This window comes from Alosa sapidissima, chromosome 5, assembly GCF_018492685.1.
Source record: "Alosa sapidissima isolate fAloSap1 chromosome 5, fAloSap1.pri, whole genome shotgun sequence".
Taxonomy (NCBI): domain Eukaryota; kingdom Metazoa; phylum Chordata; class Actinopteri; order Clupeiformes; family Clupeidae; genus Alosa; species Alosa sapidissima.
This window is the reverse complement of record NC_055961.1, coordinates 34,638,050-34,710,138: the sequence shown is the minus strand read 5'-3', so window position 1 is coordinate 34,710,138 and position 72,089 is coordinate 34,638,050. Positions and strand designations below refer to the sequence as shown.

The following is a 72,089-nucleotide window of genomic DNA, read 5'->3' as shown; positions in this document are numbered from 1 at the left end:
TGAGATCTAAGATTTAGTTACAGACATTTCCCCATCCTCTCCAGTCATTTACATTTTAGAAGCTTCTGTCTATCCATAACGACTATGCCATAAAAATAGAGATCCGCACCAGAGCTGGGCAGACTGTAAAGTGACGCTGTCAGAGGCTCTGAGATCTGTGAAGTGAGCCTGATAAATGGGATGATATTTCAGTGACAGACAGCTGAGGTTAGGGGGAGTTCCTTGGCCTGTCACTGGCCCTTGACGGCCAAAAGAGAAGCTTTTTGTGGCGGCGCTTGTAAGTGCTGACAGAGATCACTTTATATTCAGGCCATTTGTGTGAAGCCGCTTCATTCAGGTGTCAGGCTGGGCTCCTCTTAGAGGCCTCCGCAACAGAGGCAACATGAAAAGCATAGCCTTTGGAGATTTTACTTGATAAAACCTGATAGGCTCTTAGCAAGTTTCTAGGTAGCTGATGATTAATGTGACAGCCCCAGGGAGGTGGGTTTGGGGGAGTGTTTGTGTGTGTGTGTGTGTCTGTGTGTGTGTGTGTGATTTGTCAGATCTTCTCCGATATGCTGTAGGAGCACCCCAGAGGTGGCATTCACTCCGCATGATTATTTTTCCATTCCTCCAGTGAAAACAGAGGCGTTCCTTATGTCATGGATTATGCCACTTGTTAATGGATTTATCCTACCTTGATTCTTGGGTCAGTAGAATGGAAAGTCATAGATCTGTTTCCATCAAAATACTTCCAATATGATCCTGACATTTATTGCAAAGCAGTCTGAAAAACCCTGAAAGAGCTTTCCTTGATGCATTAGGATATATACACTGACATTAACATAGTGACACAAAATACAATAATCACATAATCTGCTCAGTTTACCATGCTTTTGATTATATATATATATATATATATTAGGGATGTCAAAATAACTGATTAATTTCGATTAATTAATTTGAGAAAAAATAACTGATTAAAAAAAATAACGCAGATTAATCGATTCTGTATGACCTTTGACCCCGAGCCATTCTAGTCAGTAACCATTAGACTGTAAAATGAAGGAAAGAGAAGAAAATGTGCTGCCTAGATCATTGATTGGAACATTTACTTTTATGTTGATAAAAATAAAGTGCTGATTAAAATAAAGCACTCTGCAATGTCACCGGAGTTTGTCACTTCTAAAGTCGGACATCAATGCAAAGAAATAGTGTTGACATTCAGGGGAGTGTTAATTTATTTTCATTGTGTCCCCTAGGTTATATCTGTGGCCTGAAATGCCTTGTATGTGAAAAAAAAAACTTCTTCCCGAAGCACTTTTGAATTGATTTCCTCAGCATATTAGGTCATATCATAGATTATTATGGCCATTATTTGAACGGTGAAAATAATAATAGAAGAGTTTTTGAACTTTAATGTCACTAATGCTGATTATTTAATGATTCATTTGAATTTAAATATTTAAAATACTTTCACAGCAAAAAATATATATGCAATTAATTTAGATTAATTAATCACAGAGTATGTAATTAATTCGATTAATTTTTTTAATCGATTGACAGCCCTAATATATATATATATATATAGAATGCATCTTGGATTTGTATGTTTAGGAATCTAAGCACCATTATGTTAGAGGTTTGGGGATGATATAGTGAGATCCATTAAATGATTCCAAGTGAGAACATTCTCCTGCACATTTATATGTATTTTAGTCTGTTAAATATTCAATATAAATAAGTTATTGAATGTTATTGAATATTTTATGGGCAGTACAGGGAGAACTGTTTAGCATTTTGCATGGTATGAGGGTACACATGCTACATCAACTCAAGCCTGAGGGCAGAACTAAAGCAAGTTCCAGTTGATACTACAGCCTATAAAACATCACTACAAACTGTAAACTTGTGTGTATAACTACGGGGGTGATGGAAGTGTTTTGTACCAGTGTTTAGAGTGAAGAAAGGTGGTGGGGGTCTTAAATATTTAAACAGTGTGTTAAATATATACTAGCATGAGGTACATTTGATGTTTCCTAACAGTTCTGTGATATGTTTGCCATCTTAAAGGTGCTCTAAGCGATGCCATGCGTTTTTTTGGCTAAAACATTTTATGTCACTTACTGCAAACATCACCTAACCAACCGCTAGCTGTCTGTGTCCTGAATACACTTAATATATCTGTGGATAGCCCAGGCTCCAAAAATGGCAACAAAAACAACCTGGGCAAACCTAGCCCATAAAAACATAACAAACTGTTCCAGCAAATCACAGACAAGATGCGCGTTTAGTTCAATTGCACGGGAGCAGCACGGGAGGGAGGGGGAGGAAGTAAAGAGCTAGCTCTCTGTTTTGTTTGAAAGTCAACACAAGTGACGTTACCCAGCATCGCTTAGAGCACCTTTAAATAAGTGTTCCACCCCCAGAGCTCTTAAGTATGTATAGTTGTATGCTAGGAAAGAGATGCATGGCCATAGTGATTACCGATACTGTAGTCTGTAGTCATGCCTGCTTCTACTTGCATGCATGTTGCAATGGCATTATATCCTTTCAAGGTTTTGTAACCTTTACTGGTAAACAAGTTCTTTGAAGAGAGACATGCTTCCTGATCATATTGTTACTTATTTCCTGGGCAGTGTTGCTAAGATATTATCATTAGAAGACTGTAATAAAGAAATCGATGGCTAGCCTGTAAAATCTCAGGCAAATATATCTTACTGCATTTAGCAACTTAATGACATAATATAAAATTTGAACAGATGTTTTACATCAATTTAAGCAATCCCAATATGAGGTGTGCTTAATCCTGAATGACATTAAAATCGTTTAATTTTCAATCATTGATTTGAATATTTTCCATTTCTGCTAAACTTTGAGCTTCACCAGAGTCACCACAAGCAGTTTGTTTATGCAGAAAAGTCATGCATAAGTCATCAGACACAGTGTAGTCTAACTAACTTGTACAAATTGCAATTATGCAGCTCTGTGTTTATATCGCAAAGCCACACTTGCTCTGTGTGCAGGACACTATCTTCATCTGTTCGCAGAAAACAGTTTCTACCCCAGAGCCATAGCCACTCTAAATGCTGCTAAAACCTGATTTTACGTATGAAATGAGAATGCTAGCAGAATGTGGAATGTATTGAGTGTGTGTGTGGTTGCATGTTTTCCTTCTCTCTGCACAGATAAAGACAATGCGCTTTTAAATTCTGTTGTACATGTACAATGACATTAAAGATATTCTATTCTATTCTATTCTATTCTATTCTATTCTATTCTACCCAACTCTATATTTTATTCTATGTTGTCTGTTCAGTTCTGAGACTAAACCTTTCCATCTCAATCTGCTTTGGTTGTTTGACAGAAATGTTCAGTCCAGTATCTTGGACAGTAAAATTGGACTTGAGTGAAAGACATGTTGAATTATGTTACTGTAACTGCACTGTTCTATCATATTTTTATCATCTTGGAGAGATACTCCAGCTTACAGCAATGTTTTATTACCTCAGGAAGTGGGGCAGTTCCACAAAGCAGCTTGCAGCTTGCTTCCAAATATTATAAATACGATACAAGTCATTTCACTTCACCATCTGTTCTTTGTTACCTCAGAAACAAAGCATACGGTGGGTGCCACAGACACTGATGAGGACAGTGCTTTGAGTGCTTCTTAAGAGCCGCTTTCACAATGCTCGCTTACCAGCCAGTTGACTTGACACAAGGGGATCTTTCTCTTTGTGAATAAGCCGAGCCATATGTTAAGAGCATACTGTAGTATCAGACTTTTCACTGTCAAGTGTGTGTGTGTTGTGTGTTGTGTGTGTGTGTGTACATTCAGTAGAATATAAAAAAGTAGAGCTCTGCTCAGTTTGGATTTTCTCCCACCCGTACGTGGGCGTTTAAAATGACTAAGCCGTATGGACAAACGACCAGCTCCATTTCTCCCTGATCAGACACAATGGCAGAGCCAAGGGTCTTCACGCTGACTGCCTGCAGCGGCTGCTCTTAGCGGGAATCGGGAGGATGCAGCTGGCCCCTTCGTCCTACACACTCTCCTGGTTTCAGGAGCTGGACAGACACACTCTGATTAAGTCATGGTGAAAAAGGAAAGAGGAGGCTGAGTGATATTTATTTAACCCTTTCTTGGCTCACTTATATAATTGTCTTGGCTCAAAGTGATGCACACACGTACCTTACCTCTACTGTTCCCCACTGATCACCAGTCTTTTCATGCTCTCCTGATGGAAGACTACTTTTAATCATGACGACGGCCACTTTCTTTCTTTATTTGTCTTTTTTCTGTCTTTCTATCTATCTATCTATCTATCTATCTTTCTGCACGAAATAGAATGCTGAACCACACGGATTGTATGAATGTATATTGCTTATGTAATGTGTGATTAAACACAGTGTAAACATCATGAACAAAGTTGTTATGGTCTTGACATTAACTCCTCTTGCTAGCAATGTGCCAAACCAAGCTGCCAACGGTTTCCAACAACAACATGTGCCATTCATGCTGATGACATAATGAACCCAAGCCATGGGGGGAAACTATTCCCCTTATAATTTTGGCCCATCAGCCAAGTTATTGCTGTTTTCAGACAGGCCACATATTGGATTGCACAATCCAGAGATGTGTAGCACAGGGAAACCATAACTAATGTTAATAAGCCCCATGTGCTCTGTCTCCGGTCTCTTCTGTACACCCTGGGTCTCCTCTCAGACATTATAGGGCAGGAACCTTTGACAGGCCAGCGGTTCAGGGGAACTACTGGCTGAATGCCATCATCACTGGGTTACACCTTTTGGAGGAAAATCCCCTGAAGGCAAAGGATTGCTAATGAGAGCTGTCTTGCGGATTTGACATAAAACAGGGACAAAGGAAGTCTTATCTTATCAGAGGGAATGCAAACCCAGGAGGTAAACGTCATTTCTGGGTAAAAAGGAAGTCGAACTCAAAAGCCTGTTTTTTCCCTACAGGTACTCTTTCTTGCTCAGGATATATAATTTGGGCTCTCGAGTTTATCCCTTTTCTCCAGTTTTCCTCAATCATTTAGAGCTTGGTCTTACAGGCCAGAGAGTCAATCAAGGTGTTGGCCATGCACAAATTATCCCATTTGTAATGTATCCTTGGTTTCCATCTCCATGGTTGCCCTTAGGAATTCAAGTAATATTATCTCTGTCAGCCAGAAAGATTAACAGCTTTTTAGCGGGTACGTTTTTTTCTTTTAACTCCATTGTTCGCTGTTCCTCAGTGATTTGCCAATTTCAAGTGTTTGTCTCTGATAGGTTAGCAAAATAAACTGCTTTTGGAAACTTACCAAACCATTTTCAAGGCTTTTAGAGAAAATTTCCACATAAAAGCTTGTCCTTTTGATAGAAATGACACCTGGAAAGATTTGCCAAGGTAACTGACAAAAGGCAGGTTGGAACCTTGACCTCGAAGTCACCTGAACAGCAACTGTCTGGATTCAGCCGTACGTCTGTAACCCATCATATAGGTATTCATGATGATAACGTCACAACCCTGAGCCATCTGCTAAAAGGATTCTGTCACTATACACTATATAGCAGAAGAAGCACAGTGAGGGAACACCCAATATGCAACATATGCAATCAGTTTTTCCAGTGCCCCTTCTCCAAGAATTCCTGAACCTGTCCCCTTCTTTCCCAGCCTTTTACAGCTAGCAGAGCATGCATACCAATTAATCCCTCTTGACTGGGTTCCTGTGTCAAAGTGAGGAAGATTAATTTCTGTATATCTGTTTCTGCTAAAAAAAAAATCTGAAATAGTGTCATAATACCTTCTTTTGTCTTCTTTTGATATCATACTACTGTACCATTGCTAAGAGGAGGGGTCTTTGCTATTTTATATTCCTGTAGAGTTTGGTAGACAGTTCAATGGCTTCTCTTTGACTTTTAGTATTTGACTGCCTTGGTGTACCTTTTTAAAGGTAGCATTTTTAGTGTGAAATGTGCTCAAAAGCATATCACAGTATCATGATAAGTCATGTCTCATTCAACCAACAACATTACAGAGTTATTCTCATCTGGAGTGCCTTAGAGAGACCCATGGAATTTACCAACCAAATACCAAGCAGAGATTCAAATCAGATTGGGCCTCTGAGATATCAGTCCAAAATAAGAAGCATTGTGATGAATCAGTCAGAGCAGAAAAGGAAAAGGAGGAGACGTCTGTTTTCAAATCTTTGGCGAGTAGAACTACGCACCGAGTCTGCACGTCTTGCATAGATTTGACCTTTCTCCTCTATGTTCTTTTTACGCATTTTAGTGCCAGCTGCAGTCCATTTCATTATGTCTTTGTTTAGAATGCAAAAGAGGAAATATAATACTACAGTGTTTTTACTTGATTCATTTTGTTTTAGAAATCTTTCAATGGAACCCAGTTACCACTGCAGTGTGTTTCGTGCCCACAAGCTTTTCTTACACTAGTTTTCCATGGCTGTAACTCGTAACTATGTTATGTGAATATGAAAACTCTTGCATCATTCCCATTCTCTGACTACATTTGCCCGTTCAATACTCCCAAGACTGTAGCAGCAATTGAGACTATTAGGTAGCTTTGAAGGTGCTGATCCAGGTTGCCTTTTTTGCATGCTAACGTAGACAAGTCCAGACCCAACATATTGTAAATGGAAAAAATGAATATAAAAATGATTCAATTACTTGGCTACAGTGCCGTTGTAACAGGTTAGAACTAGGCTCATGAATGATATTGTGGACAACGGACAAGTCGTTTAAAAGCCAATGATATCATACATCTGTTTGTTTATCTTTTATCCCAGGCTCCTTTGTATATTCAACATCAGGCAGAGGAAAGGAGTAAGTGACAAAACACTGGTCATGTCTGGACAAGATCTTAAGTGCTCTGTTTTTCGTCAAGTGACATTTTTCCTTTCAACAGGTAATGGTCACTAAGTCTAACACATGTGTTGTGCTGGCTGGCTGGACATCATAGAATGATTTATTACAAGCAACAGTTTGTAATAATTTTCTAATTTTCTTTGTAGACAAAATAAATTACTTTGGTAGAAATATCACAAACCTTAAACTGTTAATTCTAATGTTGATGTAATGTTTATTGATGCGATTGTAAGTTGCTTTGAACAAATACATCTGCTAGGAACCATAAACATAATCTTAAATGTACACTATCGAGATAACATTGTCATTTGTTATAGATAGATAGAGATAGATAGATACTTTATTGATCCCCAAGGGGAAATTCAAGGTCTCAGTAGCATACAGACATCACACACACATTCACTAACAGCAGAAAAAAGTAATTAAAAGTATATAATATAAAAAACACTGCTAAGCAATAAGGACAGTAGAAGATAAGGAACATACTAAAATACAAATTATACTAAACACAAAATCTAAATCAAGTCTAAAAACAGTATCCACATACAGTAGTGGGTGATTAATCATGAGGCGCCTGCAATGACTGAGGCAGGTATTGAGCCTGTGATTCTCTGTGCATAGTAAGGTAAGGTGCTCGATGTGAGTGAGTGTCATGGTGATGGTGCAAATGAGTAAGTCCAACAGTGCAATGAAGTCTAGAGACCAGCATAAAATAAATATGGACATATAAGAGAGTAGGCAAGGTAATATAAAAAAAACAACTATAGAAAAACTATATGTATATATATAAAAGGGAAAGGTTTCTTTACATCCAAATTCCACACTCTTTTTTATGACTTGATTTTATATACAATCATATAATTAATCCTAAATAAATATACATTTCTTGTTTATGCAATTATATAGTCGAACAATATTAGGTCTTCCTAATATGAATACCTATAACATAATCCATATAGGTTACTGTACAGGTGCATCTAAAAAAAAATCCCGTAATTTATCCGTAATTTATCTAAAAAAATGAACCTCATAAAGATTCATTACACATAAGTGAGATATGTCAAGCCTTTTTTGTTTGTTTGAATCTTGATGATTATGGCTTGCAGCTCATGGAAATAAAAAATCCAGTACCTCAAAATATTAGACTAAAAAGTTTATAATACAGAAATGTTGACCTTCTGAAAAGTAACAAACAAATCTGACTTATCTGAAATGGTTAATGTGTGTGCTCAATATTTGGTTGGGGTTTCTTTTGCACAAATTACTACATTAATGCACTGTGTTAGGGAGGCAGCCCATGTCGCTTTGATAGCGGCCTTCAGATCGTCTGTATTGTTGGGTCTGGTGTCTGGTGATCTGGGTTCAGATCAGGTGAATTGGCTGGCCAATCAAACACAGTAATACCACAAACCAGTTACTAGTTTCAGCTTATTATCACAAGTATCAGCTTATTCAACAACATACAATTTTCCAAAAAGAAATAAACCATTTCCCAAATTAATTAACATGTACCACATAAGTATGGTGCTCATGAAAAGTGTTAGTTTGCAGTATCTGAGGGAGTGATGATTAACAAAGTGAGAGAAGTCATAGGAAAGCCACAGAAAGCTTTTATTTATTCAGGTCAGAGAGAATATCCTGCTTGGCGAGTGGAGGCCAGGGAAGAGAGCACTGTGACAATTACACACATCCTGTTATCCTGAGACTCAAACCATTTTACAGGTTATTGGGGGTATGTGCCAGTTACCACTTCCTCTAGAGGGAAGCTATTGACAGAATGACATGGAATCAATAAGTTGTGAATTTTCCACAAGCCCCAGACACTATAAGCCCTAGCCAAGTGGTGGGGATGACAGTCAGGTCTCTGGGGTGTATTGGCACCTTATAAATGTGAGGACACCATTAGAGGATACAGTTTAGCTGCTTAAGCGCTCCAACCTGAGGAGACCCTTCCTTTGAGCAGCCCATAGTGTCAGCAGAATGAAGGTAGCCCATGGGGGTCAATGGAAGTTCAGTGTCAGAAGATAACATTCATTCCGACAAACCCGTCAATTACTGTAATGAAGCCCCCAATTTAAACTTTTCTCTTTCCTGGGTGCACCAGGGGCTTTGGTGAATACCTGCCCCCGTGTCAATTGACTTGCCTTGAGAGCAGGAAATGACTTCTTTTGTCAGCGATCCCAAAGTGTTGACAGCTCACATTGTAGGTGGCCACAAAGGGAAAAATCTGGGAGCTGAATGTCTCTTTCAACATGAGGGCAGGTATTAGGAGAGCTCATTTACTTGAGGAAAACATTGATGTCTCACATTGGTGTGGCCGAGCATCCAATGGAGAGGAAAAGAACAGATGTGTGTGTGTGTGTGTCTGTGTCTGTGCGCGTGAGAGACAGAGAGAGGGAGAGACAAAGAGAAAGTGTGATTGAGCTGGCAGCTGCCTCAGCGCTGGCTTAAGTGCATGGCTTTATTGAAAATTAGAACGAAAGAAAAAAAGACAAACTGAGAGAGAGAGAGAGCAACAAAAAACTCCTGCAGGATCTTTTCCACGGATTCTGTCACCCTTTGGAAAATGGCACAGACCCACTCCACGTGAGAGGAGAGGCTCTCGCCTCTGTGGTGCGCCGATGGCCAGCGGGCAGGCAGGGGCCAGAACCATACGCACACCAACTACGGGAGCCAGGAGTCAGGCGCTAGACACATGGCCTGGACAGTCCAGCCAGGGATCTCATCTTCTCATTGTCCACATTTCATCATCATGAGCATTATGCGACCGCTTTCCCACTGTGGAAACAGAGAGTCAGAGGAAAAGCGGCTCTTTTAAAACACAGATAAGTGCTAAGCATTTTGCCCATTGCCACATTAGGGGGTGATCTGGACATATTTTTTTGTTATATTCTATTTTTGAAAAAAAAAAAACAAATGATGAAAGCTTGACCAAATGCAGAGGACAAAACACAGACTCGTATATATCTGTCATCAACTTGCGACCCACCCATCCGTTTCACTATATTCAACATTAGGTAAGGTATTTATTTGTGCGCTCTCTGGGTATACTGCGACCTGTCCAGCCATACTTTACAGTATTTACTCACATTAGATTCAATAAACACAACGAGATTGTTTTAATGACCCTTATTTCCTTTTTGCTTTATGGTCATCAGTGTGTATTGTCGTCCTCTGTGACTTGTCACTGCAGGACTAGTCATCTTACTGACGTAAGGCAAATAAACACCAGCGATGGCAGGCCTGAGCTTGAGACCATTTGATCCTGAATACAGAACTTGATTTCCATCAGACTTGGTAACCGAAAGCCATAATGGTTGACGTTTGTTCAGAGACGTTAGGAGTCCCATTTCTGAATAGTCTATTGTCTTTACATCTCAACAGGGATTTTGTGTTACTTCACAAATGTAACTCAAATTTCACACCATGACTTCTGGCAATCAATCGACACAAATCTTGAATGCAAAAATGTGAACACAAATTGCACTAGACATTCCAAATCTCTCTCTCTCTCTCTCTGTGTGTGTGTGTGTGTGTGTGTGTGTGTGTTTGAAAGAGAGAGAGAGCATGCTCCTTTGGCTGAGAGGATATGAACAGCTCCTTTGATTTGTTGCCACTGCGATCAATCACCGTGTTTAGAGTCGCCTTGAGACACACTCCCTCTCAGATTCCCCAACTTCACTGAAGGTGCCTGAGGGGGGAATACTCCATCACGCCTTTTCACCTTCCAAACTCCCAGCATGTTTACAACAATAAAGTCAACCAATTACCAGAGTGATTTAATTTCATATTTTATCTAATCACTAACACACTTCAGGGAACAGTATTTAGTGTCGAGCAATTCATTCTAATCCTCCTAAAATGTAACATGCCAGTGAAAAAATCTCCTCAAGATGAGGAGAGAGAGACAGATAATTTCAGCAGTGTTTGAAATGCATCGTAATGACTTAGTAATACTGAAGAGATTTCTGTTTGTAAAACAGCATGATATTTAATGACACATTAGGATGTGGCTAAATTGTCTTTGCACTCCAGCTACATTGTCTTCTGCAAGCTTTTGGCCTCCTCTCTGTTGTCATAACAGTGTGAGGAGGGGACTGCAGTCATCTTTAGACCTTTAGTATCCTGCATTCATTATTCCTAAATTGCTTTTGGCAAATGAGTCAACTATGTACTTGGCACTTTGGCACAAGTTGGCACTTTCCCATAATTTTGTGAAAGCCATCTAGTTAATAGCGACATAAATGCCTTACGGTTTGTATAAGTATAAGTATATATACTTTTTTGATCCCGTGAGGGAAATTTGGTCCCTGCATTTACCCAATCGGTGAATTAGTGAAACACAAACAGCACACAGTGAACACACAGTGAGGTGAAGCACACACTAATCCCAGCGCAGTGAGCTGCCTGCTACAACGGTGGCGCTCGGGGAGCAGTGAGGGGTTAGGTGCCTTGCTCAAGGGCACTTCAGCCGCAGCCCACTGGTCTGGGCTCGAACCGGCAACCCTCCGGTTACAAGTCCAGAGTGCTAACACAAAATGTTTGCTATTTGGCTGGTTTCATCTAAAACACTGGCAGTAGGCAACTGTTCCTGTACTGTAACTAAAATTCAATTCAAAGATGAGAGAAAGTATAGATTACATAAAATAATACTTGACATTTTGTCATTCTGCTAAATAAACAAATGTTAAGATAAAATGTTCCTGCACTTCTGATTCATTCTGAGTTAAGTTCATATATGTCCTTATCTTCATATTCTGAATGTCCAGACCCCCAGCTGGGCTGCATAAGATATTGGGCCGTTTAGCCCATAGCTATATGCGGTTCTTATGTAACTCTGTGGGCAAGATAAAAAGGCCCTGCAGAACTCCAGCCCAGCTCTGTGTAGGGAGAGAGTCGGTGAGTCACTGTGGTGTCAGGTGGCGGTGGTGGTGGTGAGTGATGGGTGGGGGGTCATATTCCTGTTCCTGCAAAATTTCAGGACGTAGGGGGTTCAGTAAACTGAACTTCCTGGAAGAGCCTAAAGAGAGCTCCTTATGTGGCTATACTGTAGACTCATCGGAGGAAGGCTACCTTTACTTTTGAGGCTATACACTTTCTAAACTTTCAGCCCCCTCCTCCTCCCTCTCCTGGGACTAATCCCCACACTGACTTACCCCCCTATCTGCCCTGTTCTTTCTAATCGTCCTGTCTTATATGTTGTGTTACAGTATGTCTTATATGTCACTATGCTTGCATGATGAATTTGTAAAATTACTACTCCTCATAGCCACTTTCATGTGTCTATGTCTGGTGCCATTATTGTTATGTTTCATGTTATATATTGTACTGTACTTGTCTTGATGTATTATTGTATGTTGCACATTGTGCTGTACTTGTCATTGTCTTGTTACTGTGCTGCTGCTGAATGTTGTCCAGGGTAGCAAACTAGTTTCCCCTTTGGGGACTAATACAGTTAATCTATCTATCTATTCCTCAAATACAAATGATAAGCAAAACACAACTAGCTTATAAACTGTAAGTGACCTCCTGCCACATTGTACATGATGCTGCCACTGCAGTCTTGTGATCTGTGCATCCATTGTTCCATTCAGTCCCATAGCCTCTTTTCCCCCAATCCGTGACTAATCAAGATAAAAGCAATTCTTACCATAAACCGACCTCTGGAAGTACACCTAGAAATTTTCCATTCTGTAAATCCCACTGCGGCATTGACACCGATTATGCCTAATTCTGTGCTTTCACTAACAAAGTCACAGCATTTCCAAACAATGGAATCCTCGCAGGCAGAGGCTAAGTGAATAAAATGAAATCCTCAAGCCAGCTGTGATGACTTTAAATGCTGCACTCACATCAGATGAAATATAATTTGTTGAGGAGCAAAGAAGGAGACTGCCAACCTCCAAACATCAATGCCGAGATTTATATTTAAATATTTTTGGAAAAGTTTCATATTTTATATTTTGTTTGCCAAATACACAAACAACATAAGGGATGAGATAGGAAACTATGACATACTATCTACAAGCACACAGGGATTTTCGTAGACTTAAGAGTTATGGGAAGCATCCTGATCACAAAGACTGGGCCGTGAAGAAAAATATTTGCGCCAACAGCACAAGGTGTCAATTGAAGAAGCGGCTTGGTTGCATGAGACTTTGATTTATCTCTTGAACAGATTCCCAGCCAGCGGAATGCTTGTGTGATGTCACTGGAGACCCATTCAGTGAAAAGCCTTTCACTCTAGGAGCTCTGAGGGCTTCATAAGACTGCATCCATCATGCCACAGACATTACAGGCAACCGTGTTTACACAGTGTTTATGACGACTTTACAACAGTACTCTAACAAAGTATTCACTAATGCCTAGCACACAGTAGGATGTGACATACAGGATACAAGGAAGTTTGTTGTCACATGCATATAGTTACTGGATGTAAGAAATGCAGTGAAAGCCTGTGTCAGCCTATTTGTGCATTAATGGGGGGGGGGGTAAAAAGTGCAGTAGGGTTTAGTAGATTAAGTGGCAAGGGCTGCATAAGAAAGGTGGGGGAGGATTGGGATTGGGGGGGGGGGGCACCAACAAGGAGTACCCAAGAGCAACAGGGGCAAGGAAAAACTCCCTTACTAAGGAAGAAACCTTGGGCAGATCCACGGCTCAAGGGGTTAACCCAACTGCCAGGGGTCTTGGTGTGTGTGTTGAGGGGATGACAAGGGAGATGGGATAGTGTGCTGTGTATGTGGGGAGAGGGCAGTGTGCAATATGTGTGTTGGAGAAGCTTCCTCATAAGACAATGTGCTGTGTATTGGGGGTGGGGGCAGTGTGCTGTAAGTATGTTGGGGATGTGTGTTGGAGAAGCTTCCTGATGAAATAATGTGCTGTGTATGTAGGGGAGAGGGGGGGCAGTGTACTGCAAGTATGGTGAAGGGACTTACTATTGCAAGCAGAGTACTGTATGTATGATGTATGTGAGTGATGACAGTGAAGATGTGTGTGTGGGCGGGAGGGGAGTGGAGCAGTGACTGTGTGTGTGTGTGTGTGGTGTGTGTGTGGGTAGGTGGGGGCAGTGTGCTGTAAGTATGTAGAGGATGTGTGTTGGAGAAGATCCTGAAGACAATGTGCTGTGTATGTAGGGAGGGGGGGCAGTGTGCAGCAAGTATGTAGAGGAGGCTTACTGTAATTAAGCAGTGTGCTGTATGTATGTGAGGTGATGACAGTGATGATGTAAGTGTGTGTGTTTTGTGTGTGTGTGTGTTGGGGATGGGGGGGGGGGGGCAGAAAGGCTAGGCAATCAAGGACATGGGTAGATAGATGGAGGAGAAATCAAAAATAATAAATAAAAAGTGCAATGTGCAAAAGTTGGAGAAAGTCAGATATGTGTGTGTGTGTGTGTGTGTGTGTGTGTGTGTGTGTGTGTGTTTGACGTGTGATGAAATAAGAAAATAAAATATAGCTGCAAGCAGCAATGAGGGGGCCAAGCAGAGAGACCGGAGTAACTATGGCAACGAAATGCTGTTAGCTCAATGCTGCAATCAGACGTATGGCCATAAGCTGTCAAAGCAAGTTTCACGTCTAGCACGTCAAAAGTTACAAGGCAAAATGCATTTTTGCTAATTGCAGTGACCCTAGAGGTCAAAGGTCACAAAATTTCTTCGGCATTCACCTGATGGGGTCATGAGTCCATGTACCAAGTTTGGTTTTGATACATGCAACGATTGCTGAGATATGAGCTCACTTCCTGTTTGGCGGCTTCGCCACAAATTTCGATTGGATGTGACGGGCGAACGCTTCTATCAATTGTTACAGAAATAAATGAAGTGACAAGGCATGGTCTGAAGATGGTCTGTGCCAATTTTGGTGAAGATCAGATGAATTCAGAAATCAGAAATTGTTGGTGTTTTTGATCAAATCAAATATGGCGGCCGAATAAATTATATTGATGTGACAAGTTGCCCTCAGTTGACCTAAGGACCTTTCACAGTATTACCAGACACCACTAGTACAATTTAATTCTAAGCACAGCAGCAGCTACAGGCCAAAAGGCATGTTTGTGAATTACAGCGCCCCCTAGAGGTCAAAGGTCACCAAATTTCTTGAGGGTCCTCCTGATGGGGTCACGAGTCAATGTACCAAGTTTGGTTTTGATACATGCAAGGGTTGCTGAGATATGAGCTCACTTCCTGTTTGGCGGCTTCGCTGCAAATTTTGATTGGCTTTTACGGGCGAACGGTAATACTTCCGAAGACAAAAAGTGATAACTTTTGTGAGGCTTGGTCTGAAGATGATCTGTGTCAAATTTGGTGGAAATCAGAGAAAGTATGTGACCCCTGATACATTTTAAGTGTTTTTGATGAAATCCAAAATGGCGGAAAATCCATCATGGCGTCATAGGGTGCGTTGAACTCGGCTTGGTCCAAGGATTCCAACGATACCTGACTTTTGAAAATCAGTCAAAAGTTACGTGAGTGAACACACTTCCAACTTTGGCCTGTTGGTGGTGCTAGAGGGTTCGAGTTGCCGACATGAAACTTGGTGACATGAATCATGGGACCGTCCCCAATTAGTGTGTCAAATTTCCCAACTTTTTACCAGACGGTTCTATGGGCTGCCATTGACTTCCATTGCATATAATAATAATAGGAAAACGTAGAAACACAATGAGGTCCTCGCAGCTTCGCTGCTTGGCCCCCAATAATAGGAAAACGTAGAAACACAATGAGGTCCTCGCAGCTTCGCTGCTTGGCCCCCAATAAAAGGTCTGTAGCATAGGGAGAGGGATGTAAAAGTGCTAAAAGTCAGGAGTGAATGAGTGCAAAGTCAGTATAGTGTGAGTTCAGGGTTGGGAAATGTTTGAGAGTGCTGAGTAGTGAATGTGTGCAAAGTCAGTATAGTGTGAGTTCAGAGCATGTGATATGTGTGATATATGCGATGAAACACAGGTATATGCTTAAGTGTATTTTAGGCTGACTTATGCTACAGTGGACAAAGAATGTCTCAGTAAGAGAACCTGGAATGAACTTGTGAGTTGGTAAGATATCGTAAATCATTACCAGTTGGTAATCTGAATCGTTAGCTTTGCATGTTTGCTTCATTATATAGATGTATTTTTGCATCAGCTTGTCCTCAAACCCATTGTCTACGATTAACATAAAATGTAAAAGTAAACATTTGAATTTGATAGTAAATCAAAAACACTCCGCCATTGACATGCGAAATGTGGAGCTGTGAAGCTGCAGAATTTGTTGAAATGGGAATTGTGTTTATCAAATGTTTCCCCACATTGACTGAGCCTAAAATGTCTAAAAACTGTACAGGAAGCTGGAAGGAAGGTGTGAGCAGTGTCCTGGCCAGTCCCTTGCTCTCTCATGCTCTTCAGTTTCTTCAGCATTTTCCAGACGTTTCCAGTCAAGGACTGATGCCAGACATTTAATAACATTCCTCACACCTCAAAACTCGGCATCATGAAATTAATGAAAGAGGACTTCAGCTGCTTTAAAGCGTTCTTTCCACAGCCAAATATCCAGCACAATGCTGTTACAGTCATAAATCTTCTGACGGTCAGTTGAATCTTCCCAATAGCAATCTGAGGGACCTTGGAAAGTTTGTGAATGCTGTAGGCTAGAATGAAAAAGAAAGAGAGAGAATAAAAGACAGAATGAGAGAGAGAGTAATCTAGATCCTGGTCCATTATCACATGGTCTTTCCCTTGGCATGCTCACTTCTCAGGAAAGGGCGAGTTCAAACCAAACACACCTCTTTTTCTTCTTCTTTTTGCTCAGTGCAACAACGACTATGAGTTTGTTCCATGGTGGGCTACATCCTTTAGAGACGGAAAACCCCCCACCAGTCAGACACTTGGCTCTGAATTTGGACATTCATTCTCTGAACAATTACTCTTGACAGACCCCAAACTGATTCAGGAGAAAAAAAAGGACTCTGTGGGGGTGAGTGTTCCTTCAGCTGTATCAAAGCATAACAGTGATGGACTTAGCACAGTGAAAACCTTCTCGTCTCTCCCCCACGTCAATGTCCCCCCACCTTCCGGTCATTGTCTACCAAAGCAGACAGTAAACACAGCCTTTAGGAAGAATGTGTAGGATCCGTCATGCTTATGACCTCTATGAGCTTTATCATTTCATTGTTAAGTTTCGAAACTCTGACACAAAGCACACATGACAGAATATACACTTTATAACAAACCCGTGATACAGTATATATATGGTGTAACAGTATATTTGTGGCATCAATGAGGAAAGAATGTGAACAGAAGAATAATGCTACAGTACTATTTGTTATCAGCAAAATAGTTTAAATCTGAAATCACAACAGAAACCTAAAATGTATGACTTATTTTTAGCTCATTTTATGCACTGCAGCAAGTAACTCTGTGATACCCCAGATAAAACACAAACCAATAAAGCAGGTTATTTTAACAAAGAAACTCTTCCACAGGTTTCAGTGTAAGGGTACAAACGAACAAGTTCACAGGGACTTGCAAAAATCACAAGGTTCCTGGCAGGTTGTTTGAAGCAGAGAAATGTAGTGCGCCATTTAGTGTACAGTACACATTCAGTGCCTATCCAAGCACTCAGTCATAAGGACAATACAGCAAAGAGTTATGATTATTAGCTTTCCTTCTTATTCCCTCAGCTTGTGATGTAAGGACAGCTTGGTAAGAATTATTACCTTAGAGAGAGAGAGAGAGAGAGAGAGAGAGAGAGAGAGAGAGAGAGAGAGAGAGAGAGAGAGAGAGCAAAGGAGGAGTCCAGCCCAGTGGTTTATGAGTTATTGCTCAATATTTTGTCTGAGCTGACAAGTGAACTCTAATGTGTGAGCTAACATTCAAAATCCAGCATCTGCTTGGTCTATCTTGGTCCTGTTTCCTGCCTGATGCTCTGTCACTCTCTCCTGTGCTCCTCTGTGTGTGTGTGTGTGTGAGAAAGAGAGAGAGAGTGTGTGTGTCTGTGTCTGCATGTGTGTGTGTGTGTGTGTTTTGCTTGCTAGGCAGGGAGGCACACCCAGGGTGTGAACAGCGCTGCCACTGCCTGTCATCAGGCTCAGCCTCTGGGGAGCATGAATGTTGGCTCTGTCATCAGCTGTGCCTGTGCTCACATGCATACAGTATACACACACACACACACACACACACACACACACACACAGACTTATGGATTGAGATGCCACTGTGCTGCTTTAGCCACTGTGGCTAAAGCAGCCATAATGAAAGTGTTATCATTGTTTGGATACTTCACACACATGTTTTTTAATCGCATACAAGACTACAACTACCAAACTGGAATCAAAGCACATCGACTCCCCTCTCACACCCTAAACACGCACTTCGAACAAACAAAAAGCGTCTCAGTCTCACGGTATAGCCATAGGCAAAACTGACCGGTGTAACGTTGGTACTAAATCATCCATCGCAATTTGCAAAGAATGATTTTTGTAGCACGTGCAACAAATATGTGTGTGTAGGTAGCCTACAGCCCTGCCCTGGATACATCTCTCAACGTGCCCTCTAAAACATTTGGTTTAAATGGAGATGTAGATCATCACGGGTGCATTAATAAATCTACATTGCGGCGAGTTGACACAAATTATTCACTTTGATGAATTTATGTAGTTTCAGTCCTAGTTAGGCTACTTTACTTTGAGCCATGCTCTTCCTTACTTGAATCACCTTTGAAAATAGAGGATTTAAGTAGCCTATATGGGTGTTTGGGAATGAACGTTGACTCAGATGCATCATAAACAGGTTATCTTTCAGATAGCCTATATTTTCCATTAGAAAACCATCACGTAGCGAACGTGTTGTGGCTAACTCACTTCTCCTGTTGGTAGCCTAGGTTATGGTCATAAGCAAATGAGATGACAGTCGAAAGATTCAATTAGTGCTGTTATCAATTTGCTTGGTAGCCTATAACCGCGTTTATGGTTTTCTACAAATACATCAAATTGGCCTCCATCACTCAACCAATGCTAACGGTAACATTTACCTACGTCCTAGGCTATTGATATAATTTAAGATTAACGTAGCCTACCTACAGTAAAAACCAAGCATGTCCGATAAACATTCTCAGATTTATTTCAGCTTCAAGAAGAAATGGGAATTACATGTCATGCAGAAATCATCCTACCCTTATTAGATGTTCTCTGCAGTAAACTACAGTCTTGTCCTTGTAGGAAGCGTAGGCCTATTGTCTTTCCAACCCACTTTAGATTAACTTCCAACAAAATTACGTCTCACTGCAACGATGCGCCATCTGGTGGACAAAGAACTACATAACGCCAATACTGAAAATGCAGCCAAATTATTATGATGAATATTTGGTTTTCCTTTAATCCTACTGAATTTGTAATTATGTATCGGCCGTTCTAATTGCCGATACCGATGGTATGTGCGTGCCTGTGTGTGTGATCGTGTGTATATGTGTGCACCACAATCTACAGGCCAATGAGTGTACAGTCACTAAATGTACACATAACTTTTTTTAGAAACAACATAACAACAATTTTTTTAGAAACTTACATAACATACCCCCAGAGAATGTCAGGTTAATCATATAACATAAAATTTGGTGCAGTTCTGAACATCTTAACTGAAGAGAGGGGCGATTAAAGCAGAATGATATTGCATTTTCATTTTTTACCAGGGAGGGGGGGTGCAAATCACAAATGAGTGATTATGGGCTAGGTTGATGTGGGCCCTTGAGACCAACATACCATAAAAATGTCTTCATCCTCGGTGCCACGGTTCAGGTAGTTATTTAGAAAAAACTGCATTTTTGGGGTTTCGGGGGGCCCAGCGCGGGGGGGGGGGGGGGGAGAGTGGCCCCTGGGGACCATTTTTCCGTAAAAGTCTAGTGGGGCTACATACCCACCAAATTTCATGTGCCCCGGTGTTTCGGTGTCCCGGGTATCGTTGACCAAAAATTCAGGAAGTAGATGACGGGGGGAAAAAAAAAACTTTGACAATCACTATATGACCGCTTCGCTAGCTTCGCTAGCGGCGGTCAAAATGATATGGTTTAGAACACACACACACGCACACTCAAAGCAAGGGAAAACATGAGTTGGATTATCTGAAGGTATATTTTTTTATTCAGTCATGGTTAATTGGCAGCACTATTTTCATCATCTCAGGTATTATCGTAGTAAACAGACTCCTGTCTTACCTGTACCTCCGGCATATTATGGTCTATGGTCAAATTGTCACTGTAGCATGCAAATACTAGGCCTCTTTTATGCTACTACTCCAAGCGTATGGATTTTGGATCCTTTCCGAATTCCCCAACCCCCTAGGAGCACGTTTTAGTGCCTTCAAGTCAGCACATTAAAGAAACAGGCCAAGCAGTAAATCAGTATGTAGATGATTCATGGCTTTTCCTGATTGAAAATGAGATCATTGAAGCAATATCGAGAGTTGGGGTGAAGAAAAACAGGGGAAAGTACCAGTGGTGTTTAAAATCAGTGCAACAGTCTTTTGTAGACTTTCAGAGAAGTCAGGCTGTCCAAGCAGCTGCAGTCTATGGCAGGAAAGAGGTTTACATGTAAAAGTCTGTTGATTTCCATCCAAGCCAAATCCAACATTATTGTGGATTCCCTCCAAAATCTGCACAACCGGATCTCATGGACAAAGGATTAACTATAAATATTTTAACAGAGGCCGAAGTCAATGTCGTTAGCATAAAATTTGCGTGTCTTTTTGAAATGTAAAATATTTTGTTGTTATGTCTTAGGTTTGGATTCACATTTTGTATGTGGTATGCTTTAGTTCTGTCTTTTAGCGTGACTAATTCTGCAGTGCTTTTTCCGCATGATGGTGATATCACGCCAACACTATTACACACACTGCAAAATAGCCTGGTTAATGGATGATATCCATTTCCCTCTCCATCTCTCTCTTTATCTCTCTCTCTATCTCTCTCTCTGCCTTTTACAGTTTATGGGGGCTCCTTTTATAAGTCACAAGAGGGGGACTCCCACAACAGAAACCTTAGCTCTCCTAACAGGTGTCAGTTATTCACACCAGTGCAGTGACTGAACACAGATTACTATTTGACATATGTAGATGCCCTTGTAATCGATTTTATGGCACTCTCAGGCATGTAAAAAAGACTGTGAGTCATTGTTTTTTACCTTTTGCATCCTTGTATATGTTGTCAGCTGCAAGCTTTCAACAGTCACGTAAATATCATCCGAAAAGCCATTTAAAGTGATTTGTTAAGCTCAATAAATTATAATGAGCTGCATTGCCTGTAATGAAATGCGAATATAAAGCCTGGCTGGCATCTGCTTCAACTGGTACTTAATTTAAAAGATGCCAGAGATATCATTCATCTGTACACAGCATCTGCTGATGATCCAATTAAGTTCACATAAACACAAAATGTCTCAAAGCATGGCAGCATATGCCTTTTGTCAGTTATCTTACTGGAAGTTTAAATGGTAAACGTTAAAGATCTCAGAGCTTAGTTGCTGTCTGGGCGTTGCATGATGATTTTTTCCTCTCTCTCTCAGCTCTCAACAGCTTTTGTCATAATAGAAAACACAGAGCTCTTCAGGCAGCCTAAACATCTGGAGTGTCTGAGATTTGACCCTGAATATAACGAGCCAAGAAAATATCTTAGTGTCTAGAATCCCGAGTTAATATCCATTCTCTTTTAAAAGAGTCATCCTAAAAATGTGGGCGGCAGAAATGCCAAGTGAATCTAACCATGAATTACACACTGGAAAACAAGCATTATTTTTATAGCATGTTAATGTGAAAACCCAAAAGCAAACAATTTTCCAAGTATAATATCTTTATTAATTCTGCCCATATAAGTAATAGCATTCATATCCAATCCTATAATGATTTTGACCCAGAAACACATGATAATCATCATCATGTGAGGAAGTCTGTTGAGTTATTGTGTTGTGCAGTGAAGCCCTGACTGAGAGCATGTAATTTACTGCTCCTGTCCCGACGCTCTAGATGGCCCAGGATGCTGAATGGCAATCTGTCAGCTACAAGATCTCTCCCCTATGCCATTACTTCCTGCAAGGAAACATTTATTCCCTCACTCACATCTCAGTGAGAGGAGCTCAGTGTCAGACTGTATATCCTGAAACACCTGGATATCACCTCTCGCAAAACTTTGGATTTGTAAAACGCTTTTTAGCTGACAATTAATCAAAAGATGTTTACATGCAGTGGTTGCAGCATAATTCATTTCAGATTCATTAAAGTTCATACACCTTATATCCTATTGTCTTATGTGACATGTTATTATACTTGAGGAAAGAATGTAGATTATAAACATTAAACAAGTATGTATACATTTTGACTCCACTCATGAGAGAAAATTTACAAATAACAGTACTTAAAATTGAATGAACACAGTTCTCTCTAGCCGGTTTCACCTCTGCTAAATTAAGAAAATATCAGCATCACCACTACTGACATCATACTGGAAAACTATGGCCATCACAGGGTCAGAGTATGTACAATATTACAGCTGGCCTTGAATTTGGTGATGCTAAATCCCTCTGACATCTGTTTCTGGGGGTGATACCACTGTGAAATAGAAACAGGTGTTGACTTGTTGCACAGTGAGTTGGAAAATTAGGAGCCCAAGGCGAATACTGATCTATACGTGAAAGGCTGCGATTGTTGTGTAATTTGCAGGCTTTAAAATGAGATCACAGCAGATATAGATATATTTGCATCCACTTTGTCTCTGTTCATCTTTTCTTTTGGAATGCATGTAACACCTATAGTCTTGTGAGTGCTCTAAAAATAACACGAGAGAGAGAGTTGTGATCTAAGTGATGTGTGAAGTGAAGTGTGGTCCCAGTTTAATGGACTCATGTGCATCTCCAGCTCTGCACCACACACACACACACACACACACCTTGGCTCACATGACATGATGCATGGGATCAAAACAGCCTCCACATGGCTGGAAACCAGCCTGATCCAGAGTGACACTCCTGCTGGAAATGATGATGAGGGGCAGGAAAATGACCCAGAGCTTTTCCACTTTGCTGAGCACTCAGGTGCTTGCCAAATCATGCCTCTTGCCCACTCACTTCCCCTGATGGCATGGGTTGGCATGGAAGGTGCTCAATCTGTGTGTGTGTGTGTGTGTGTGTGTGTGTGAGTGTTGGGAGCATGTGAGGTTTCCAACTCAAGGGTATCTTGATCTCAATATAAAAAATCTGATTAGAGGTTGATTGTGAAAGTGTTGTGAATCAGAACCCTTTCTGTAAATGTTTACTACCAATTGACTCTCTTGAGTCACTGCCAGCGTTTAGCCTGCAGCACTAGACAGGACAAGGTGTCTCTCTAATAAGAAAGGAAACTGATTAACATTTACGTGAAGTTTCCCTAACATTAAAAACAAATACTAAACGGCATCAGACTCTATTATTGCCCATGAAAAGTGTTCCTCTGTTACATACAAAAACCGCCCTAAAACACCCAGAATATTTCCTCATGGTAACCATTAGCATATGTTGTGGTTCGGAACTATTTTTGTTGCGACCATAATCCAACCATTTTCACCATATGCCTCATGGAGAGTTTAACACCTCCTGGACATTTAAATGTGGCCGTGGGCTGTATGATGCACAAGTCACATGGTATGGAGCTGTCTGCCCCAGGGTTTTGATGGTATACACTGAGCTCATTCTGTCCACATAGAGGGAAATATGATTAATCATCTTCTCCACACATGCATGCCAGGGTGCCAGAAGAGGCTTGCTCTGCAGAGGAGAAGTTGTTCTATAGACCCTTTCAACAATAAAAACAAAAACAATGCTTGAACGTTCTATTTGGTTCCCAATCTACTTCCTCTGCATTAAGATAACATATGGAATGTTAAAAAGGAAGTCTTGTGGGGCCAACTATGATGCTGATAATGGAACTCTTTTGAAAGGGTCTATAGAAAGTATGAATATGAGTACTGAGTAACACTTTATCAATGCAGTGCGCTGAAATCTGTTTTCTGTGGCTGGTCCTCCATGTGAAACAAAACAGTTCTCTGTGCATTTGATGTTTTGATTTGATTCATGACAGTATTTCCCAATGTTCTTTTTGAGTCCTTTTCATGAGGTGAGCTGTCAGAAAAGATTATTTAGTCTACATATAATCAGGTTCCCCTCTCATGTGTTCTCCTGAAATGTAGTCTTGTCTCTACTGTTGTGGTGTTGGACTTTGGGACAGGCTGTAGGTGACGATGAAAAGTGTTCGCTGTTCATGTATCTTTCATGTGAAAAGAAACAGTGGTCCCTCCTTAGAAGTTATGATTGATTCCTGATGGTATAAAACATCTTTTGTGGAGGTTGAATGCGGTGATTATTTAGTCTACTAACTCGGATGTCTTCGTCATGTATTCTTTAGAAGTGCATTCCACCTTTCTTTGGAAGGCTGTTAACCATGCTGCCTACACATGCACCATCTGTAACCTCTGTCTTTTTCTGTGTTTTTGTGTTATTTTCACTCATTTCTGTCTGAGGTCAAAGGAAAGAAATATCTACTGTAATAATGCACTGATCATTTTATGATGAGACCATTTAAAATGACATTAATATCTCATAATAATTATGTGTTTGTTGATTGGTAGGTGCACTGGATTGTCCAACTAAATTCAACAGCATGATCTGGATACTGCTGAAGAAGAGAGACTTAGAATGAGTTAGACTGAGGATTATTCATTACACTGATTTGTGTTGTAGTGATCTGCTTTAAGTGTGGGCTATTTAGATACGTGTCTGAGGATTTAACATCAGATTGTAAAATTCCCAAACCTGATGAATAAATGGTAATGATTAGAGAGAACTGTTGTTTATCAGCAGCACAAACAAATAATTGAAACTTTGTTGTGTGATCCCCATATTAGCGCATGGCTTTAATATTCTTGTCCTTTTATTGTTTCTATTCTCTGTCACCTAATTTCTCTCCTTCTTTCATGTGTAAATGTAATTTAAACCCAAATTCAACATTGAGCATGAATCTCTCCAAAACACTTTCATTGGACTACAACCAAACGCACATGTGATGCACAAGTCTAGCTGGAAGAATCAGTATAAGTATAAGTATATATACTCTTTTGATCCCGTGAGGGAAATTTGGTCTCTGCATTTATCCCAATCCGTGAATTAGTGAAACACAAACAGCACACAGTGATCCTGGCGCAGTGAGCTGCCTGCATCAACAGCGGCGCTCGGGGAGCAGTGAGGGGTTAGGTGCCTTGCTCAAGGTAAGCCGTGCCTACTGGTCGGGGTTCAAACCGGCAACCCTCCAGTTACAAGTCCGAAGTGCTAACCATAGGCCACGGCTGCCCCGTAAATCCTTTTGACCTGTAACGTAATGGACATATATATAAAATAGGACAAGTATTTTATTTTCATTTGGCCCCTCCAAGCTTCCAATCTGAGATTTTTGCAAATTTGTATTAAATCCTTCTGTTGCCCCTTAACAAATGTTTTAAACAACACAAAGTTGAACTCAGGAGTGACTCACTTAATTATACTGTACCCCTCCTTTTCTCTTTCTCATCTGAGCCTCTCTCTCTCTCTCGCTCTCTCTTTCTGTGTGTGTGTGTGTGTGTGTGTGTTTGTATATGTTCATGTGTATGTCTGCACATGTGAATCCCTTTAACCTAATAAACCTAGTAAACAGCCATGACATGACTATTGTAACAGTCTTCAAGAGTCAGTAACATAACAATTCAAGCAATTCAAGACAACAATTTGTCTTCTTGTCAAATACTCTGCCTTCAGTCTGGAATGCAGCAGACTTAATGAAGCACTGCATTTCCAATGCCAAAAGCCCTGTGCTCTGGCCTTAAAGACACTAAAAACACTCAAACAAATAAACTCACCACAGATTTGCTAGGGTGAAGTGTGAGAGCGACACTCATAAGGTCTTTTCTCAATCTTGTGAATTACGTCTAACTCACGGCAATGGGGAGCCTCCTGGCTGTGGTAAATCCTTACATGGCCGTTGGTGATCAATAAGTGATGCCACAGGTCAGTCTCCAGAGATAGGATCAGTGTCAGCGGTGTGATACAGCACCCGTGCCTGGGGCAGCTCTGTAACACAATCTTGTCCATCTCTTATACTTGAGTTATTACTTTACAACAGAACTGAGTAAAGTAAAATATATGGTGTGAATTCATACTGCAATTTGCTTTGCAAGTCTAGACACTTACCTTATTGGACAGTAATTGTCTTGAGTACTGCCAAAGTTAAAAAAAAAATAAACTGAGTTTAAAACAATGCTGTCACCAGCTTCACAGCTTTCTTTAAGGGGTTGAAATGTATTTCAATATAATTCTTCCACTCTTTACACATGCATGCTTAAAGTCTGAGCAATGTGTTTATACTTAATCAATCAGCTTATGGTAGGTGTCCAATAAAGTGGGGGAAATTTGCTTGCAGACGCTTTGATCTCTCCTAGTTGCCACTTTGGCTTGAAGTAGGCTAAAGTCTATGGTGTAGTTTAAAATATTCAATTCCGGTACAGCTTAAAGGTGTCCAATGTAGTTTCTATTATGGTGTCCAATGTATTGTAACGATTTGATAGCAACACACACAGTTGTCCAATCAAAAGGTTTATTAGCTGAGAACGAGAGCACACAGACCAAAACCAAGACACAGAACACAATACACACGGGGCAGGTCAAGCAGACACACACACTACACATACAGGGGAGGACGCAGCCCCCCACACAAAAAGGATCACACACGAGGGAGAACTAAAAGGGAAACATGTTACAATAAAGACGCTAACATTACACTCAAAACTAAGGAGATATAAAGACATAAACCCCCAAATGTTCGCTCTCGTATCCCAGGATGCCTTTCGCGGGAGAACGCTAACACTGTCTTTTTGCGCCGACGCTACATAGCTCCCCCAACAAGCCATTGCCGTCCTCGGCAACGACCACGAGGTAGCCACATGCTAGCGTCGGCGCGCGTCGCCCGCTACTCAGTCCAGTGCGACAATACCGCCAAATCACGTGGGGTGCACACGCCGCAGGAGCTCACTCAACGGGGAGCCACGCTGCTACCAATCCAGTTCGGGCGTGCTAGCAGCCACGTGGCCGACACCGCTCGTCACCAGCCGCCCTCAGGCTGCACTTTCCATGGCGTGTCACCACGGCACTCCTCCTCTCCTGGCAGGGCCCTAGGTGGCCTTTTCAACCGTCGACACTGTACCAAGCACCGGGGTTCGAGGGGGGCCAGATGAAGCTGCACCAACGCCACTCCGCTCCGTCGAGTCGCCGACCAGGACAGACAGGCACCGACTCCGCAGCAACCGGACCGCGCTGAGCTCTCCCGCTGCAGCTACCGTCTTCGGCGTCCCTCCTCGTGTTGCCATCTCGCAGAGCCGTCCTGCTCTGCTCCCGGCCCGTTCCACTCCTTCGCGGCCTCGGCGAAGGCACGACCCCCGAGATGGCCATGCTAACGAATTCCACACAACGAACTTTTTTAAAGGCGCCGGCCAACAGGCCAACTAGAACAGGCGCCCACACAGCACGGTGCCTCTCACACGCACCCAAAAGTTTTAAAGTTCAGAGTTCAGAGGGCCGTCGAAGCTGCCCCACCGTCGTGAGTTCGCTGCCCTCAGCGGCTCCGCCAACCATCCATCGTCTAGGAACATCTTCCTCGCTGCACTCCCTCGGCTCTGCTCACGCGTCGCGGCTCGCCGTGGAGTCAGCGCCCAGGCCCGCGTCGTCTTCTCCGCGAACGCTTCTTCAGGCCCCTCTTCCGGCAAGATCTTCTCCCATGGCCGCAGGCAGCTCCAGACGATAGCTCCTCTCCTCCGTCGGCAGTAGCAATAGAAGGCCCCAAGCTTTTTAGTAGCCCTTACAAGGGCTCTCTCTGGATCCTCTTGCGTGGGCCTCCACCCAGTGGTATGGTCTTCCATTCCCAGCTTCTCTCGCTGGGCGGAGGCCATGTTCGAAAGTCGCTTCTGACACCAATGTAACGATTTGATAGCGACACACACAGTTGTCTAATCAAAAGGTTTATTAGCTGAGAACGAGAGCACACAGACCAAAACCAAGACACAGAACACAATACACACGGGGCAGGTCAAGCAGACACACACACTACACATACAGGGGAGGACACAGCCCCCCACACAAAAAGGATCACACACGAGGGAGAACTAAAAGGGAAACATGTTATAATAAAGACGCTAACATTACACTCAAAACTAAGGAGATATAAAGACAAAAACCCCCAAATGTTCGCTCTCGTATCCCAGGATGCCTTTCGCGGGAGAACGCTAACACTGTCTTTTTGCGCCGACGCTACAGTATCTATCGGTCGTTTTGGTTACTCTAGAGCTCCCTTTTTTATATTATATTTATATTTTACCTCGTTGTAAATTCATCTCATGGCTTGAGTCCATCCCCCTGTACACACTGCATTCACTTTTGTTTTGGAGCCGAAGGACTAGCAACAGGCAAAGACTAAGGCTAGCTTTACACGACAACGATCTGAACACAATCCGCAAAAGTGGCGTTGCGTTCCCACTTTTTATTTTGCGTTTAGACGAGCGTCTTTGGGTGGAAATCTGCATGCACACGGTGACGCAAAAGTGTGTGAAATTTGATATAGTATGCATGCCAGGTGGCTTGGTGATACTGTGAAGCACTGCCATACAACAACACCAAGAGCGCGCGCATGCGCTCCGTAGTAGCGCGAAATAGCCCACAGTCGAAAACCAAAACATGGCGAAGAATAGCTATCAAAGCAGCTAAGGCAACTTGAATGTCCGACTGATGGAAATAATCCGACATGTTTGTTGTTGTTTGGCTGTACTGCACATGGATATGACGTCAACGCGTATGCGAGGATAGCCAGGGTGAGCAGCTCAGAGCACACTTTTGCGTTTTCAACCCTTTAGATGGGAACGCAACGGTGGAGCGTCTTTAAGATTTCCACTCTGGAGGGTGGGTTCATTTTTTTGCGTTTTTAAGCCCCAAAAACGCTGTCGCCGTCTAAACGAAAGGCACATCTGATAAAATATTTTGTCGGTTTCACCCGGGAGCGTTGTCGTGTAAAGCCGGCCTAAAAAACTATCCCCAAAGAGCTATATCTACTAACCAGGGGGCCGTTTCCCTAACTATGATAGCAACTACCACTGAATATCAACACCATATTTCTGCATTGTTTGTGTCTCAAATACAGTCGACTCACATTTGGCAGTGACGCTGTCATGGAAGATGCGTTATTAGCAACTATGCTTTTGAGAAACGGACCCCAGGTAATGTTTCACGATTCTCACAAGATGTATCCGGGTCGACCAGACCTGCACCGATGCGGGTCGCTAATCAGCTATGCTCTATGGCTATGCTAGGTGAACGTTTCCCCTATTACAAGTCCATTTACCATCAAATTGGCTTCGAAGCTGTTATATTAAGGTAAAAAACTTGCTTAGTGCTTCTTTACACACACTAAATAAGCCAAGTATTTAACACATAAACAAGCAATACTATTTAACCATAACGTATAGCACAGCCCAACTTCTTGACACGAATGACTTCTTGCTCGAATGGCCACGTCAACTCCCCAAGTTGTATTGTGAAAGCGATAATTTTGCCTCTTGGTTGAGGTAATGTCCTAACGATTTTTGTTGTGGTTACTGCTGGGCTCAGCGCAAAAGACCTAGGATTTACAGCGCGCCGCGGTCAATGTTCAACATAGTTCAACTTTGACCGCGGCATGTGCAAGAGCGGCTAAGCGGAAAAATGCTCAGCGCAGTCTGACTGTTACTTTATCTTACTGCACAAGTGTGAAGGCAGTGGTAGCATAGTGGCTAAAGAGCAGGGCTAACATGCAGGCTGAAAAGTTGTGGGTTCAATTCCCAACAATGGCCCTGTACTATAATTGACATATGTAAGTCACTTTGGATAAAAGCGTCTGCTAAATGAATAAATGTAAATGCACTTTGGCAGAGTGAGCCATAAGATGTATTTATCTACCGCTCCAATCAGTTCGGCTCCTCTATAGCCTACTGTTTTTCCATACGGTAAGCATTAGTCAAAGCCTGTGCCTCCAACTATGTGCTTTAGCAGAATAGGACTATGATGATAATTCAGTCCATCCGGGGAGCATGCATCTTTTTCGCTTGCACATCTGATTGATCCACACAGCATCTTTTCTCAATCAGCGAAGCCCATTGAACCCAAGTGGTACAATGGGCTTTTTTGTCACTTCTCCAGAACACGGGAGATGAGTATGATCTCAGCAGCCATCTCCCGGAGCAAGCGTGGAGAATATTGTGAAATTAATGGGTTGCACATGGCCCTGAGATGGCGAGCACGTAGCCCCCGTGAGGACTGGCACAGCCTAGCGAGAGCCTCGGTCGTACATGCTAAAGCTATTACTCTCTGGACGAGTGTGGAGGACCACGGAGCTTGTCATAAACAAGCGTGTTCCCAGCAGTCAAAGGTTAATGACACCGCACTCATTCATCACTCGCTCTGCGCACCTCGACTGTGTAACTGCCAAAAGCCCAAAACAGTGTGCATTTCGGACTCATTACAAAGCATAATCAAAAGAAGATAATAGAAACTGTAAGCAGAGAACTAGCATGTGAGCTAGCTTGTGCACTGGCTTCGGTGTAGGTCTTCAGCCGTGTCTGCCTCACGGAGTCTGTTGCAACTTTTGCCTAATGACATCCAGAGGAATCCCACTGTGAGGGGGAGGGGGGGAATCCAAGTGTTTTTGGATGCGCAATTGGTCGATCATCCTGCCTTCTGCTGACATAATCCTGGAGTCCTCAGTCATTCTGCCCTGAGAGGGCTTACAGCTGAAAAACTCTTCTTCTTTGATTCCCTTCCCTTCCCAGCCTTCTACAGTTTTTGTCAGAAGCGAACATCTGGAAATGGTGAAGTGAGTTGTTGTTGCACTAAAAGTGTATGAAAACAACCAATGTGTCCATTATCATGATTACCGTTAGGGCCTACCATGTGCCACCCTAAGAAAGCAATACAGTTGTAATCTTTTTTAGGTGACTCAAGGAGGTTGTGGTGACATCATTAATCGGACGTCTTCATGATGGACAGGTTACACAACTTAAACGGTTAACTGGCGCTGACTACAGAGAAGTATGTCTAACTCAACTTTTCAGGAATTCTTTTGGTGTTGAAAGCTTAAGTCCTGCAGACCAGACCAAATTATACAGAGCTGACCAGAAGCCATGCACTATGGTCTTCAGTGATCACGGAGCTGCAGTTGTCCGTGACAATATGGACACATATTAACCACAGTGGCCTCCCTTACATGCCTTTGGATACATAGCAAGAGCTGACATTATCAAGAAGCTATGCAGTAGCTCCTGAGGAGAACTTGAAAACTATAAATCAACAGGACTCCAGTGAGACTGAAGACTCATTGGGTCTGCCCATCTGTGTAAACATCCTGTCTGTATATTATCTACGTCCCCAAAGAAAGCAAAATAAAAAGGCGTAGGGAGCTTTTGATATACCTTACGGCAAACTGTCACTGCCCAAAACTCTGTGGGTGGCTTGTCCTCTTGGATTCTAGAGAATTAACATTTATGGCACAACCTGCTTCCTGTCTGGACATAAGGAGTCATTTTGGCTTCAGCTACATTTTATAAGCACCTAAAATGTAAAAGCACTGCCATATTTTCCTTACTACCACAACCTCAGGGCAGAGGTTACAGCATTGATTATTCTTTATTTGGGCAAATGATAACATAAAATATAAATAGGGAAAAAAGGTGAGCAAATGTTTTGCATAAAACCCTTTAGTAGACATAAAGAATTTTACATCATATCCTGTGTCATTAAATCAGGTGTTTTCTATGATTTCTAAGAAAATGTTGATATGAAAACTACTCATAAACCTACGTTATCCTACAAGCCTCCAGGAGTATTTGGACAAATAACCGCAAAATACTGCCTCAATTAAATAAAGCTTTCATTTAAAGAGGGTCCTATGCCAACACAAAAAAGACTGGATTTCTGTTCAAGAATACATTTTTTATTTAGATCTCTATGTGTTTTCAAACAGAGGTAAGAGGCGGAGATTTGTTTGAGACACCAACCAGGCCTTTAACAATGATGGAAAATGAATGATAAATAACCAGCCATTCAGTTTGGAAGCACACAGGTTAAACATACGCCATCAAAATGCTGAAAAAAACACCAGATAAGATGGAAAAGATATTATTGAAGTCCACAAAGATAAGATGTAATAAAACAAAACTATAGTAAACTTGAACATTTTGACAAATTGTCCAAAGTTACAGCAAATAATTGCAACTTCTGCTTCAGATGTATAAAAATACATTCAAATGTGTGAATGTAAGCACCTAATGTAAGTCATACATTATTACATCCCATATCAAAAGAAGCAATGTATCTTTTTTCAAAACAACAAACAAACAAATAAACACATAAACAAAGCAACATCACTGATTTAAGATATCTCACATATCCCTCAAAGACCCCATACACCACAGCAGAATTTCAAATTCCACTTATATAAACATTTTAAATACACATTGTAGACACTGCATATATCCCCTTTTTCTTCTCTTTTTGACATTCTTGATGCTATTCAGTTCATATCCTCTCAGCTTCCAGGCATATTGAGATCAGTTCATTCAAGGGGTCAACAAGATCAAGTGTAATCCCACTCCTCCTCCATCTTGAACTCCCTCAGAGAGGAGAGAACAAGGTAAGTGTCCGTTAGATGTCACGATCTCAGTTGTTCCTCATCCGCGTCTGTGTGTAAAGAAGTCACCGGTCTTGTGTGTGGACTCTACTGTGTGCGCTTGGGGTGGCGTCGCACCAGTCGGTTTCTTCTCCTGATGCCTGCTTGTTTGACTGGCGGAGGGTGAGCAAATGTTACGTTAGTCTGTTGGTTTGGCTTTTTCACTCTGTTTAAGGTTTTTTTATATGGTCGTCTGTGTGCACAGTGATTGTGAACTGAAGCAGGGGAGCTGTGGGCTACTGTGTTTACTTACCTGGTGCTCTTTTGGCCTGCAATCGCGTTGGTCCTCCCTCTGGAAGATGAAATTACTCATCAGTAACAAGACACAGTCATTAGCAGTTGAAAGTGGAGTTTCATCTCCAGTCTAATATTGTTTGGTTATGAATTAATCATGTGGTAGCACTTTTACCTTGGATGATTTTGGTGATTTTCTCTGATTCTGCTTCAATCAGGTCTGAGTTTCCTTGGAAGGATGTGATCCTGGAGAAATCAGGCCCTTCAAAACAAAAGCGTTAAGAAAAGCTAACAGTGAGCATCCTTTACACACAACTGGATTTCAGGCACAAGTATGAAGAGATGTAGGGATGGGATGCTTCTCAGTACCTTCAATGATTTGAGGTTCTGGTCTGATCACCTTGGTGACAGTTGTGAGTCCAGGGCCACCTGTAGATCGCCACAAGAGAATTAACGGACAAAGATCCACAAAATGGCAAGCATGGCTCCTAGCTCCAGAGATCCAGATGCTTTTATCCATACGTTTGCTGCCCCCTTTATAGGCCAGTTTTTATCCATACATTTGCTGCCCCCTTTATAGGCCAGTTTTTAATGAATTCTTATTCATATGATGAACATCCATTTTCCAAATTGAGCTCTGTGTGTTGTCTTTCCTAACAATCCAGCTTGAACTCAGTGTTAGGACTTGTTGTAGAAGGGACTTCCCAAAAGTTATGATAGATTTGAGAGTACTAGTCCCTTAGCAGGTGATTTGTGTAATGGCATCCTTTGCCTGATATACTGTAGTTCTAGGTATTGCATCAGATGCTTTTTCATTATAGGTCTGGTTGGATTCTGTTAGAACCACAGGGGCTATAGTGTGATCGACAGACTAAGGCAATGGTGGTTTGTTACATTTTGTTAGCTTTTATATTCCTCCTTTTGTTTCAGGCAAACCTCCCGTGGGTTGGAGCAAAGAACAAGTTTGGCAAGAGAACAAATAAAAGTGGAAACATTGTAAAGATAACAGTAAATGACAAGTAAAAACAGTCAAGAGTGCTTTCTCAGTGACAAATGTTGGCAGTTGCACTCCAGTGTCAGATTTAAATAGGCCCTGAGGGTTTCAGGTTTGCTGGACTCGGTTTCAGCATGCATGCATATATACTCTGAGTCAACAGAGAGTCTGATCCATCGCACATGTATTGTCATCTGCTGAGAAAATAAATCTGCTATCATAAATCCATGCATATTTCGCAACAGCCTATGGTGCAGTTAATATCACCAACCATCTTTTGTTCTCTAAAAATTTGGAACAGAAGTTATTGTTATTTTTGTTTATGGTTGTGGCTTCTGGACCACAGAATCTTTCTATAACCCACCCATTATTAACTACCATTTACTTGAATGATATTTAATGCACCACCATGCACTTTGAAGGTCTGAATAAGTGTTTGTATTAAGTTTTGCTATTTTGGATGCCAAAATACACCAGTGTAATTTATCTCTTATTTAGACCTTCAAAAAAGTGTTTTTCAAAGCATGCCAACAGTCAGTCTGGTTTATGTTGAGCGCAGCGATTGGTTGCTCCTCCAGATCATGCCAATTTGCAGCGTGGGTTCGGGCAACCCTTTCATCGACTGACCTCCCTCTATGATTCTTTTGATCTCCTCCTCCTGGAGGATGTGAACCTCGCTTTCCAGAACCTTCTTAACCTTGGAAACTTCTAATGAGGGTTGAAAATTCAAACATTTTGTGCTATGATTTGGTTTTCCCTTCTCAAAGGAGATTTTACAGAAAAAGTTTAAAACAGCTATGTACCTGTAATACAAGGGTAAAAGACGTACTTTTCGTAACTAAATATAGCTTTTTATATTTATAACTATGTGACGATGACAAAATGATTGTGGATTTTCATTGTCTTAATTATAAGGTCAGCAAATAACATTGTGGCGTGATCCCTGAATGATTGCGCAGTTTGCAATGACGACTAACCTTCTTCAATGATTCTCCTGATTTCACCGTCAGTGTCCAGTTCCCCATCAGAAGAAGTGTGAGCTAAAGACAAAAAGAAAGAAATGTATTACAGCATGGGTCAGTTGATTGTAGGCTATAACTTGGTCATTTAGCATTTTGAATGTAATGAGACCTTTATTTGTGACTTACTCTCGATGACTCTGGTGACCTTGGTGAGTGATGGATCACCCTCGACCACTCTGGTGACTTTGGTGATTGTTGGCTCACCCTCAACAACTACCCTGGTAACTGTTGGTTCTGATTCGCCCGTAATCACTCTGGTCACAGTGGTCAAAGGTGCTTCTGCCTCAACAACTCTGGTGACTTTGGTAATAGTTGGTTCACCTTCAACAACCCTGGTCACTTTGGTGATTGTTGGTTCACCTTCAACAACCCTGGTCACTTTGGTGATTGTTGGTTCACCTTCAAGAACCCTGGTCACTTTGGTGAATGTTGGTTCACCTTCAATGACTCTTGTTACCTTGGTGATTGTTGGTTCACCTGACTCAATCACCCGAGTGACCACTGTGGTCGGGTCAGTCTCAGTCTTGGTGATGACTCGAGTGACTTTAGTGATTTCAGGAGCTAAGGAGGGAGAGGGAGAGAGAGAGATGGTGCTTCAATCCAAAAAGGTATTTCGGTATAATAACAGCTACTGTGATATCCAAAGAAAAGTGAGATGGTATGCCTGTAAATGGTCATATAGTAAATAACTCATGAAAACAAATATTTTTTGTGAAAAGCATACACACATTAATGTAATTAATGTGTTTGTCTTCAAGTAGCCTGCATATCTTTTAATGTAATTAATGTGTAACTACATGCAGTTACAAAAAAGGGGACAAAATAATTATCCATATACCCCAGTGTCACAGGCCTGCCAACATAATTCAGTTCACTATTGTCTCTATGGATGCAGAATTTCTTACTTTTAATCTCTTAAGATCCTTTTTTGGCATGTGGGTGAAGTATAAATCTACAGTTATGGCTTCAATTGCAGTGCATGGAAATAGAACAGTCTTTCCAATACAAAATTAATCATAAGTCTAACCAATGCCAAAAGCAGGGATTGGCACTTAAACCAGTTATTCAACAGATTGCGGCTCACTGCCTGTAATGTCTAATGAGGTCCAGGAACGTGCTGCGTCAGTTCAGAAGTATAAATGTATTCGCATGTCTTTCTTACTGCCTTTTTAGATGAATAACTTACTGATGAATGCTATATATTTTATCATAATATAAGTGTACACTGAACTGATGTGTTTGTCTTCAAGTAGCTTGCATATCTTTTTAATCTCAGTCATACAGATCAACCCTGATCCACTGGACAATATTTAAAATGCAGCAAACACTGCATTCTAATAGTTCACCAATTACGGCAATTGCTCACACATACTGCATATAGTAACTGTTCATAAACCAAACACCAAATTAAATACTTCTGTAGGAAATGGACAGTGGAGTGTTTGTTTATCATCTGTTTTATCATGAACTTTTTTTTTCTTCGAAAATGAATATCAACTTATGAAGTCCTTGCTTGAGTTTTGCTTTAAATATATTTTTCGTCTGTGCTGTGATGTGCTCAGACTGATTGCTCAGAGCCAGAGTTGTATTTACTTGGTGCTTGAGGTGATATATCCAGTTTTAAAAGCTCTTCACTTTCTGGACCACTTGTGCAGATTCACATTAAAAGTTGCCAGAAATGTCCTCATCTGCTGGCATGAAGAGTAGTGTTGGGTATTAAAGCCTTGTGAATGCAGGCCAGCTCCAGCAGGTAGCAGGCGCGTAAAGACGAAGAGCTGCTGTGTCATCAGCAGTCATTCATAATGTCTGACGAAAGCTCTTTTTTTTCTGAACAATCCTGGCAGGAGATTCACCACGGTAACCTGCGCCAGGTAAAAATCACCACTGCCGAAGTCCAGACTGTGCAACTTAATTAATGTATAATGGATAGGACAGATAAGAATGTCTGAAATATCAGCCTCGGGCAAATAAATGCAATTTTCCTCAACATTTTTAATATGGATTTGTCAGTAAAATTAGGCCGATCACTATCTGGAGCACATCACCATTGCTTTGATTTTGTAGCCTCTCAGGAAATACTTGTTCTCAGGAAGTAGCTTAATTTCACAACTGCAACACCCATTCACAAAGAGAGATTTATTTTCCGCCATGTAAACTTTACCTGTTTCAACAATCCTGGTGGTAGTGGTGGTTTTAGTGATGGTTCTTGCTGTGGAAGGGAACAAAGGCATAGGCCATGTACATACTTTGAAATGTATGTGTAATATTGTAATAATTTCATTCAAAGAAATAAGCAAATAGCATAAATACAATGAGTTACAATGAAACTATTTCCCTATGATACAAATAAATTGTCTTATCATCTCTCTACCAAGTTGCAGCTCTCTCTCTCTCTCTCTCTCTCTCTCTCTCTCTCTCTCAGGACATTTTCTTCTACACTGCTGGCACTTTTTATACTTACATTTATATCTTATCCACTTCACTCTATTAGCCTTACTTGGTAACTGTATTATATTGACAGTTTTCAATAAATAATATCCTTTGAATCCAAGTTGCAGTAATGAGCCAACCATCTCTCTCTCTCTCTTTCTCTCTCTCTCACACACACACACGCACATTTACACACACACACACACACACAAACACAATCTAAATATAGACGGCATGCACTGAAATGGGAATGCATATCCTGTAGCAATTCCCCCACTGTCATATGTTAATGGAAGGGTCATTGTTGATGATGTGTTGAGCAACTTACTGAGGAAAGTAAGAGGAATCTCATGGTATGTGAATCCAGACACAAACTATGGAAGAAATTAGATGGAATGCAGTGTAGATGACACATAAACATAATATTTTTTTTACGTTTGAATGGTGTAAAACACCAATATGTGCGTTCCCATGCATATGTACTAATCTGTATGGCCACTGCATTAGATTATGTCTGCTTCACCTTGATCTGGATGTACTTGATGAGTTTCTGGAGCAGGAGATACAGATCCTGACGTCCCACGGGCAGGTCTGAGAAACAAGACGAAACAAGTCATGAGCTTTTCATTCTCTCATTCATCTAACTAACCATAATCCACAGCCGAGACCTTAATCTGGCATCAACCATGGGTGACGCAACGAGTGATATTAATATCATGTGTTTTTTCAAGACATAGCAAGACATGAAGGAAAACGTCTGAGTGGATTTTGCATGGCATTCACTTCTAAGAGAGTCAAATTATCCCCATAAAACAAGAGACCTAGAAAGTTCATCTTAAAATGTGACTGGATGCACCTTGGCCCAAGTTATGCCTACAATGGCCTGAGCATATGTTTTCTATTCAGTCCAGATTACAGTTCCTTCCTCACCTCCAGGATACAGCAAGGTCTTGACCACATGGACTACTCCATTAGAAGCCATTATGTCATTGTCAGGGACGTCGATGGAGTTCACGTGGATTGAGTTGTTCACCTGACCAGACAGACAGAGATGGCCATAATTATGGTAATAGGCACAATTAAAAATAACTGCTTGTAATGTTGTCGGTGACAATGCTAACAGTCTTGACAAGTTAAAGTAAAAGGAGCAATTGAGACATCATGGACAGAAAGCCGCACCAATGGCCTCACAAAATAGATTCCAGATGGTTCTATTGTTCTTTTCTTCTGGAAATTAACTCGGAGATTGAGAAAGATTTGTAAATGCATTACAGTATTTCCATTCACCATTTTTTGTGAGCCTCACACATTTACTCATTTTGGGGTCTGGCAAAAAGGAATAAAGCCGAAAAGGATGTTCACTCCAACCTCCTCTCTCTCTCTCTCTCTGTGTTCTTTAGTCTCCCTATCTGTCAGAATAATCACGATCCACCCTTCTCTTTCCAAGTTCCACATGGCCATAACAACCCATTGCCCCAAGACCTTGGGGAGAGAAGAGGGCAAGGGTGTGGAGAGAGAGGGAGAGAGAGAGAGAGAGAGAGAGAGAGAGAGGGAGAGGGAGAGGGAGAGGTTGGAGAAGGCAGCTAATTGACCGGAATTCAGATGTTTATCACTTTGGCAGGACTCCTGATAGGCTTTTCTAGGGGCATGGAGGTCTCTCAGAACAGACCATGACTCTGTACTGGAAAGACAGGTCCTCTATATTAGTCACAGGGGTTACATAGAAGAAGCATTGTTTCCAAATGGGGAAACACTAAGAGCACAATCTCTCTTCTTATGTTTTCATATAATACACTGTAAATAAAGTCATATACAAGGTCATATATTTTGGGAAAACATCACTGAAAAAATGTTTACAGTGTAAAGACACTGTGATTCCATTATAATAAATCATTTGGCTGGCCATAGAAATAGCCTTTTAAACAGTGTGCATAGACCTTTGGAGGAGATTAGCCATGTGGCCCAATGAAGTTTTAGAAACGGGATCCAACAGGAAATGTGGCCATTGCCTTATTGCTTTGTCTGGTGCTAAGAACTTAAAGAAGTTAAATTCCACCAATTTCCTCTGACAGGATAAATGTTTTTTGAATGTTTGGCGAGATAAAAAAAAAATCCTTCAAAATACTTAAAGTTGATGTATACAAATGGATCATTTTATAAACTTCAACAGGTCCAAGGGGATAGTCTAGTCTATCTGGATTATTAACGGGGCAGAAGAAGTAAATGGAGGATGTGTTTTTATTTTGTCTTTCCAAAAATAGCAGGCACATTCTTTATATCCTATTGTAGCGTGTCTTAAGTTCCTAAAAGTATGTGAGCATGGTTACTGTGTTATATGGTTCTGATAGGCTCTGCTACCTGGGCCAGGGTAGGGTTATGAGTGGAGCTTTTTTTTTTTGGGGGGGGGGGGGGGGGGTAGTAGAGATTACGAGGAGGTGTGTGTGAGTTGGAGCTCCTATTCGTGAGTGTAAAAGTGTGTTCTTGTGGCGTGGCTGTGGCCGACGATAGTCAACATTAAACCCGGTTAATGGTAAACTGTCTCTTCATTGACACAGAACTTTATATATATGTCTATTTTTATATATAAGTCTATTTGAAATGTGTATGCCTGGCAAACAAAGATGTGGAGTAGAACATACAGAGAGTAGCTGAAGGTTGTTTCCTTGAATGGTCTTGAGAAGATTTGTGACCCCTCCCTCAAGTCCTCCATTGATGAAGACCCCTTTGCTGAAGTGATACAGCAGGATTGTCCTGAGCGCATTGGGATCACCTGGGAGGAGTATCCAAAGTAGAGGACTTTCAGATCAAGAGTTATTATTATTTGGAAGCATATGAGGAGATAGAGTTAGACTTGATCCTTAAGGAGGGATTGTAAAATTCCAAAGTAAAGACTACTGTAGCTAACATGAAAGTGTGCTATCTAACTATCTGGAACACGCTATCAAAACTGTTCTTATGTTTTCAACCAGCAGCACAGAACAACATAGATGGGATCTATTGTTTAGCTATTCTCTTTGCCAAAGGCTGCCATCAAAATTAATTTGATTGTCTTAAAACTAGCTAAAATTAAACCTACCATAAAATTGTATTAAAAACTCAGTGCTACCTTCAAAACTGCAAAATAACCAAAATGGAGTTGGGGGATAAGGATGATGGGAAAGCTAATCAGGCTAGCACTTAGAACTTAACTCACTTGTAAGGAGAGCCATGTCCTCCTCAGACAGAACCTCAAAAGCATCGTCTGTGGGGGCAAAGAGAGTGTAGGCTCCAGTCTGTTTCAGCAGATCTATCAAACCTGCTGTGTCCATCAACGATAAGAATATCCTACAAGCAAGAAACAAATTAACACCAGACCCCAGGGAAGTGAAATGTAATTGAGCTGTTGTGTCTCAGATTGTCTAGGAAGAACTAGACGTGGAGTAGGGTTATTAACCATTAGTCAACATGAAACTACTGTATACTAGTGGTTGGAAAATGAAACGAAGCTTGCCATTTTTTGAGTATGATACTAAATGACAATGTTGGCATAGGCTAACATAGTCAGCACTTACTTGAAACGTCCATCAGCTATTAAGAGATCAAACATGGTGCTCTCAGGAGGTTTGATGATTGATCTCATAAGATGTAGAGCACCATTGCTTCCCTCCTTACTGCCCCGAACCATACAGGCATTCTCGATGCAAACAGCCTAGCATGGACCAGACAAGTACAAATGAATGGAGACCCAAACTGAAGCAATAGAGGATAATGGTGTGTATGTGGACATGGTGTATTTTGGACTCAGCTATTAAGCAAATGATTAAAACCAAGTGTTTTTCATTATATCTGAAACAAATGGTTCTTTGATAATAATGGTCCAAGAATACCCAGAACCAAAAGTACAGGCCTAGGTCATATTTATAACATTTGAATGTTCTTCCATCAGGTATGTCTGTGCCCAATTTAAAGATGTGTCTTACAACATGAACACCTAGTAAAATCTAGACAGGCAAAGCCTTGGTAGTAAAAAACAACATTTAGCACATACACGTCCTGCCAGGTACAGCGGCAATCACCTATAACAAGACAGATGTTTTCACCTCCGCAAGCTGCAGGGTCCACCATTAATCTTAATGACTCTCAGCAACGGTCTTCAGCACAACCACAAACCTGAGGCAAACAAAAGCTAACTCAACTGTTCGGTAGATGAACACTCTCAGCAGCTTTCCACCGAGAGTCTCCAGCTCCTGCCCGTTGTAGAGCTCACTCAGGGAGACCTTCAGCTTCAGGATGTGGTTTTCCAGGATGATCTTCAGGAGACGCTGATCCATGGACATCACCTCCTCTGTAGAACCAAGTCAAGATGCCACAACCAGACAGAATTGGTCAGCCTTGGATGAAAATACTTTTCAAAGAAATAAGATAATGTCCTGTCCTGTTTAAGTTAGACAGTTAGAGTCTAACAGTGCTTTTAGCAAATATAAGGGAGTTGGCTACAGGAGCCAAACGACGAGGGTGTTTTTGCTCCCTGAAGCTAATCTCTGGTCAGGTGAACTCACTCACCTGTGAAGGCTCCGTTGAGGGGGGCCAGGAGGGTGTACTCCGTCTCTGGCTGCATGGCGGCTGCGAGGCCAAGCTCAGACACCATGTCTTTGAAGGTGCTCTCACTCACCAGCTCCATCACCAGCTTGGCTGGAGGGCAGAATAACAAGCACAAAGGGTCACTCAAAGAACACCTGGCAACACTTCCCTGTATTTGGGTTCTTTAGCTATAGGTTTCTTATTACAGAGCCAGTGTCCACATGTACACACATAGTTCACACCTGAGCGTGCATGCACACCTGTACTGTATGTCTGTAGTATGTCTGCGTGCATGAACTTGTTTATGTTCAATCTCTCATAAAGTCAATGTAAGTAATATGAGAAAGTGACTTTGCATGGAGGATGTATGTCTAGGTCTCAGGGTCACATTCACCACATATGCAGTAAAGCTGGCAGAAAACAGAGCAAGAGGTGAAAGGAACATTGTGCAGCTGAGCCATTCAGCCATGATAGGATGGCGCATATGACAAACTTCACCTGCATTGGGAATGAGGACCTGGTCAATCAGGTGAATAACACCGTTAGTGGTCACAATGTCCTTCTTCAACACCATTTTGATGCCATTCACCGTGAGGCTGTTACCATCACAGCCAATTTCAATTGTGCTTCCCTCCATTGTTTCGTAAACGGCGCCTGCCATGATGGCCTCAGAACACTGCACTGAGTTGAGGAGGTGGTACTGCAACAGAGCTGGTGAAGACAAGAGAGCGAATAACGGGTCAAATAACATCAATAATCTCTCAATAGAAACACTTTCCATATTAGTCGACATAGATTCTGTGAAATCGGATGTGTCAGGAGCGCTAAGACAATACTATATACTGTATATTTTAAAGAAAGAGTTTAAAACATTTGTTTTATTCATTTGGGTTAGTCTGACACTTTATCTGAGCAGCGTGGGAGAGTCTAATCCACCCTATCCTTCCTGAGCAGACGGGCAATCTGTAGTCACCCGCCCACAGTCTCCTGTGGCAGCAGTCATTTGTCTGTGATTGGCTCAAAAGCTCTTTTAAAGCTGCTAAACCGCAGGGTCTGTTAATGTTGTCTATGTTGTCTTGTCGGGTCTTTGTTAAACTGTTATAAGTCATATAATTTAAACATCTTATGATAGCTGTTTTCATATATGATGTGTATAAAAAATATCTCTCATTCTCTCCTGGGCTCTGTGATCAGAAGAAAAGTCTTTGGTGTGAATATATACTCCAACTGTGCCATCCCTTCCTGACAATTATTCTTCACATACTTCATTGACAGGATAGGGAAGGATCTGGAAGTTATTAAGAATTGCTACAGTGTAGCATCGCTTGTGGCAGTTTTTAAATTGGGAAGCACCAAGTTACTGTCAAGTAATTTCTCCCTCAAATCCATCACCCCAAAAGAGTCGAGGTAAAAAGATGTTATCATAAAAAATGCTTTCCAATTGTGTGGTCTTATCTCAAAGGCCAGAGCTCAGACTCTGACTTGAACAGAGCAGCGAGGGTGGGGGTCGACATCGGAACCCTATTATCTACTAGAGGAGGCTTGGACGGTGACCCAGATCACCACTGCCCTGGGGTTATGGCTCTCTCCTCTCCGCTCGTTTTGGAATGGACGAGCTGTCGGTGTCTGGACTCTTGATTGATCTCGTTTTTAGCATTGGAGCGCTCATGAGACACACATGCTTCAGAGGAGAAAAGGGCACGTGTCAGTCTGAGCAGAGCCAGATATCCTCAACTCTTTTGCTTTTAATGGGTTCAGACTTGAAAGCGCACTTTTTATGACGATGCTGAAGGAAAGAAGAAAACAACAATGCCGGATACCATACAGAGAGAAAAAATGAGATTGTGTCCTTAATTATTCAATGTAACTTAATAGCCATGAGTCTCTTTTACTTTAAGTCATCCCAGTCTCTCTTGGAATAGACCTTTCAGACATTAGATAAATATGATATACATCCAATTCTCTTTCAACCCATGCAACCGCTGAACCGCAAAAGAAATCAGGAGATGCATTCTGAACATATGTAACATTATTCAACATCCAAGCATTTCCTTGCAGAAACAGAGAAGGGACACAACTTGTCTTGACTTTGGATGCCCATGCGCCTGTGGTCGGTGATGCTGTTTGCGGACTGTCTGAGAATCTCACACGGGCAGCGGCGTATAACAGACTTAGACTCAGTCGGGTCTGTTTGAGGATTGCTAAACCACTAACAATAGTAGCCGGACTGAAAAGCGCTGCAGATTGACTCTTGAAATGGGTCGCGCTCAGCCCTCTTCTGTTTGCCATGAGCATTCCACAGAGGTGAGGCAAGCCGTGGGCCCACAGAGCAGCTTTGCTCTGAAGGATGGAGAGATGTTTACCAGACGTCCGTCACTTGATCTAAGCTCTGGCCGACAAAGCATGGACTCTCTCCTCTTACTCTGGGTACTGGATGCCTCCATTTAATGAATTCACGATTATGCATCCCTACAAAGAATTCATTTGTGGAGGAGGGATAATTACCACAACATTTTTCAAATTTCTAAAAATAATGTATTTCTATGTCATTATCACCTTCAGGTGGTCTTAAAGGACAAGTTCGGTATTTTACACTTAAAGCCCTGTTTTCAGATGTTTATGATTAAATAGAACGTTTAAGATTGCAATTTGGACACATGCTGCTGTTCTGAGAATTTTCGGTTTCTGTGGTAGCGCTCCACAACGCTGCATAGGTGCACTGGAACAATCCTTCCTAAAATGCATTAAACTTTCGTTTACAAAGACGTGAAACTCACCGAGTGGTCAGGGGTGTTCGCTGATATGCTCACACAAAAATCGCTGCAAAAGAAGCTTTCCAACAGGTGTTTTACCATGCGTTGTAAGACTGTGGAGCTATTTTTCCAAACGCCTCACACCCGTACATTCTTCCGTTGAGAGCTTGAATAATAGACACTCCAGCCCAGTTGGTGGCGATAATGCACCTTACACCGTCTTGCCAATTACAAGCAAACCACTGGCATTTCATTGAATACACAGAAGAAGCAGAAGATCGCTGTCTTGAAGTATTTTGCAACAGACAGCTAAAAATGAGACGATTTTGTGCAGTTCCGAATTGCGGGAAAATTTGTAGCAAAAAAAGTTGTCACAGACTTCCTTTCAACAATCCAGAAAGGCTAAAGTTGTGGCTGGAATTTCTGGGGTTGGATGTGAGCACACCTGTTGAGAATCTGCGGAAAGCTGATCATCGTGTCTCTGCGGTCTGCATTTTACTGAACTTCGCTGGAGGTCGAAAGAAATTGCCCAAAAAGCTCTTTCGGCTGAGAAATACAGCGGTTCCGACATTACCTCCTGGGACGACAGAGTTGGAAGAACTTGGGGTAAGGTTGACATTTTGTAACGTAACGTTTGTAACAGGCAGAAAATGAACTTATTTTTTATGGCCATAACCTATTATGTTCACATCATAAGCCTAACACTAACCCTAGCCTACATGAATAATTTGGCTACATGATTTTGTACGTTTACTATTTTTTTGGCTGTGGAACTTTCATGATGAAAACGTAATGATTCACGTAGGCTATCATTCACATCGTGCAAGTTCCAAGACATTTTAGCATTAGCCATGGTTGGACATGACAATAATTTGTATAGCGTAGTAGCCTACGGTACCACGACTGCATAAGACTACAGAAAGAATACAAACAACCCCATATCCGTTTCCGGCAGCGGAGTAATACCGTACCTCACAGCAAATCCAATACAAGTCAATGGAGTTGGACAAAAACTACGATAAAACCTGTTGGAAAGAATCTTTTGCAGCGATTTTTGTGTGAGCATATCAGTGAACACCCCTGACCACTCGGTGAGTTTCACGTCTTTGTAAACGAAAGTTTAATGCGTTTTAGGAAGGATTGTTTCAGTGCACCTATGCAGCGTTGTGGAGGAGGGGGGGCGCTACCACAGAAACCGAAAATTCTCAGGACAGCATGTGTCCAAATTTCAATCTTAAACGTTCTATTTAATCATAAACTATCTGAAAACAGGGCTTTAAGTGTAAAATACCGAACTTGTCCTTTAACTAGCATGACTATGACCCATGTCAAATGAACATTTGACTTCTATATCTTTTTATACTCAATCAAGCATAATTAATTCAATTTAATTGAGTATTTGAGTAGCATCCAGTGATCATGAATGGGCAATTCATTCAGACTGACCAGTAACGAGCCTGATGGTTTGCGCAAATGGATATGACACAGAGAGTATCTGCAGACCCTTTCAATCTGTTCCTAGAGGGTTTCTGGTTGAAATGTGCAAAACCAATGCAGATACTTCGAAATTTAAATTAATCGAACTTTAGCTTAATGCTCTTCAAATTCTCGACATTAAAACAGGTGCCACCCGGAAATGCCTTGGGAACACACATGTTTGTTCATGCCGTTGAAAGGGTCTATTCGAAGACCAGATGGCCTTGATTATCAGTGACGAGCCTTACCTTGGAGAATGGTCGTGTCACTCATGAGACGCTCCATGACGTCTCCCTCGATTTTGTCAAATGCAGTGTTAGTGGGGGCAAATAGAGTGTACTGGCCAGGCTTCTTCAGTGTGTCCATCAAGCCTGAAACCTCTGCCACTGTCTGCAGTGTAATATTAGATCATGACTTGAGTTATTCTCAAAACAGAAAAACAGCTATATTGTTTGATACAGTATATTTCAGCTATCATTCTTTTTAGGTTATTATTAACATTAGGAGTTTAAAAACCCTACTCTGAGACTAGACAGGTCTTCGTCTTTGTCCAGGACATTGTGAATGGTATCTTCCACAAGTGTGAGGACCCGGTCAATGATGTGCACCACTCCGTTGGTCGACACTTGGTTCCCATGAATGATTCTGGCGCAGTTCACTGTGACCACCTGATAATTAACACATAACAGTGTAATGGGCAGTCAGTGTTGTTACAGTTTGTGTTGTTAGTGTTAGGATAATGGGTTTGAATGGGAATATAGCCACACAGACAACACATACTCCATTTGAGTAGTGGTTGATACGCAGTCCATGGCTGTTGTGCATGGACTTCAAGGTCAAGTCATTCTTCAGGTCTTTGGTGACGAGGCGTTTGTTGATCATGTGGTAGTGAAGGGCGTTGTTCAGTTCCACGTCCGGACTGCCCTCCAGTTTGGCCTTCACACTCTGGTTTTGGAATAGTACAGAGGCAATGCATCAGAGATATAGCAAACACCCAAACTCAAAACATTAATGCTTCGCATTTCAATTCAATTAAATTTCAAAGGGTTAGAGGGTTTTTTTATTGCAATGCTGGGGCAATGCTCATCCTAAATCAAAGATATGACATTGGCTTGCATCATCATCATCATCATCATCATCATAGAGATTTTGAGTTAGATCAAAGACAGTGTGTTGACCTGCCAGGCATTGTGTGGTTAGCGCACATAATTTCGCTCTGTCCCATGAGATGTGTAATAATGTGCAAAACAACTCACTGCATCCAGAAGGTCCCAGGCATCGTTACTGGGAGCAAACATGGTGAAGGAGCCACGGCCTTCGATCTCCGCACGGAGGGAGGAGATATCTGCATACCTTTGTGTGGTTGTTGCCCCCACAAGACCCAGGGTACCATAAACATGGTCAATGGGAGCCACTGGTGATGAACGAAAGAGTACACATATCATCAACATGCATTTTCTTTTGTCTCACAAAAGTTTATTAGAGAACTCTTGAGTAGTGTCTGTCAGCGGTTGTACAGTAGCCTGGCTAGCGCCACCACTTCTCAATGAGACGTGGTCTGGGAACCAAACGTTAATTTTCTCGTATTTGAAAAAAATGCCCAGATCCGTTTATTGGGTGCCACGGATGTCTATCAAATGCGTCTGTGCATAGCTCATCATCGTCTGGCTTTCCCCCTTGTTCTGTGATTGGTCCCCTATCTCAGGCGAAAATTTGCTCCATGGTCTCCAGACTTCCTTAGCAGCGTGAATCAAATCGCGCACAAGGCAGCATGGGAACACCCAGGCTAGTTGTACAGTATAATGTCTATGAAACATCATCACCTAGTTTAGAGCCTTTCAACAGCCTCCTTATGACTTTGCCATGCAAGAGTGCACAAGGATAAGACCATATTACCAAACTCTTACAGTGCACTTCAGTAATGCTGGTAATGAATAACAAAGGCATTACTCCTTTCAGTCTACTCCTCTGTCTGACACCAACAGTTGGTTTACAATTTAACTGCAAACAAGAGCTAAAAGAGAATAGGTAAGTCTGGTCGCGGCTGAATGATCATAACCTTTGGCTTGAGCCTAAAAGTGTCACAGATGAGCACTTTAATTTAGCTTGGCAAGCCCGCGCTGCTGTACCTTCCCATAATGCTAAGGAGCTATCGATAGAGTGCATTGTTTCAACTGTCATTAAAATTCCTATTGCCCAACCGAGTCACCCGAGACCAACCTGCAGGGCAGCCAAGCATGCCGTCCAACTTCATGTAGCCCGGGCAGCACTCGTAAAGCACCATCCTGCAAACATGGGAACAAAAAGGACAGAAGCAACCCCCCAAATGCTGTTAAAATGGCTGCAAATCTGGTATCATTTATAAGCCTTTTGAAGTGTTTACCTGAAAATGACCAGCTATGACATGAACTGTGGATAAACTGAAGACCTTTGGGGCTTTGGGGGGGGGGGGCTAATGAGCTTTCTCATGCTGTGTAAGCTAAGGTTTTGGAACGTTATTAGACAAGTTATGCAGATCAGTGATATTGAAATGGTCCTACTGAACCGTTGCTTTATTCCAGCTGCTTGGCAATGTATACAGACACTCGCACAAGTCAGCATTTCCTATTTCCTCATAAACAAAACAGGCACAGGGGTTGATATTTTAACACCAGTGTTTTCAAAGAATAAATATGAAATTAAATGACTGAATGAGTATTAAGATGCAGTTATTTTTGTTTGAACTGTTGAATAAAGCATTATGATGACCCCTTTAACTGGCACACCATGATAAAAGTGATTTTGTTTGTTAACTGGCACACCATGATAAAAAATGTGTTTATTTTAGCTTGCTCTATAGGCTGTAGTATGAAAAATCTGTGATTTTTTTTTTTTCAAAGGACCCTCCCATTCAATTTCTATGAACCTCTACCAAACGGTTGAGGCGCCAGTTTATGGTAAAAGTCAGTTATCTGCATTTGGCATGAGACTATTGTGTTTTACTGAAAGAAAAAAGTTTTTCCCCCGAAAAATTGGTATTATCTTGTAACCCTGGTCCCAGAGTTTAAGAAAAATCATGTTAACAAGAAAAACCTCATTCACACTGTACCTGCAGACCACTTAAGTAAATTTCCCATTGAAATGAATGGGATTTTATGGATTTAGGTGAAGAAAGTGTACACATAATACATTTTGGTCTGTACCATGAAGAGAAAACTGATTCAACTATATAAACCATATATTTTCTGAAAGCTTAGATCCTCAGGATGTGATCTAACATGACATGAGACATGTCCCACCCTCCTCATTAGTATGCTGCCCATGCATAACACATTGGGTATTGGTAAATCGGATATATGGCTGATACTTTTTGGTCTGTGCCATATAGAAAAAACTGGTTCAACCACATAAACCATATATTTTCTGAAAGCTTATACTCTCAGGATGTGATCTAACATGAGATGAAACATGTCCCACCCTCCTCATTAGTATGCTGCCCATGCATAACACATTGGGTATTGGTAAATTAAGCATATGGCTGATACATTTTGGGCTGTACCATGAAGGAAAAACTAATTAAACCACCTAAACCATATATTGTCTGAAAGCATATACCCTCAAGATGTGAACTGAAATGGGTTTTGACATTTGTCACCCTCCTCATGACATGACAGCCCAAAACGGTATTAGCCATATACACTATTTACCAATACCCAATGTATTATGCATGGGCAGCATAATGGGACATGTCTCATGTCATTTTAGATTACATCCTGATGGTCTAAGCTTTCAGAAAATATATAGTTTATATAGTTGAATCAGTTTTCCCTTCATGGTACAGACCAAAATACATTGAAGTTAATACATGTGTTATTCCACTTAATTTTAACATAACTAGATGTACCGCAGAGCGGTACAAAATATGACCGCCGCCCAGTCCAGCACATTTTTTACACAAAAAGAAATCACGCTGAAAGGCCTATATGATTCTAACTGTCTCACTAAATTGCATTATCCACACTCAATTCTCACTGGTATCTGCTAGACAACAAGTACCAAAACATGATTAGTTCATAGATTTCATATGTAAAATTCATTTTATACAACCCCACCTCCATCTTGCCTGTTCATATTTCTGAGAAATTCTTGGTTGTTTGTGTTATGTTTATGTTATGTGTGTGTGTGTGTGTGTGTGCGTGCTTGTGTGTGTGCCTGCGTATGTGCCTGTGCATGCAAGCGTACATATGTCTACTGTGTGAGTATGTGTCATACGTATGATTACTGTGAATGTATGTATGTGTGTGTGTATCTGTGTATCTGCACATGAAATGGGTTAACATGACCCCTGGAGGCAAACATACGGAAAAAAATGGTCATCCTAGGCCCTACAGTTCTCAAGATATTCACAGAGAACTGTGTCTGCCCTACCCTCCTTTCGGGGGGTCCAGTCCAGCGGGGGGGCTACAGATCAAAACGAAAAATGACGGTTCCATGCTATCCATGTGGGGTTACATGCCCACCAAGTTTTGTGTACCCCGGTCTTTCAGTGTCCCGGGAATCATTGACGGAAATTTGGGTCGCTGCGCGGCGGTCATAATAATGAAGAAAAAAAGGCTTACTTTTCAAAACTTGGTAGATGTGACTCCACAAAATATGGCCGAAATCACGTAAATTCATTTCTTAAATCGCGTATGATGAGAAGGTGTGGCCTTTGACATTACAGAGGTACTGAGCAAATATTTTGTGCTTAACATGTAGTGCTCAAGTGGTAGATGTGGCTCCATATGTTTAAATGCAAAACAGTTGGATGTTTTGGTAAGATATGGTGTCTTAAAGTGTGCTCTACCAAACGGTTGAGCAGGCAGTTAAAGGAAACAAATTGTGATGGGGGCTAGTACATTTTCAAAGCAATACTAAAAGCATTGCAGCAAATTCATGAGATTTCTAAAGATATGTGTGCCATTGCATCACAGGGGATGACAAACATGAAAAAACTATTAAACAAAAAATAAATGTTAAATAATAAATGACATAATCTGTGCCAACCACAGCAAGAACAAAGAAAACAACCATCGGTCTTGAAAGAGAAAGCTCTTTTAAGCTCATCTCCTTTGGTGTTTGCAATCCAAAATGTTTTGATGTGTAAATAAAGAAATATGATTTTTATGATATGAATTTTAGCTCAAGGTGCCTGTGCAACATTTTGATCTGATTAGAGCCATCTGCATACCAAGGATGAGAGCAGTTCTGTTCCAACTTTGAATCAATGCTGGCTCTGACAAACACTCATTCAGCTGCCAGGTTCTAAATGGCTCTGGAACAGGGAATATTAGATGCCATTATGTGTGAAAAAACAGGTGTGAGATTTCCTGTTTTAGCCAAAGGTTGAAAAAGAGGGGGCAGACTCTACCCCAACATTAGTAAACAGAAACAACAAAAAAACAAATATTCTTAACAAAAGAAAATGTGGATCATGGCACAACATGCTCTCATACTCTCATAAGTCATAAGTCATATAAAATATAATGTAATGTTAAATGTTTTGTTTGTTCTTTTCTGTGTGTAATTTCAGTCCAATAGAGCCGCCTTCCAGACATCAGTCTGCCGTAGAGGAAGCAGAGGGGGTCCTAAGAAGTGGCAGTGGAAAACTGGCCATGGTGAATGATCCAATTCCCCTGACAATTAATCAAATTAGGATACATGGCTTGAGAGAAACTAGTTTTACAGTGTGTCCAGTAAGCCCCATTTAAGACCAGACTAAATCTATAGGGGAACACCAGTGTGTTTGTGGAGGGGTGGGGGGGGCCATACATTGTGCTGTAGGCATGAAGTCACCGGCCTTGCCGTCCTCCGACGACAGCATAATGGATGGTGTTTAACTCCGTCAGGGCCCACACGGTCACAGGGGCTGTGCTGTGGCACTGAGGAAGAGCGGTATGCTGACCAGATGGTCATGTGTGCAAGCGATATGCTTCACATGAGGACTGGTGCATATAGACACACACACACACACACACACACACACACACACATACACATGCACACATTGGTAATGGTGAGAAAAGGTGTGAAGGCACACAGGCAGACACACCCATGCATGTTCAGTCATGCACGTGCACACAGTACGCACACACACACACGCACACACACACACCAACATGGATACTCCCATTATGTAGTATTATGTACAGTATAGTATTCACCCACACAAGACACTGACAACACTGAAAGTGTATCTTTAAACCACAAAATCGCGACCCACGAGGCTGTTTGCTGTCTCTGATCAGTGCAGAGAGTGACATCTGAACACCAATCACAAGAAAAACAAAGCTGTGAAAACAACACAAGAGCACAGCAAAAACCTCCCGCCCTTCAGAACAAGCCCAACCACCAGCACACCCTCCTCGAATGAAGGGTCCACGCCACTCGCCCGCCCCTCACCCCACAACAAAACACCAGTCCCCTTCTGTGGTCGCTCACATGGGAACCGTTTAACACAGCCGCTCACAACTAACAACTACCACATGAGCGCCAATGACACTTGGCACAGAAGCGGGTCAGAAAGCGCTCCAACTGGGGGGGGGGGGGGGTGGTTGGGGGTGTTCTGCCTCGTGAGCAGAGAGGAGAGGCAGCTCGGCTCAGCAGGATGAGATTATATGCTATGATCCGGGGAGACTGTGCCTAATTACCAGCATCCAGTCTCTCTGGGGCCCTGCAAAAAAAACCAACAAAAAAACAACAGCGTAGCTCCCAGGGAGACAAAGAGGACGACTAACAGCTGCACTGCACTCAGATGGCTCTTCCCTTCCATCTCCAGATTCACTGGTGCCATTTGTACGCTTAGGGCTTAGTACCATTTGTTCATTCAGTGAATTAGGAGACATTTTGCGATTATCACTCAGCATCCATTTAGTTCCGCAGTTTATCGAACGTTGTTGTAGCATTGGAATCCTACAGCTCGAAAAAAAAAAAAAGAAGACCAAGAAAAATGAAAGGGAATGAAAGGAAGGTATGAAAACGAAACATAAACCAAACACTGTCAAGGTTCACCTTGAGCCCGGGCACTGTGTCTGTGTCTGTGCTTCTGCACCTTTTTTTTGTCACGACGCAAAGTCATGCAGAGCAGAGCAGAGCGGAGCGGAGCAGACATGGCAGCTGCGCAGCTTTCCTCCAGTGCCTCTGAACAATGTTCTCAGTGTGACATGGAGCGTAGAGACGGAGCCGGAGCGCAGGGAGAGAGCCAGAGTCCCTCCACGGCCCTGACAGGGCTGACTCAACTTTTCCCTGCCCTCCAGCAGCCTCTGCAGCAAGCCAGGGCTCAGAGCCTTTTGTGTGTGTGTCTGTGTGTGAGAGTGTGTGTGTGTAAGTCTGTCTGTGTGTGTGAGTCTGTGTGTGTGAGTCTGTGTGTGTGTGTGTGTGTGTGTGTGTGTGAGTGTGTGAGTCTGTGTGTGTGTCTCTCTCTCTCTCTCTCTCTCTCTCTCTCTCTCTCTCTCTCTCTCTCTGTGTTTGTGTGAGTCTCTCTCTCTCTCTGTGTGTGTATGTGTGTGTTTGTGTGAGCGTGTCTCTCTCTGTGTGTGTCTCTGTATGTGTGTCTGGGATACACATACAGATTGAGCGCAAACGTTTACACAATTGCTCATACGCACAAAAGAGCACACAGAATCACACTGACTTGACTCCTTCCAGATGTTTTAGCTCTGGAACTGTGCGTGAGCTTGGTACTACCAGCCTAGCAATCGCTAGAAAGACTTTGGAAATGGGCCCACATGGACAGCCGCCAGGGCCCACATGTCTAGCAGTGGCCAGGAGGTGTTCCCACAGGGCAGCAACTCGGGGGGGTAAACACATCTGTGTAGTGTATCCAAAGCCAGGCGTGTTTGTCACTGTTGCGTAAAGTAGCCGGGGGGATCGATGTGGACGGGACTCCTCTTTGTGTGTCCATGTGTCCATGTCGGCCCTGGTGGCCATTATTATTGTCCTGGTGGAGAGGGGAAGCGGAGGAAGGAATGTGGACGAGCTAATGACTCTGCCCCTCGGAGCTCTGTACGCAGATAAGGAGCGAGCTAGTGGGCTCTACCCTTTTCCCGCTTTCCCACATCTAGACACACACACACACACACACACACAGTTACTTACAGGCCTTAGGAGATGAACACAGGCACTCACACACACACACACACACACACACACAGTTACTTACAGGCCTTAGGAGATGAACACAGGCACTCACACACACACACACACACACACACAGTTACTTACAGGCCTTAGGAGATGAACACAGGCACTCACACACACACACACACACATACATATACATACACACACACATACATATACATACACACACACGCACACACACACACACAAATAATATCACTAGAGGGGTTTGTCAGGCGTGCTGAGGTCCTCGGTAGGGGACTGTTTTGTTAATCCATCAGCAGCTATGTATCTTCACCTCAGCATCATAGCACAGGGCTGACAGAATGATACGTGGTATCTGCTGATTCTTGTCCACAGTGAGACGGATCAGGGAGCTGTCACAGGTATTGTTATTTCAGTCTACCTTTCAAGTGATGAGGGACAGACAGAGACAGACAGATAGATAGACAGAGATTACATGTAGAATGTAACCCTGAACATGTTAGAGCAAGACATACATGCCGACACGCACAAAGATGTATATACAATGTCACACACACACACACACACACACACACACATATATATATATATTCACACACACACACACACACACACCAGCAAAAGCCACACAAAAGGTGATAACAGCCCCAGGCTGTGTGTAGTTTGGATGAGGGAGGCCCTGTCTGTGTTTGACTGGTTGCCAGGCTGTGCTGAGTAGAGGGAGCAGAACCCATGTGCAGCAATGAGCCCCTCTGGAGACTCCTCTCTCTCCTTGAGAACCCTGCTCTCAGCCAAGCCTGCATCCCCTCACACACGCACACACCACCAACGCCGCCTCCTCTCCATACTCCATGAGACAACCACTATCATCGTGCAACACATATGCCACGGCGAAAACAACTACCACAACAACAATGAAATCACAGCAGCACAAACACAATGCACAATATTGTAGTGTATGCATAAAGACAACAGGAACAAGATGTGAAGGGAATGTCGTTAAAAAACAGACAAGGCAAACAACGAACGATGACAACAAATCCCCTCTGGTGAATGGTGAGTTTGGGCTATGGGCGTCCTAGAGGTTCAAAGAGTCCCATTCGCAGGTCCGGACCCTCCTCAACGCACTAAACAATGCATGCAGTACGGCAAAGTCATGTCAAGTCAAGTCTCTTCTACGTCCCCAATGCACTGGGGCCATTATTCCATCATGTGAACGTAATCTGACACATGACAAGTCATTGCACACTGCCTGCGACTCTGCCAGCACTTCACAACATTCCATAAGCCTCATGTGTGCTGGCACGGCACAGAGGCTGTCAGGCCAACCAAGTTCTGGATATGTCTGGCTACGTCTTGTCAGGGCAACCAGGCACTGGCTATGAGGTCATAAACATGTCAAACCTTAATTACCTCTCAGCTGAAGCAATGAGCCTTTTTGATGCATCTAAGTATAGGCTCATACATATGTGCGCCGTGCGCACAAACACATACACACACACAGGTAGTAAAAGGCAAATTGGCATAAGTAACGCACACACACACAGTCACAAACTACTGTTCATGAGCATACACACACATGCATGCACGCATACACACACACACTGGCCACTAAAAAGTCATTACATACAAATGACCAGCTCCCGGGGGCCATGGATTTGTGGGTGTGACACCCAGCCCATCTCCATGGCTAATTGGTTATGGTCAGTGTCAGTCTATAGGGGAATCATGGAATGAGCCCCGGGCAGATGTCAGGTTATCAGAGCCCCCCATCATAACATCACTGGCCCTTCTACCTGTCCACATCTGGTTACATAGCCCACAGACCATAAACATGTCATGTCACAACGTGACAGAGAGTAATAGGATTTCCTATTTATGACCTTGTCCAGACTTATCTGACACTGGCATTTTTTAAAAATCGTGATTGTTTGATTGGAATGCCTTTTTAACTCTACCTTGATTTATGGGATGTCTAAATTGGACTCATTCCCTTAGGTGCCCCATAAAAGTCTAATCTCACTTTTCCATTTTTTCCCTCCCACTTTTTAATGAGCGTCTTTTGCTCTCGCTCCTCCGGAAAGAGCATCCCATCGGAGGGAGGGAGGGAGGGAGGGAGGAAGTGAACAATGGGAAGTGTAAATGAACAGAGCACTTGCACTCACGTTTTCTTGCCACAGATGGATCCCTTGTACCAGTTCCTGCATGTGCTGAAATACTTCTTATTGGTCCCCATGACCTGCTGGAGAGCACACACATTGGGCCTGTGGGAGGAGGGGTGTGGAACGGGGGGGATAATCAAGGCAGATAACTCAATCTTTGACCATCAGAGTGCTGAGTATGCAACAGAGATCTACCACTAATTGACACCTAATTCTGTAATTAGACCCAGAAATGTGCTCAGAGTGCTTCAAACAGTCTTGTAAATATGATTCTGAAGGCTTACAGATGTATGGCACTTAATAGGTAATTATCAGGCTATAAGCACTGCTTTCTAGAACGATGGTGTTAATTAAACTTAAACCACATGAAAGTTATATCACTGAAATGAGCAGGGATTCAGACTTGTTGATAAAGTTAAGTCATTTTCCTGTCATTACTTCTCATTATTACAGTAATTCTCATCTTAAAACCTTTGCCCCTTGCAGCATTGTAATTTGTGATATTACCAAAACCAAAACAAAGAACCTATCAAAGAATCTTTATATAGACAAAACACACACACATGCACACACATCACATCACAAACACACACATGCACATCTCTCACTCTCTCTCTCTCACACACGCACACACACACACATACTGTACATACACACACACACACGCTCACACACACACACACACACATAGGCTTTAACAACTATCACAAGTTTCTCTCTTTCTCTCTCTCTCTCTTACCCCTGTTTCTTGGCCCGGATGCGGCTGTGTGACACTATCTTGTCATAGGCAGATGAGTCCACCAGGTCTAGGGAGGACAGCACCAGCAGGGCAAAGGAGGCTGCAAACACAAGTTTCATCCCGACAACCTCTGCTGATCTACACACTTTTAAAAAAACACTGCAATAATGGGAGCCCACGATAGAGAGGCCACTTATATACAGTTACACCCACCCACCCACCCAAAGCTTTTCCTCCCTCTCCTTCTCCCGCTCTCTCTCTCTCTCCCTCTCTCTATAGGTCTCTCTCTCTCTCTCTCTCTCTCTCTCTTAAACTGAGGGACAAAACCTGTTTCCAGTATCAATCCCCTCCCTGTGCACCCTGAACGCCTACAATACCGCTTGCCTTTTGCCCTGATCAAGGGCAGGGCTTTCTTCATTTATGCCTTCTGCTCGGTCAAAGGCAGTCTGGAGGGGGCCATTTTATTCCCTGAGAGAGCTGAACTCATCTGTTGTGGTGGCTGCAGTCCATCCATTATTTGTATCAGTAACTACAATGATCCAAAACCTTGGAGGACATTTTTGTCTGTTGGTTTACGGTTTGAATGATGTGTGACAGATCTTGCTTTCATCCCCCCTCTACTTCACACACACACACACACACACACACACACACAGACAAACACAGAGAGAGAGAGAGAGAGAGACACACACACACATACACATCATCCTCTGCACACATCCTTGCACACCCTTGTCAACTCACCTCCCCTCGAAGATCCTCTCCCTCCAGTCCAGCACTGTCTGTCTGTCTGTCTGTCTGTCTGCTGCGCCTGGAGGAAACCAGGCTTTTGTCACGCTCCCCTAAAAAAAACTGTCTGTCTGCAGTGGGCTGATTAAAATGATGGTGTGCCATCAGACGGGCAATTGTCACCGCCGCTTATCCCCATGGCAATCCCCAACTCCCTCATCACCGGGCTTCTTGACGCCGTGCGGTGACAGACTGGAGGTGAGCGAGATGCGGCCCCAGGGTTCCTGATGGACAAGCCCAAGCCAGATGGGAGCGCTCTGGAAAAAGGGAAAGATTCCTAGGCAGCTAATCTCCACTTATCTCATTCGCTTTGGCAACTCAGATGAATGGGAGAACAAATGGAGACTTGTGATAGGAGGAAGGAGGGTTTATGTGTGTGTGTGTGTGTGTGTGTGTGTGTGTGTGTGTGTGTGTGTGTGTGTGAGAGCATGTGTGTGTGTGTGTGTGTGAGAGAGCATGTGTGTGCGAGGTAACCAGCAGCTGATGAGGATGCTGGTGAGACTGTTTCTTGGGAAGCGCTGGAGAGCTCTGTGATGAGCACTCCCTCTAGTGGTGGAGGGAAGCCAGTGCAGTTCAGGTACAGAGCTGGAGGCCAAGAGTCGGCATTCATCCAAGCTGTGATATGTGTGTGACCTTAGGACAGGGCAGAAGGAAATTGAGAGTCCAACAAGTCAACTCGTGTCAATGACTTTACATCGGTACAACAATTGTCTCGCTACACCACATTAACAAAATTCCAGGAAGCAGGCAAGACTAGCCTATAGCCAGAGTCTTTGTGGCCATCCAATTTATCGTGAAAACAATGCATTTTGACACCAGAGAGCTAATCTCACAAAAAAAGTTACGTAAAAAGGTTAAAAGTGTCTTTTGAGTTCTGATGTATTTGGCTTTAAACATCAGACTCCCTGTAATCCCATTAAAGGCATCTCAGGTTTTGCTACTCCGGATGACCTCTGCAAGGGGCCGCTGGGGCCAGTCGTCGGTGGCCAGCTGACGCTAATCCAGGGTGGCAGAGAGAGCAACACATGGAGCCCTGCTGGGGCCTGGAGAGGGTCGGAGTCAAATTAGACGGTGGATCGGATAGCGTCGGAGGGCCGAGAGGGGAGAGCTCTGGCTGATGGACTGTCTGACGCCCGCGGTGAGAGGCTCTGATGGGGTGGGTGGGTTGGGGGTGTCAAATATGATGCTCCGCAGACGACAAGTGAGTTTCACAAAAGGGTTTTTTTTAAGAATTTGACATGAAGACAGAAAAATGTGTCAGCTCAAATGGCAGTTTTGCAAGGTGGAGAGACTGGCCAGGGACTGTCAAAAGAGAGGGGGAGAGAGAGAAAGAGAGTGGGAGAGAGTGTGTGTGTGTGTGTGTGTTGAGAGAGAGAGTGAGAGAGAATGAGATCAAAGACCACAGACATCCTTTTGTGTCCAAGAAACTCACTCTGTCTATATTCTGTGATGACAGAGAAAATACACTAATTCTGTTTCAACTCCAAAATGAAAATTATAAGAGAAACTGTCAAACCATTCACTGTTTCATAATTCCCTGAACTGGTTGAACATTTTAGCCAACCTGGGCAATGACTGCTGATGCCATGGACACAGGACATAAAACAGAGGTCAGCTTTGTTGATTATTCAAGTATTTTTTTTCAGCCAGAGAATGAAAGGATAATGTTGTTCTTGGAGGACAAAATCTCCATCTGCGTTATTTGGATATATTCTGAGACTAGAACAAAAAGAATGTTTTTCAGCTACAATTTCCTTGTTGTCTCTTGTTATTTGACATACGAAGAGCTCCATTTGAGCTCCATCTCCACATGAATACCCCGCCATGAACAGCCTGTCACAAATCCCATCAATAATGTGTCCTAGTGAATATTTAATGTCTCATCTTTTTGACACAGTCAAACCCTTTATTGTACAAAATAAACATAGCATGTCCCCCATATCACAGTCATCAAATCTTACATTACACAATTCAGAACGCTATACAGTATAACAGGCAACGGTGACTGTAACTGGGACTGTCATCTTTGTCAGAGCTTTGCTTGAGTCTGATATTAATCTCTGCAGTGAAAATATCTGATATTCAAAAGTGATGTTATATACAGTATTCAGCTCTGCCTGTTGCATAAACAAAGGCCCTTTCAGCTCTTCTTGTCACTCTGTGGAAGACTACACATGTACCAGCAGAGGGGCGTGCAGTCTGTGTCTAGCTACACATCACAGGCCAGACATGAAGTGGTGGAGTAGACAGGACACTGCTCGAGGTCCTTCCTCCTGGCCAACACAGAGATGTGTTTGGACATCATGTCTGCAGTGGGGGTCTGCAGCAGGGGGGAGAAAATAATGGCTTCCATACAGCTTTGCACAGTGGAATAAAGAAAGGTGCCCTGGCTCTCTCTCTCTCTCATTCCCTCTTTTTTTGCAGGCACAGTTAGACTCAGACACAAAGCACAAGTGTGCACACACACACACAAAGTGTTTCCGTTAAAATTGTATAACCGAGTATTATGCAGATAGTAAACATAAGCCACACAAACAAACATAATCTCGGATAGAAAATAAGCTGCCAAGGTCTGTGATGAGCTATGATGTCACCTACATATGAACATGACAGTGCACTCTTCATAAAATTAATTTCGATGGAAAGCTAATCTTGCATTAACAGTGATAATATCTTTGTAAACAAATAACATTCCATATAGTACATTCACCATAGTTTATTTGATGCCTCGGAGATAAGTGGTGAACTTATGTTACATGTTGAAAAGAGGCCATACCCGTGAAATGAAACATGTTTATTGTTTAGATGCAATTTGCTTCCCTGATATGAAAATTGCGTAATGGAATTTCATAGAAATGCTACATATTAATATAGGACACCAGTATGCAGTCCGTATTCCAGTCGATATGCCCTCACAAATAATCAGAATACGTAATGAGGGTTCTGTTTTGTGTGAACACATGGGACTGCTGTACAGCTGTGAGGGCATACAGCAGTGTTTCTCAAACTTTTTCAGACCAAGGACCACTTAACCAATTAAACAAAAACTCACGGACCACCTAGCTAAAAAAAAGAGAGTAGACCTACTTCAACAGTATATTACACAATCGGCCTACTCACTGAACCACCTTGCTTATTGTCTTTGCACTTTGCTTATTGTGTCAGAGGATTCATATGATTTAAACTGGCATATCTTACATAGACAGTGTTGCAGAACTGTTTGGATTCACATACAGTACAAGTTGGTTCAATATTGCAAACAACTCATCTATATTATATTTTACCACGTCTTCTCGCGGACCACTTGGGATAGCTTGCGGACCACCAGTGGTCCCCGGACCACACTTTGAGAAACACTGGCATACAGCATCACTGTATTGCCTGATACTGAAAAAGAGCTAAATATATTCCAAAGGCTCTTTTATGTCTCTCCACAATTCTTACCACCACGGCTCATATAATCATGCCATGGAGGGGGTTAATGTAGTGTAAAGATTTCTGTGGAAATGATGCTCTACTATCTATTTTAGGACTTCTCCAAACTCACATTCTCTGTGTTTTCTCTGGTTTGGAGCTGGTCTTTTGGATTTAACCTTGGCTAGGGTATGATTAGTAAGAGCCCATTTGAATTCTATTTAGACATAACTAAATCAGTATGGCATGCCACAGATGCTGAGATCATGGCTATCTAATCAGAGATGGTAAATTCAATCAACCAAAATCCAGTGTCAAGTTGCGACACTGTGTTAAAGGAACATTCTGTATTTCCAGTTTCTATGATTCCAATTCACTTTTTGTCAGTGAATTGCTTCTTAGAGGCCACTAGCTGTCCATTATGTGTGTGTACAGGGAAAACTCTGTGTTCATAAACAGTTCTGGCTCTGTAAATGGTGAACAAACACTGTGGCACGGATCAAACCATCAACAATTCCAGCCAATAAATACATAGCATGTCATTTGATTGGCTGTTGAGCTCAAGTAACAGGATTTCACCAGAATCCCAGGCTGCACGTTTAAGGCCTTTGCTGACTCACTCAGTTTTCCAGATCCAATATCCAAGTTTATCTGGAAAAACCCCTGACATGAAAGCTCTGTCAAGAACTCTACTGTTCATCAGAAAGAGTTCAAAATTATTAGACCCACAAACTGAACTGTTCAAAATGTATCCTTATTCTACACGAAAAACCAAGTGACCCATTAAATATATATTTTTGTTTCAGATTTTTATTTCTCAGACATCAATATCTTATATCTATGTATTATACTATTATCTAACCAGGTTGCAGCACAAGGCAGAAAACAAAATTGTCTGCCTGTATTTGTCAAATGCCTTATAGTGATTTAGCAATGCATATAACAGAGAGTGAATGAATCAAATAAATAAGATTCATGACATGCATGGATGTCAGATATGCTTTTGTAGATTATATGAAACTACTTGTACATGACACTGAAAATGACAGGCTACATTGTCTTAAGTTGTAATGGTAAATAGTAATGGACCAAGGGTAGTTCAGAATAACTGAATGTAAAACGTGAATGTGACATGATAAACTGTTTTAGAGATGTTTATGATATGTTTGCATAGAAAATAAATTAATTATTGGTATGATTAGCAAGATAATATATTTTGCTATCTGACATCATGTACAACCATTTAGTATAAAGTGCTAAAATGAACAGAATAAGGCAGTGTGGAATGAGTCATGAGTGGGATGCAGATATTGCTCTTTCCACAGAAAGTGATACGAGTTGAGACGAGAGTTGTCAGGCCAAAATCATGTGGTGTCTAGATGAAGAAAAAATGACCAACATTCAACAGCAGTGCCTCACTTGAACCTTCTGCTGTCAGGATTAACACAACCATATCTTTAAAATGTCTGCAGATTGCATATCCTGTCATTACTTCTTATGGCAGTACTGACTAATGACATTATAGGGTCTTGTCACTGTGTACGGTAGTTACCATGGCAGCTCTCAGAATGTTACATCATGCTATAACAGCCTACAATAAAAACAAAAACAATGCTTGAATGTTCTATTTGGTCCCAATCTACTTCCTCTGCATTAAGATAACATATGGAATGTTAAAAAGGAAGTCTTGTGGGGCCAACTATGATGCTGATAATGGAACTCTCTTAAAAGGGTCTATAGAATGTCGGTCATTATTGGGAAAATAAGCACACGCTGAACTTGAATCAAACATTCTTTAGAACACAGCTGATCAACCGTCTGCTTTCACTTTTGAATGAAGTTCCAGTCTTTGCGTAGTGATATGAAAGACATGAAATAGAAGCACAAAACCCATTTTCCTTGACAGCGGTCTGTTATACTTAGCAACGGTCTGTTATTGAGAATTAGCAGACCACCGAACGTTGGGAAGGCCCATTCAAGTGAATGGAGTATTATTAAGCATTATGAAGAGCCATGTAATAAATCATGTTAACTTGACAAAAATAATGAGAGCTGCCAAGAAAACAACAGATAAAGGGACATACATACAGTAGGGGCATCATAGCATCTACAGTGCATGCGGAAAGTATTCACGCTTCACTTTTTCCACATTTTGTTATGTTTCAGACTCATCTTAAAATGGATTAAATTATTTATCTTTTCTCATCAATCTACACACAATACTTCAACACCCCACAAAAAAGCAAGTGTTTGGACTGTTTTGTAAATGTATAAAAAAATAAAAGACTGAAATATACCATTTACATAAGTAACTTGCCATTGAGCTCTGGTGCATCCTACTTCTATCAATGGTCCTTGAGAGTCCACCTGTGCCTAAATGCATTTACTGGACATTATTAGGAGAGGCACACATCTCTTTATATAAGGTCTCACAGTTGATGACGTATGTCAGAGTGAAAACCAAGTCACAAGGTCGAGAGAATTGTCGGTAACACTTTACTTGACGGGTGAGTTCATAACACATTCATAGCAGCTGTCATAAACTGCACATAAAGCATTCATGACTGTTTCATGAGACATGACTCAACATTCCTACCAAACATTTCATGAATATGGAAGACAGAACGATGACAACTTGTCAAAATAAAAGTCCAACAATTGCAAAGTAGCATTGCCGTTTTTGTTCCAAACCTCTTACCTGATCATGTCACATCTGAGTCAATGGGCTACTCCAGTGCCAAAGTGACAGAACACGGTCAAGCAAATAATTTTTGTTTCATAAAAATGTATTGTTTTTATGATGTAACCTTTGCAGATGATTTCTCATCTTTTGTTACTGGGAATGTCCAACCGTTCCAGGTTACACAAATACGGGTCAGCTGAATGTAGGCTAGTTTACCTCCCAGTATTAAACTCAGTGATTACGAATACTTCACAACTTGTATAGTAAAGTGACATTCGATGTAGACCTCATAAGATATTCATGAAATATTTACAAAGGCTGGAGAGAAAAACGGCAATGCTGCTTTGCGATTGTTGGACTTTTTTTTGACAAGTTGTCGTCGTTCTGTCTTCCACATTCATGAAAGGTTTGGTATGAATGTTGAGTCATGTCTCATGAAACAGTCATGAATGCTTTATGTGCAGTTTATGACAGCTGCTATGAATGTGTTATGAACTCACCCTTCAGGTAAAGTGTTACCGAATTGTCCATAGATTGATGAGAAAAAATAAAGAATTGAATCCATTTTAAGATGAGTCTGAAACAACAAAACTTGGAACAAGTGAAGCGCTGCAAATACTTCCTGTATGCATTGTATCTATCTACCATCCATCTACCATGGTATATTTGACATGGTTATGTAAGTCTTTTTCCAGAAGATTTAAGTAAAACACCTAGAACATTTCACTGGCATTTTATGTTTCATTCAGAAACCATAGTCATCATGATCACCAAACTTCTTGGTACAATCACTAGCATGTCAGACAATTCAGGTTAGTGATTACCTCACAATCAATTTGCCACCCTCTTTTCAGTCTAAACATTCATAAAAGGTTTGCTAATATCCAGCATCATGAATCTTTGTGCATTTCATATGATCCTGCACTTGTCATCTATCTCAAAGAGGTGATTTCTACAGGTGCTACAGACACACCTTTACTAACAAATTCAGCCATACAAAAAGTACTGGTGTTTCCAACTATCGGGCATCCTAGCTGGTCAAACAGTCTAAATGCTTCTAAATAAGTTTTGGAGGATTACGTGTGGTTAAGATACCATCTGGAGCTTCATAAGTCACATAGTGAAAAGACTCAGCACAAGTTCAAGTTTGCTCTGCTTCACTGTGCTCTAGTCATCCAGGAGGAAGTCGGGCTCTGAGGTTACCTCTTGAGCATCCTGAAAGCATTTGATTGTCACCGTTTCTTCCCAGCTCTCTGTCTCTCTGTATGTGTGCGCTGCCTTTCATCTCTCCTCCCTTTGTGTTCCTTCCTTCCTGCACGGAACACTTGTCTCTGCTCAGCCTCTCTGTCCCCTTCAGCTATTTGGCTCCTTCTTTATCTTCCTCCGGCTCTCCCTCCTCCTGCAAGTCTTTCCTTTCATCTTTCTTTTTCACGCTGGAAGGCCGCGCGGTCTCCACGGCACCCGCATCCCCATCTTCGTCACCGTCCCTGCTCCTCGACGACGATGACGGCTCTCCGTCGTCGTGCCACTCGCTTACCTCCTCGGACACGGAGTAGATCCGTGACTGGCCCGCGCCTCGGTGGCGCAGCTGCAGCACTACGCCTGGGTTGTGGTCAGAGGCACCCGCTGCGTTCCCACGTGGTTCCTCCTCCTCTTCCTCCACGGTGGCCGCAGAGGAGGCCGCTGCCAGGCGGGGGACCGAGCCGTTGGCCAGGCTGCCGAGGGTCTCTGGCGGCCGGGGAGCAGCTCTGGCACCTCCCTGCTGCTGCAGCACAGAGGTGGCGGTCAGCAGGTTGAGTTTGCTCTTCAGCTGCCCAGAGGAAGCCGCCACCACGGAACACCTACGAGGCTGCTCGGGAAATGGCAGGCTCGAGGACCCAGCGCCTCCTTTGACTGCCTGCATGCCAGGTTTGACACCTTTCAGCATACCAAGCACCTCATATCGGAAGCTGGATATGTCCTGCTTCAGCTCCTGTTTCAACAAAAATCCTTTCTTATTATATTCAATTTCATTTTAGGTGCAAATATATTTGTATAGACCATTTCAATCTGTTTCACAGATACATGGAAATGAAAATTAATCAGGCTTTAGCTTAATGCTGTGCAAAATATGGACTTTAAAACATGTTTTTTTTAAAACATCATTGTCCCCATGATACCATTAGCTGTGCCACCGGAAATGCCTTGGAAACGCACATGTTTGTTTATGATGTTGAAAGGGTCTATACTTCAACCGCATACTCAAATCTTTACATACATAATGTTCATTTTAGTTTCCTCTTACACATAATACTGCAAACACTATAGATTTATGTATCAGGATTAGTCACTGCACTATATGTAATGTGTACCTGTGTACTGTGTACCTTAAAATTCTCTTCTGTCAGTCCTTGCTCGGTCTTTGCATTCCTGATCATTGCAGCCACATATCTCTTCACCAAATTCCTGAGAACTTCCTTTAAGACAAAGACAAAACCCCAAAGTGAATGTTACTTATTCGTCAAGCTGCAAGTTGTTTAGCAGGCAACTCTGTTTTAGTAGCCTCCATGACTTTGTAATAATGCTAATGCGCTGTGCCTTAGCAATGGCAGAGACCGCATAAATCCTAGTATGAAAGGGCTAAAAGTAGCAGCGTGGGGCTCAAAGCAGCGCTGCCTTTGAACAGCTGCAGTAACACACTCTAACAGACAATAGACTAATGGGCGTCGTGCTCTGGAGGAGACATCATTACCTGGTACTGGTGATTGATTCGCAGGTTCTCAGCAGCACGTCTCTGAAAAAGATGGAGGCGATTAGACTCCATTGACTTTACGCTATGACAGAGAGCCAACCGTTTTCCTTTTTTATTCTATTACACAGACAGTATGCTTCTCTGCATGAACTCCTACAGGAAGAGTGAATAATATATGGAAAGCTGGCCCAGCATAAAAATAGTGCACAGCAGTAAAGCTTCCAAATATTATACACGTATCACCCGGAAGAAATACTCTTTTCTGATTGGCTGGTGGGTTGCTATTAATTCTGAATAACGGGACACTTATGAAGTAGATCTGGTAAAAAAGTTTAATCACTGTTCCATATCAATGCTTATGAATGATAACTATATAACAGCCATAGTAGGATGACGGTTGAGCCTGAAAGCAATTTAATCAACTGTAAACAAACTAACTGTCCACCGTTATCAATGTTAGGGCCAAAGAATGTTGTACAACAAACTGAACAAGTCAGCTTCTTTTTAAACGGAACCGCTTTTTACTTTATATAAAGGCATGATGACTGCCTATACTGGCAACCAGGTGATAAGAGGAATAACGGCCTTCAAGGTGTCGTTATATGGAATTAACGGACCGTTGCATACATTATTCCTATCCTATATGGACTACTGCTATACATTCTACTTGTTTACTCACTTTTCCAAAAGTGGTGTGTATCTGTATATTTGTGGTCCATACAATTTGTAATGGCTACCTAATACTATACCACAGTACTAACATTCTAATGTTTGTGTGGCCTTACCCCAATTGACTGAAAAGTCTCTGTCCTTTCTTTATGTTTCTTACTGCAGAGGTGCCTCTTGAACCACTTAAAGAGGTACCAGAGGGACTTTGGGCTGGGGATGATATTGAACGGAGGAGGAAGGGTCCCCCCTTCTTCAAAGTAACTCATCCATAGCTTAGTCCTGGCAAACTTCCACTCAATGTCAGCATGATCCTGAAATACACACCCAGCATCGGTTTGGACTTATCATTTTACTTTTGTTATTTGTGATTGGTTGTGATTGTGCTTTGATGTGTGATTGAAAAAAAAGAAAGACCAAGAAAGAGAGAAAGAGAGAAAGAAAGAAAAAACCCCATCAAATGATTCATCGATTTCAGTCCCACAGTTCTCCAATCATTGGTAGCGAGAAAATGTGCCTAATAAACCGAAACAATGGAGAGAATCGAAGACAGATGAAAGCAATAACATAAATGCAAGCAGGGTCGGGGCGGAATGGAACGGCAACTCACAGCGATGTGCTGGTAGGAATTGTTCATCATGGCAATGAGCATGTTCAGAAGAACCACCAGGGAGATGATGTTGTAAGTTCCAAACATGGTCGCGCCAACAAACTCGGTGAACTCATGCTCTGGCTTGACATTGGTGACATACAAGCTGATGAGGCCAAACACAGACCAGAAGAGAGACTGCAGAGTCTCAAACAACCTGCTCCGCAACAAGACACAAAGTTTAATCACAGGAGACTAGTAGAGTAAGATTAGTACAGGAAAGTATTATAGGTAGACATTTCACCATAAAGTATGTGCTACTCATTGTAACCTACTACCGGTATGTGGTCAGTGAATATTGTTCAGTGTGATGTCATTTCCAGCATCTCACTTACAGTAACTTCCTTGGTATTGATTAAAGGAGAATTCTGGCGAATGGGGGCTCATGAACATGCTCTAGCTGTTGGCTGCAGTAAATCAAGCTAGATAGAACTGATTTATTTTTTTATTTTTTTTTATACCGACAATACTCAGTGACCTCGAGAAACAGATATGTATGTGAAAAATCGCCGGAATTCTCCTTTAATGACACATGCAGCATCAGGGTGGTGGTCTCTGAAGCGGTTACTCACGTGGAGAAAGCATTATTCTGCTCCTTACAGCGGATGCCCTTGCATTTGTCCTTCTCGTCCTTGGCGTCCGTCTCGTAGTAGAAGTAGAGCTGGTTGAGGCCGTTGGCGAAGGCCAGCAGGACCAGGCAGTAGATGAAGAGGAACTTGAGGATGTCCAGCAGCATGCGGCCGAGCGAGATCTGCAGCGGGCCCAGGTGCGAGTTGGCCGTGAAGAGCGAGATGAGGCGCAGCGAGCTGAAGATGTTGGCGATGGAGAAGAGCGCCTCAGCCACCAGCGTGGGGTGCCACATGTCCCATTCACACCTCTCCACCTTGGTGCCACCATACTGACCAGAGAGAGAGAGAGAGAGAGAGAGAGAGAGAGAGAGCAGATGTGATCTGATCTGCTCTACTGAAGTAGCCAGGAGAGCATCTACCATCAGTCATGACTCCTTGCATTCTTCTCATGAAATTATGAATATCATAATAAGTATCCACTGGCTAAAAATGTCCTTGCAGTACCTCACAAACAGAGGACATCCTCATGGACAAGGAAGACGGCAGAAAATGACAAAGACTTTTGGAAGGGTTATCAGATGAAACTAATGTATCATTTGGCTGGACAGGGAATGCACACATTGTAACTTAGTTTTACCCAAAGAGCAGAGAAGTGAAACAAATGTATACGGTAAAGTGCTGTGTACTCCTAAGACTGTGTAGAGTGCCTCTGTCTGTAGCACAAACAAAAGCACATTATTTTCCAATGATGTTGTAAGAGCCAAATAGAATGCAACTTTGGATTCAATTACAGCCGTGGCAGTTGCTTGCTTTCTTGTTCTGCGTCACTGGAATTTGTTTGCAAACACAGATATCATGTTTAATAAAGGCCTTGTTTTCTTGAGATCTGGGAGTTTTAAAACACTGACTGAAAAGTTTGCTTTCTCTATGTTTATACAAAATTGTTCCAAATAAGTCACATATGATACAATCTAACATTTGCAAGACATGTCGCATACATGCCTGGAGTACTGTGATAAATTATCAACTATCAAAATTCATTAATCTAACATCTTAGCCCAATAAAGCCTATAACTGTATCATTATTTTAACCTCTAGTTGAAGATCACAAAATAAGGTTCATATGTACACATGAGATGCAGGCTATTGCACGGTATATGATGTACAGTACCTATGATCCTGAGAGATAGTGATCATTTGCCTCCTGCCTCCTTACCCTTTGGTATGCAACGATCTTCAGAGAGATGGTGGCCAGATAAAGGGAGTTCATGACAAAGTCCATGAGATTCCACCAGTCATGGATGTAATCTTGAAAGCCCCCATCCCACATCTGTTTAATCTCGGCCCAGATGAAACCTGCACATATACAAATGAATCCACATTACTGCATTACACATATTATACACACACACATATGTGTGTGTGTTTGTGTGTGAGTTTGCGTGTGTGTAAGAGAGTGTGTGTGTGTGTGTGTGTGTGTGTGTGTGTGTGTGTGTGTGTGTGTGTTTGTGTGTGTGTGTGTGTACAATAACCTCTCTCTAAAACTGGACATTTTACTGTTGTCCAGCTCTTATTTTCACCCGTCACTTCTAGACGATTTGACCACAGATAGTGGCTGTTCTTAAACTAAGATAACAATACTCCCTACTTATAAAAGTACCTAATCTAATAAGGCTGGGGAAATATGCACATGTGCACTATGTAATGCTGCAGAACTGAGTATCTGTACTACAGTATGCTGTGATGAAAGTGTCTGCTGAATGAACAGGGTCAAAGGTACACAGATCCTGATACCTAAAACCCAGGGCAGGATCATCCACTCCACAATGGTGGGCGCCGGCCCCTGCCTGTCGGCCAGCGTGTCGTCATCCTGCGAGACGATGTGCTGTGAGGCCAGCAGGAGGAGGAAGAGGAAGGTGAGGTAGGATGCCGTGTGGCAGATGAACTTGATGAAGGGTTTGCGGATGAGGAGCCCCAGCGGGCTCTTGGGCGCCATCAGGTAGCAGAGGGAGAAGAGCGGGAAGAGCAGGCCGACGATGATGCAGGTGACCGACTTGCCCATCCAGTGGAGCTTCCTCCAGCCAGGGACCTGGTCATACCAGCGCGATGCCAGCAGCTGCTGACAGTTGGGCTGGGCCACAAACTGAACACACACACGGAGGACAGATTAATATGATATATTATATCAGAATTATATATTTAAATTAGGGCTGTCAAAATAACTGATTAATTACGATTAATTAATTTGATAAAAAATAACTGATGAAAAAAAATAGCTTGATTAATCGATTCCGTATGACCTTTGACCCCGAGCCGTTGTAGTCAGTAACCATTAGACTGTAAAATGAAGGAGAGAGAAGAAAATGTGCTGCCTAGATCATTGATTTGAACATTTACTTTTAAAAAATGGCCTGATGGTGTTGATAAAAATAAAGTGTTGATTAAAATAAAGTCCTCTGCAATCTCTGCAGCAAGGAATTTGCATATCACCCGAGTCCGTCAACTCTAAAGTCGCACATCAATGCAAAGAAATAGTGTTGACATTGAGGGGTGTTCATTTATTTTCATTGTGTCCTCTAGGTTATATCTGTTGCCTGAAATAGATTATTATGGCCATTATTTGAACAGTGAGAATAATAATAAAAGAGTTTTTGAACTCAGTAATGTCAGTAATGCTGATTATTCAATGATTCATTTGAATTTAAATATTTAAAATACTTTAGATTAATTAATCACACAGTATGTAATTAATTCGATTAATTGTTTTAATCGATTGACAGCCCTAATTTAAATATTACCGGTATATAACAGCGTTTATATCTGGATATCTGATTATCAGACCTTCAGTGTAACAGCATGCAAGCCATGGAGCAGATTGTCCTGATTGAAACAGCATGGAGAGTCAGACATTCTCCAAGTTCAGGAGAGCCGAGTGTTTAGGTGCGCAGATGTACAAAATGTCTGTTAAATGTCTGTTAAGTGCCTGTAACCATAATTATATTTATAATAATGCACCAATCCTTCCCAGAAGAGAATGTAAAAGCTCATAGTGGATAAATAAAGTTAATCGTGAGGCATAACAGCACGAAACCAATACCATCTCCGTCTAACCTCATTTCCCTCTTCCAAGATGGACCTGGGGGACTAACCCTCTTATCCAGCTTAATGTCAAATGCGTGCAAATGCATCCATAAAGACACAGAGACAATGCGCTGTGAACAAAGACTAACAAACAGACAATGCAGAAACAGTAGTAGAAAAAACAGCGCTCATCTGGGTTCACTTAGCTAACTGACAAGAGGACAAAGGAGCCCTTGACAATATGACAACATGGGATCAGGTTCGTCCCCCTCGGTGGAGCCATAAACGATAGCCCTGCAGAATGGGGCTCTTTTGCGAACCCAACCCAATGACAATGACATGCTTTAATTAAGAACAAGAGGCGTTGTGGAGGAACGCAGAAGAACAAATGTG

The 72,089-nt window shown here is 42.1% G+C and overlaps 2 protein-coding genes across 4 annotated transcripts in view; both read right to left on the bottom strand.

The window, feature by feature from the left end:
* Window positions 1-31,863: 31,863 nt before the first annotated feature.
* postna (periostin, osteoblast specific factor a) lies at window positions 31,864-57,260 on the bottom strand. Of its 3 annotated transcripts, XM_042092922.1 has the most exons (25): window positions 57,115-57,260; window positions 56,379-56,477; window positions 48,310-48,374; window positions 47,346-47,503; window positions 46,870-47,034; window positions 46,611-46,757; window positions 46,338-46,479; window positions 42,359-42,571; window positions 41,843-41,971; window positions 41,476-41,624; window positions 40,852-40,988; window positions 40,494-40,624; window positions 39,940-40,070; window positions 38,231-38,333; window positions 37,824-37,891; window positions 37,629-37,674; window positions 37,032-37,079; window positions 35,270-35,431; window positions 34,997-35,230; window positions 34,826-34,888; window positions 34,476-34,556; window positions 33,224-33,283; window positions 33,030-33,116; window positions 32,874-32,912; window positions 31,864-32,733 (listed from the first exon to the last, which is right to left on the bottom strand). In XM_042092922.1, exons 1-25 carry the CDS (start codon window positions 57,231-57,233, stop codon window positions 32,669-32,671), a joined length of 2,841 nt encoding a protein of 946 aa, XP_041948856.1. In that variant the 5' UTR covers window positions 57,234-57,260; the 3' UTR covers window positions 31,864-32,668. The 3 variants fall into 3 exon arrangements, with proteins under 3 accessions (XP_041948856.1, XP_041948855.1, XP_041948857.1); XM_042092921.1 differs by having other exon boundaries at window positions 34,997-35,431; XM_042092923.1 differs by lacking the exon at window positions 34,476-34,556 and having other exon boundaries at window positions 34,997-35,431.
* Window positions 57,261-64,528: 7,268 nt separating this feature from the next.
* The window catches only part of LOC121709494 (short transient receptor potential channel 4-like), a 16,424-nt gene continuing 8,863 nt past the window's right edge, over window positions 64,529-72,089 (bottom strand). Inside the window, exons 5-12 of the mRNA XM_042092924.1 lie at window positions 70,410-70,758; window positions 69,832-69,971; window positions 68,619-68,944; window positions 68,008-68,203; window positions 67,517-67,711; window positions 66,732-66,773; window positions 66,367-66,456; window positions 64,529-65,972 (exon numbers count right to left, since the gene is read on the bottom strand). Of these exons, the coding sequence (XP_041948858.1) occupies window positions 65,358-65,972; window positions 66,367-66,456; window positions 66,732-66,773; window positions 67,517-67,711; window positions 68,008-68,203; window positions 68,619-68,944; window positions 69,832-69,971; window positions 70,410-70,758 (1,953 nt within the window). The 3' untranslated portion in view covers window positions 64,529-65,357. The remainder of the gene's footprint in view (window positions 65,973-66,366; window positions 66,457-66,731; window positions 66,774-67,516; window positions 67,712-68,007; window positions 68,204-68,618; window positions 68,945-69,831; window positions 69,972-70,409; window positions 70,759-72,089) is intronic.

Excerpts from the sequence above, each read along its gene's own strand:
- postna (XM_042092921.1), bottom strand. The coding sequence starts at position 57,233 with ATGAAACTTGTGTTTGCAGCCTCCTTTGCCCTGCTGGTGCTGTCCTCC. Across the intron at positions 40,989-41,475 it reads GAGTGTTCATCTACCGAACA|GCTGTTTGCATCGAGAATGC; the intron begins GTTGAGTTAGCT and ends GGTCCATGCTAG. Across the intron at positions 37,892-38,230 it reads GACCTTGCTGTATCCTGGAG|ACCTGCCCGTGGGACGTCAG; the intron begins GTGAGGAAGGAA and ends CTTGTTTCTCAG.